We start from the raw sequence: 72,089 nt of genomic DNA, 5'->3' as shown, positions 1-72,089 counted from the left end.
GTCCATAAGAGGCGAGTCATCAGACTGTAGATAAATGGACTGAGGGGGCAACGGACAAGCAGATGAAGAACTGACTTAGTAGACAAAAGGAGGCATTGGGCTCTTTAATGTACTGAGATGAAGTTAATTAGATAGATAGATAGATAGATAGATAGATAGATAGAAAATGGCTCTCATGGAATCTTTTTATAATTAAAGGTTTATTCTTCATAAAGTTGTATTCCAAATACACAGACACTGTTGAGCCAAACAAGGCAATCCAAAGCAAAAAAAGTTTCAATACAGAATCCAAACAGAGCAGTTGAAAAGCAAAGCACAGGCTGAAAAATCCAGAAAATCCAGAAGAACCTTTGTTTTTTCACCACTTAATTTAAGAAAATTAGCAGACAGCCATGATTTAACTTCCTGCAGACAGTCAGAGAGGGAAGAAGGTGGAAGAGTGGAATCAGGCTTAGTAGACAGATAGAGCTGGGGGTCATCATCATAACAGTGAAAGTGAATATCAAATTTCCTAAAGATACGACCAAGAGGCAGAAGATAAATAATAAATAGAAGAGGACCCAAGACAGAGCCCTGGGGAACACCACTAACAATTGGGCAAACTTGGCATCTGAAATTGTTTAGTTGTACAAACGTGTGTATGATCTGAGAGATAAGATTTGAACCAGGCATGTGGAGTGCCACTAACACCAATCAATTTTCATCTCTGAAGGAGAATATCATGAGATTTTGTGTCGAAGGCAGAGCTCAGATCAAGGAGCACAAGTGTGGTCAACAGCCCCGAGTCAGCTGCCATCAGCAGGTCATTGGTGATTTTAACCAGGGCTGTCTCTGTACTGTAAAATGGACGAAAGCCACACTGAAATTGTTCAAACAAATGATAGTCAGTGAGGTGAGAGTCAACCTGCACGGCAACAGTTTTCCAAGTGTTTTTTAAAGGAAAGGTACATTTAAGATTGGATGATAATTATTTAATTTGTAGGGATCCGCACCAGATTTCTTGAGAATTGGAGTTATCACAGCCATTTTAAGAGATAAAGGAATAAGACCAGAGATAAGGGAAGAATGTATGATGTTAGTTATTAGAGAGAAAAGAGAAATCAGTAGGAACTGCAGCCAGCTGACAGATAGAGAGCTTGGAATTTTTAATAATATCAGATATTTCAAACACAGTTGGGAGTTTAATAATAGTAAGAAAAGGAGAAGAAGAGGGATCATAAAATGCTCCATGTACAGAGTTTACAAGAGAAGTCAACTGCTGGTGGAGATTTCCAATTTTCAAATTAAAAAAGGTCATAAAAGAGTTACATTGATCAGTGCAGAAAAATTGAGGTGGGAGGTTGTCAGGTGGACATAGGACGTTGTTTGAAGGCCGCAGATAAAGGCAGGAACTTTTGAGAGTTTTGCAAAAATTGTGGAAATATTAGGCAAATGTGAAATTGGGCTGAATGCCCTGTTCTTGCCATTTGTAAAAACTACTTAGATCCTTTGAATTTGACTATAAAGTTTCTCAGGTCCCACACACCCCAGTCTGATCAGACTCCCTGTGAAGTGTCACACTCACCTGCAGGAAGTGGACATGGTCCTTGGTCTCTGAAAGCTCCTTCAGCTCAGCTTCTCTCCTCTTCAGCTCCTCAATCTCCTTCTCCAGTTGCTCCATGACTCCTTCAGCCTTCTCCATTTCAATCTTTTCTTGTTGTCTGATCTTCTCAATCAGTTTCTTGTGGGCTTCCTCAATGCACCGTATCAGATCAGTGAAGCTCTTCTCATGTTCCTCCATCACTCTTTCCACTGAGATCTGGTTGGATAGGATAAAAGTATAAAACTGAGTCACCAAATTAAAAAAAAGCAGTCCTAAGACACTTTTGTTGGTATTCTGATGGATTATTTGAATTAGGATAAGGGCCGTAGCAGACCCTTGGTACTCTGGGTAGCAGCATCTTCTAAAGGCACCTGAAAGACCATATGGAATACCGTATGGAATATGCAGTCTAAATAAGGGGCTCTGTATGATCTGTGAGAGTCATTGTCAGGACAGCTCTATTGTCCAGTGAGGACTCTGGTAGTGTTACAGAGGTGTGTCTTTAAAAGAGCCTCTCCTGGTCATCCTGGGATTAAGAGTTGAGAAGTAAGAAGGAGAAGAAGAATTGGTATTGTGGAGAAAAGCTGATCTGTTGTAATTTAATTAAATTAAAAGTGTCTTTACTTATTAACCTTCACGCAGCTGTATTCAATTGCAATCCTCAGACTTGTTAGTCTTTAAATATTAGGTTACTGCATTTCTATTTCCTTTATTTTACTTTTCATTATTACTAATAACTGCCACTGTGACTTATATTTGTATGGCTCATCCGAGTGTCTTTGGGGTGAGAGGTTAGTGTGCAGGTGGGTCACAGTCAGATGTAAGTGTAGGGTATGAAGTGCACACTGTCCAGGATCACCAACCCAAGAGCTGGAGGTGTTCAGTTGTTTTCAGGACCTTGCAGAGCTGCACAGTGACTCTAATATCTTTGAGACAGTAGGCAGGAATGAGGAGCCATAACAGTAGTCATAGTCAGGGATTCACCTTATTGTCCTGTGTCATAAAATATGAATGCTTAAAAACAACAGGTGGAGGTGTGCGTTATCAGCACTCAGTCAAGCAGACTAACACCTTCACTTATGGAGTCAAATAAAGCTGCGACATATCAGAATGAACAGAGAAAGTCCTTTAGAGAATGTTGTGTCGACTGATCCAACTCAGAACAGTGCCGACCTTCATTATGAGTTATTGTTAGGGAGAGTGAAGTCACCTTTAAGTGGATGAATGAGAAACCTGAGGACATGAGGGTCTTGTGGTCTGAATTTCTAATGACTAAAACATGAAATGCTGTCAGCAGGGAAACTCCATGGGGGACACAATAAACCATCTTCTCTCCTTCTCCATCTCCCTGTCCTCACATGTCATCACCACAAACTCCCACAACCCTTTTACTTTTTATCCTCTCTTTGATATGAAGTGTCATCTTAATTCCACTCACCTTCATCTCCTCTGCTGTCCTCCTCGTCTTCTTCAGTTTCTTCTCTTTGTCTTCAAGTCTCCTTCTAATTTCCCTCAGTGTCGCCACCAGCTGTTTCTGTTTGGACACATAAGAGGACACATGGGCGTCTAATCAGAATTCTCTTCCACTTTCTGAACTTGTGATTTAATTTTCAGTAATTAAATTTGTACAACACATTTGTTTCACATTCCATGACACAACTTACTGTTTCTGTCACACTGGTCTTCATATTGACACAGTAGGTGACACTCAGAGATTTAATTAAACAAATATGAATATCATGAAAACATTCAAATAAAGGTTTCATTTAACAATTCAGTTCAAGATGGAGTTTAGACTTGAAGAGAGCTACAAATAAAGGAGACAGTCTGAAGGCTCACTGGTGTACGAGTCATTCCTTGAGATTGAGAGGACATCACATCGACAACCAGGATATCAGAGCTTCACACATAAAAACTGAAGAAACCTGCAAACCCAGGAGACCTCGGATGGCTAAGGACTGCAATTGTAGGACCAACAAGGCCATTGTGGAGTTGAGACTTGTGAGAACTTTGTCAAGTGTTTGGTCATTTTATGGAGTCAAGTGAGATAACTAAGGCCGAGAAGACACGAGTGAGTCTGAGGAGTCCAGTAAAAAGTGAAATCTGAAGAGTTTAATGAGCTTAGAGAAATCTGACAGTAAATCAAAGGAGTCATTAATAGAAATACTTAAAGAAAACATTATAAGTGAATATCAGAGAAACAAATAACAACACGAGTGAAAGTTAACTAACTCAGAGTTCAAACATGAAGAAGAACAAACGAGTCACACACAGTGGGCTGCTTTATGGCTTGGAGGGCATGTGGCTTGGCTATTTTACAGAGTGGCGCAGATCCAGTTGTCATTGTCAATGTCACAGTAAGTGACAAAAGTAAGAGCAGGCTGGCAGTTGTGTAAGAAAAGAGTGAAAATGGAGGAGCTAAGATTAGGAGTAGAAGACACCCGGTGGTCTTATCAGAAGTGCTGTCTGTGACACAAGACACTCCTGGGAGGACTGGAGAGATCAGAGAGTTTAACATGAGGTTCACATTGGGTTTAAGATGGAGGGGCACAGGGCTACGGGGCATCAGGGGGATTTTTACATCAGATGACAGCAGCACCCCTGGCATGGGATCCACTGATGTTATGGGAAGACAAACAAGGAGGTCAGTCGTGGACTTTTAACAAGGAGTTTAAGTAGTCAAGGTTTACAAACTCAAAATGAGAAACAGGCAGTGATATTAATAAGACGAAGGGATAAGCTGGGCTGGAAATTAATAGCAAAGTCAATAAAGTAAAAAATTATACTAATACAAAAAACAAATCATATACTTTAAAGAGAAATACATTAATATAATATTAACAGAAAATAACATCAAAATCAGAATAGTACATATATATAAATATGAAATAGCAAAATTAGATCAATACAGTGACGAATGAGCCAATGAACGAGAGAGACGTAGCAAATCTTAAATTGTTTAAAGGAATAAGCATCTGGACATATAATTAGTTAGACCAGAAGCTGGAATTAAACTGCAGAAGACAAAAAGAAATCAGAAATAATAAGAAGATGTGAGTCTGTGCTGAAGAACAGTGATGAAGGTGTGACAAATGGAGATCTGTGGGTATCTGGTGAGTCAGATTAGCAGATCAGTCCACTCACTTCACGTCTACATCAGTGGGGAAGAAACATTTTTATTACGTCAACAGACTTCAAATATCAAACACTTCAAAAACACAACAAACACATTTCATGGGCATAAAAACTCTTTCTTTAGGAGAATGAGACCAATTTTCTAACAAAATAAAACAGAATAAAAAAATTAAGAAGTGACGAGAACTAAACTCCTGTAAATAAGAAGTAAACATCACAACCAACATAAAAACATGTAACGTGGAAAATGGAAAAGTGAAACAAGAACTAAAGAAACAAGAGGCAGAAAAGCAAATAAAAGAGAAAAACTTAATGAATGATGAGAATTGAACGGTGACAGGAGGGCTCACCTTGTAAATTTAACTGACACTAAAGCAGCACAGGAGGAAAACCTGAGAACAGAATCAAAATAGAGGACTGGAAAACAAAAACATAAGACTAATAAATTAAAATATAATAATAATAATAATAATAATAATAATAATAATAATAATAATAATAAGAGTAAGTTACAAAAGAGTGAAAGCGTCTAATGAGAGTGAAAGTGAGCACAAATAACATGAGTGTGAGTTTACAAAGGGCCAGGCTTAAACGTCTTGACTACAGGGGATAAATCAAAATAACATTGGCTATATATTTTAAATAGGAGATTTAAATAAGAGAGGTCATCAAAAAGAAAACAAATGAATGGCAGGAAATGAAACCTGGTTAAGGCCAACGAAGGCCAAGAACAGAAATGGATACACAAGATTTAGAAATGTCAGTGTGTGTTAGTGGTGTAGAATCTCATTAATAACTGACTGCTTCAAGGGTACAGGCCTGACATTAGGAGTGGGCTACAGACCACCAAATACAGATAAGAGTGTCAAGAAGGCATATCCAGCTTTAAATGGCTGAGGCCCCTCTTACTGTACGTATCTGAACTCATCTGCACATTCACACCGAGTGCACATTAAGATCTCATGATTTCAGTCTACTAAAGGAGTCCAAGGATTAATAAAACAACAGAGGGAGGTCAAACTTTTAACTGTGACCTGATGGGCCACCTCATATAAGTGATGCCACTTCACTCTCAGGCTGAGGACTCACCACTTCAGCCTGGCATAGCTGGTAGTGTTGACTGTTAGCTGTGATTACTACGTCTCTGTTTGTCATTTGTATAAAAGTGTTAGGTTATAGAATCATCATGAACTCTTACTAATCTTTCTCTATTCTCTTTCTTTTCTCATTTCAGTATTCTGCTGTTCCACTTCCTCACTGCCAAGCTGTTTAGTAGCCCATTAGGTATCGGGAGCCTTGGAATTGAAGAGTTAAAGGACTGATTAGCCTGCCCAGCACAGACGTGTACGGTAGAAGGACCACCAGGAGGTGGGTGGCCAGTAGGCTGAGGTCTCCAGACGTGTCTGACTTCTGTCTGTTTAAAATGGCCACTGATCTTCCAGAGGTTTATTTCTACCAGATTTGCTGGCAAGGTGTAGTTTCTATTTTCCTCTCCTCTTTTGTTAACTGGCCTTGTCTTGATGATGATATTAATGGAGGTGTCCTTTTTGATCCTTTTATGTTACTCAGTTGAAGTTGCTTTGTTAAATGTCTGTTTAAAGTAATCTTTATTCTCATGTGTGTACATGTTGTAATTTATAAAGTTTGTAACTATATTTTAACTGTCAGATTGTCTCTAGTGAACTGAGCCTGCAGCGATGAGGATAAAACAAAAAAATACTGCAAACTGAAAATATATCTTCAAGTTTTTAAAAATTTGGAAACATGCAAATTTACAGAGCATATGATAGTAATGGTGGACTTTATTATCGAAATATTAACTGGGAAACCTTATACACTTTATTAAACATGACACACAGTCAGGTCATCAGTGTAATTTCTGGTTGTTTATTGACACATAATGTTTAAATACCAAAGAGAGAAGAAGCAGTCTGTTCAGAGTCTTTATTGTGTAATAATCAGAACAGAGTTCAGGGGTAGTGGTTGTCCATCTACTGGGATCGAGAAAGAGACCAACTGGTAGACAAGTCGAGGAGCAGAGGTTTAAAAGAAGGGCATATAAGGCAGGAAAAGTCTGCAGACATGGGGACATTATAGAGTTTTAAAAGAGCTGTAATGTGGTTGAACAATGTCGGGTGTGGATCTGTGACAGATAGCAGCATGAAGACATTTTTTTCCTTATGGTGCATTTTATTTCTGACTGCTTCTGGAAATGAACAGTTAAGGGTTCATTAGCAACTACCAAAAGCATTGGGTGATAATGGACATTCCTGTCTGGTTCCACTTTCAAAACTGAGAGAGTCACAATGGAACTTATTTATACAAACCAAGACTTCTGAACTACAGTACAGTAACTTACGCCAAACACAGGCCCAGATCTGCACACTTCAGTACACAAGTATCCTCATTCAACTCCCTCAAAAGCTTCTTCATCATCTAAACACGACAGTACCTTTGGAAACTCAGACACTTTTGGGTGAATATATTAAATTAAGCAACTGCTGAAAACTTAAAACCAGATGTTTAATTTTGCAGCATCTCAGGAACTGACTTAAAAAATGAGCTAACAGTCAAAAAATAAACGACCAGGAATGAAACTCAGATCCTCCACTGTGGTCCATCTAATAGTTAAGTGATTCGCATCAAATTCTAAAACAGAACAACATCCCATAAATACCCTTACTGTTTAAAATGTTGTTTTCTTTTTGCGCTTTTGATTAACAACATTTTACTGATAGCAGAATCAGAGGGCCTGGCCAGTCAAACTAGAATCCTTTGACTTCATAAATGAAGAAACATCAGTCAATCAATCAAGTGGCCTTGGAGCAGTTTATGTGATGAGCTACACAGGACTTCTAAAAATGTGGCTGAATCTTCTGAGGTGCTGATATTCAAGTGAAACAGAAGTAAGATAAAGCAGCACATGAAGCTGAGCAGAGGAGAGCAGCCATGGGCATCCTAAGACTTCAGGACAAGGCCAACTGTGATAGACTCAGAGAGTTAAACCTGTTTAGTGTGAGCAGAAGAGACAGCGTGGGGACCTCATCCAGGTATTTAAAATCTTCAAAAGCATCGATAAAGCAGATTCAGCAACATTCTTTAGATTTAAGGGTGAATTACATTCTCAAAGACATTAATGGAAATTAATGGGACGTGCATTAAAAACCAAAGCCAGGAAACTCTTCTATACACAAAGAATCGTGGGACTTTGGAATAAACTACTGAGACTTAACGAGAATCTTAACAACTTTTAAGAAGAATCTGGAAGAGATTTTGGGACAGCATAGTTTACAGCAAAACAAACTGGCTTGATGATCTCCACTTGTTTGCCAAATTTCGTATGTTCTACTAATAATTTTAAGACCCCCTGGGCCATATTTCCTAATCACAACTGAATTTGCAGGCCTATCATCTGACCTCACTATACGATGATCATGTAGTGTAAATGGGGAGTTTTAATCTTGATATAAATGTGGAAATACACACATTTACCAAATATTTGCAGAACTGCTAAACTTTGAAGGGTTCTTTCCAAACCATTCAAGGTCAGAGTTCATTTCACAAGCATACAATGTAATTATCAAGGAGCTGACTAAATGAAATTATGTCTGATCACTAATTAGGTGCAGAATTACTTAATAATTTAATAAAGTGAGAACATTTTTATTACAAAGTCACTAAACAATCTATGCATATTATGAGAATTTTAGATCTAATTCTAAATATCCATATATTATTTCACTTATGTCTGTCCATGCTCAATTTTAACAATGGTTGCCACAACTACTCGATCTCTCCACAACAATAGCAAGGAATCCGTGTTCCTGGTAGAATTTTAGTCTTACGCTTCTCTTCAAGTCTTCAATGCTTCAATGTGACTTATTATCAACTGTGGTATTTGACTGTTTATTTGGTGCACACTTTGTTACTGAATGAAACTGCATCATGACACTACCATTTTACACCTCCTCGTTCCTTCACTTCAAGGTAAACCTCCCGATAAAATGAAAAGGCACATACAGTGTAGCTGCGACTAACAGAAACGGTCTTGCTGGCCTACATACTTAAGCCAACACAGAGAAGCAGAAACATCTACATCACGCCAGACCAACCAGCACAGGCAACATACCTCAGAACAACGTTAATGTATGACAAACCACAGAGCGACATTATCTGAAGATCAGTGACAGGAAGTCTTGCACCTGGACAATGAACAAAAAACGAATTACACACACAACCTTTCTGAAGAGCAGCAGGCAAACTGCCAGACAGCAAGAAACATTACGACAGAAAAACTTCAAAGATTCCATAACAATGACAACTCAAAACAAGATATTCCCTTTATATTATGGTGTAAGCAATTCCCTGTTTGTTTAGAATATTGTGTGACTGTCACCAAGTCACAATGACAAATGTTTAATAATGTTAGAGTTTATCTGCCAAGCCCTGTTTTTACCCATGGCCAGTTGTACACTACATTTTCCAGAGTTACATCGAAACCCGGGTTAAGCGTACAGATACTTGGGAGTTACACACAGGGAATATTTTCACTGACAACAACGTTTATGCAATAAATTGCATTTTCTGACAATTCTTATAGACTTCATTATACTACATTTCCCTTGTTATCAAATATTTTCTGTTCACCTTTTCATGTTACACTGTGTATTGTAAATATTCATGCTGTTGTAAGTGACTATAATAACATCCCATACTAATCATGGGACTTACTAAAATAATTTCCCTTCTTACTGTAATATGTGATGTTCTTCTCCTTCATCATCATTTCATTAATACTTTTATTCTTGTGAAATATTCTCAATCACAATATGCTAGTCAATATTAACTGACATGTGAGTATAACGTGTCTCTTAGAGAGGCCTGAGGTACTCGAGACACAAGTGATCAGAACACAAAGAACCTCCGCTCAGTTTAATGAGAGCACTCAGCTCACTCCACTGTCCATGGATCACACTGGGTATCTCATCCTGGACTCTTTCATGTCTTCCACTCAGTCTCACCAGGATAGGCTTCATCTCCCTGCTGTCCTACACAAGCAAACTGAGACTCCTCAACATGAAGGAATAAAGTTCTCTGCCAAACTACATTTACGTATCACTTAACTCCTTTATTTCTGAGCTTCCATTAAACACTAAACTCCACCCACCTGTTTTCCTTCTCTTTCCATCTCCAGCTCAACCTTTTCATGAGTGTTGTGTTCAGTCACTGCACAAATCATGCAGATACACGTCTTTTCGGTTCTGCAAAACATTTCCAGACTTTTCTGATGTTTCTCACAGAGTTTCTCCTTCAGATTTCTATCAGGATCAACCAGCTTGTGTCCCTTCCAAGCTGCTACTTCATAGTGAGGCTGCAGGTGGGGCTGACAGAAAGAAGCCATGCAGGTTAGACAGGACTTCACCGCTCTGAACTTCTTCCCAGTACAGAAATCACACTCCACATCTCCAGGGCCGGCATATTTCTGAGATGGAGGACAACTGAGTGTCGTCTTCTTTAATTTCTTGATGACTTCATTCAGCAGAGTGTTTCTTTTAAGTTCGGGCCTCACCATGAAGACGTGTCTGCACTGAGGACAGCTGCACACTTGGCTCTGATCCCAGTAGTCGGAGAGGCACTTCAGGCAGAAACTGTGACCACAGTGCAGTGACACGGGGTCAGTCAGGGTGTCCAGACACACCGAGCAGGTGAACTCGTCCTGTAATCCACACAGTTGGGCTTCACCCATCGTCAGTCTGACGAGAGGCAGGCAGAGAGAATCAGTCAAAGAAGGAAGTGACTTGTGAAGACACGCAAGTGAAAGTTTGTCTGAGTTCAGTGAGGAGGAAGAACAGAAGATTTAAAGAGATAGCTGAGAGCCCACAGAGAGAAGATCTGAGGAGACACTGAGGATGAACAGTTAATGTGAGACAGGAGCTCAGGGAATGAAGACATACAGTGAGAGAAGAGATGACCTGTCACAGGGGGTCTGTTAATTAAAGATTAATTCACGTCAGCATTTCTTATTTATTTATTACACACTGCAGTCCACATTAGACAGACTCAGAGCTTAGTGCACATTTACAAATGGAATAAAATGAAAATTAAACACAACACATAAAGCACCATAAACAGATTTGTAATGTGACAGCCAAGCAGCCTTCAGCACCCCAAGACAGCGAGCTGTTAAACTGATTATTCATTCTACTCATGCTGGTGCTCTTTATTAATCAAAATGTCCATCCCATAGTAAGTTCTCTTCTCTAACTTATCATAGTTATTGGAATGTTAGGAGGAGAAGAACCAATTGTTTGATGTTAATTTGTCTATTCACTCATAACCAGTCGTGCCTTTTGTTAATGTCAGTAATTGATTTTATTATTCAGTAAAGCTCACACTTTATTTTCCTTACTTTTCTCAGTAGTTGAAGTTCTCAGCTGTTAGACTTCCTTCAAGGTAAGTGAAGCCCCTCATTTTAAGAAACAGAATAATCCATCTATCTATCGATCAATGTTTAAACATGCTTATACTGAGCAGAGCTATAGGGAAACTGGAGCCTATCCCAGTAACCACTGAGGGCTAAGCTGGAACAAACCCTAGACAGGGTGGCAATCCATCACAAGATGAACACACACTCACACACACTATGACCATTATAAACACTAGAATTATAGAAGTATGACCCTTCTTAAATATTGAAATACTGTAATTGGCCCGGATAGCATCCATATGTGCTAGAGTCTGTTGAGAGTTGTTGGTCTGTTCTGTGGTGTGAGATTTAAATAAAAAAAAAATACATTTTGCTCTTAAAAACTTGGGTTTTGGTTGCCGCTAAGGAACCGTGTGGGAATATTTAAAGTTGTTTTTTCCCATTAGAAAGTTTTTTTTTTTTGCTTTTATTTTCGCCCGCACAAAAACAAAAGTAGCTGGGTGTTTGGAAGTGCACTTGGAAAAGTTATTTGTACTCGTACTTGTTCTTTTTCTTGTTATCTGTATTTGAATTAGCATCAAGGCGGCAGGGTAGAAAGCACCAGTAACTGATATCGCCATTTGTAAATAAATAACCGCGTCGTCGTAACAGCGAGTCCTTAGTTTAAAGGAAAAGAAAAAAAGGCCGCGGCTGACTTCAAAACAGTAAAAGGTGGAAACTCAGTAGTGCGCAGGTCAGCGGCCAGCGTTAAGACGCCGATCAGGCACAAGGAGCAGTAGGAGCAGATAAGGTAGTAAAGTTTTATTTATGTGTTTATTTTAGATTAAACAGTCCTTAGCGGTCCAGAGGCAGAACAGTTAAGTGGGCGACAGCGTATTGGTTCATTAATATGGGGGAATACAAACAGTGCGAGTGAAGAGCTTATAAGTAAGATGAGAGCAAAGTTAGGAGAAGAGACAGAGAAAAGTAAAGTTAACCTCATAGAAAGGCAAATAGCAGGCATCTGAGAGGGAGAACAGTACAGGAGCTTAAGGGGAAAAGGTGTAAAATATCTGTAGCAGATCTTAGTGTTACCATTTAAGTTAAGGAGCAGCTGAAAGAAGAAGAAATTTAATTTTAAGTTAAGGCAGCTTAGTAATCCCACGTCAAATTTTAATAATGAGGCCAGTGCAATGCAAGTCCTGTTGGATGTTGGACTTTTTAGATGATTGTTTGAAAGAGCCAGTTGTCTATGAGGGCTACATCTGCAAGAGATGCCAGCTGACCCAGCACCTCGAGCTCAGGGTCACTGAACTGGAGGAGGAGTTGGCTGACCTGCGTTGTAATAGAGAATTGGTGGACTCAACCCTAGAATTAGAAGTGTCTAACCGTTATCATGTCCTTGCGGAGATGAACGGTGACTCTGATAATTCTGAGGTGGTAGGCAGGGTTGAGGAGCCCCAACGGGCCACCTCAAAACCAGTTCCCAAAAAGAGAGAGGTAGTGATAGTTGGGGACTCAATCATTAGGGGGATTGAAGCACAGGTGTGCTCCAGAGAGAGAGAGTCTCGCGGTGTGTTGCCTTCCGGGAGCACAGGTGGGAGACCTCCCTGGAAGGGTGGATAGGCTCTTGGCCAGAGCTGGGGTGGATCCAGTTGTCATTGTCCACGTTGGAACAAATGACATACATAAGGGTAGTCTGTCAGTTCTGCGATCCAAATTCAAAGAGTTAGGTACCAAGCTGAGGAGCAGAACTGACAAGGTAGTCTTCTCCGAAGTTTTCCCTTTGCCATGCGCCAGTCCAGGTAAGATTGAGGAGATTAGAAGGCTTAACGCGTGGCTCAAATCTTGGTGCAGGGTAGAAGGGTATAGGTTTATGGGGCATTGGGACTCCTTTTGGAACAGATGGGACCTGTTCCGTAGTGACGGGTTACATCTGAACCGGAGGGGCACCAATGTATTGGGGAGGCGTATGTGTAGGCTAGTCGAGGATTGGGAGGGCAGGGAGTTTAGGACAGGCTAGATTTAGATCTATACATGAAAGAAAAAAAAAAATGCATAGTAATGTAAATTTTAAGCAAACACGTAAATGTAGAAGGATTAACACATTAAAAATAGCTTGCCTTAATGCTAGAAGTATCAAAAATAAGGTAAGTGAGTTGGAGTTGTATGTAGCAGAGCATAATTATGATATTATAGCAATAACGGAAACCTGGCTAAATAACAAAGATGGGGATGAGTGTAACATAGAGGGATACACATTTTTAGGAAGGATAGACAGAACAGAAAAGGAGGTGGGGTTGCTGTTTATGCCAAACAGGGTTTAAATGTAAGTCATCTTCAGTTGGATGATGAGCCCCATCTTAGTGAGGACATGTGGCTTCGCCTGGAAAATATTAGGGAAAGAGGTCTTATTTTAGGAGTGTGTTATAGACCACCCAATTCAGACAGTAATTTCAACACACATCTTTTTAGTAATATCAAAAAGGCAAGTTTACAGGGGATATTATAGTCATGGGGGACTTTAATTATCCAAATATTAACTGGGATAACCTTACAGATGGAGGAGCACAAGAGCAGGAGTTTTTAGAAGTAATCAGCGACTGTTTTTAACACAGCATGTTAAAGCACCAACAAGGGGTGAAGCCTGTCTGGATTTAGTATTCTGTAATAATCAGGATAGAATTGAGGGTGTAGAGGTGATTGAACCACTAGGGTCAAGTGACCATAATGTAATACAATTCTCAGTATTTTGTAAGAGTACAGATGCAAAGACTAAAATTGTTAAGTTGAACTTTAGTAGGGCTAATTTTGAGCAGATGCGACAAAGTCTAAGTAGGATAGACTGGGATAAGCTTTTAAATGTGGAGACAGTCGAGGAGCAGTGGAACAGGTTTAAAATGTTTTACATGTAATGCAGGACAGATACATACCTAAATTTGGAAGTAATAGGAAACTAAAAAACTCCACGATGGATTAATAAAGATTTAAAAAAGAAGTTGCAAAGGAAAAAACTGCTGTATAAGGCATATAAGACTAATGACTGCAAAGAGAACCGTAGCGCGTATGAGAACATGAGGGCAACCATTAAGAAGGATATCAGAGAGGCTAAAAGACAGTTGGAGAGGAATATAGCAGATAAGGCGAAAGAAGACCCCAAGAGATTCTTTCAGTATTTTAGTAGTAAAAGAACAGTTAAGGAGGAGGTCAAGTTCATCAGGAATAGTAAAGGGAATTAAAAGATACAGACAATGAAATAGCAGATGCCCTAAACTTACATTTTCTGAGGTGTTTACAAGTGAGCAAGTGGATAACCTCAGAGGTAAACAACTACTAAGGAGGTACTGAGGGATTTGGAAATTGTAGAGGAGAAGTGCTGCTCAGATTAAATAAGATGAAATCAAACAAATCACCAGGCCCAGATAATATTTATCCTCGTGTTCTTAAGGAGGCTAGTGAGTACATATATAAACCCTTGACACATATTTTTAGGAAGTCACTGTGCACTGGAGAGATTCCAAAGGACTGGAAAATGGCAAATATCATCCCATTATATAAAAAGGGTGACAGGGCAGATCCAAGCAACTATAGGCCAGTAAGCTTAACATGTATCAAAGGAAAATTAATGGAAGGAATTATTAAGGATAAGATTGAGCAACACATGGCAAGGACAGGAGTTATTAGGAACAGTCAGCATTGGGTCAGAAGAGGAGGTCGTGTTTTACTAACATGTTGGAATTCTATGAGGAGGCAACAAAAGGATACGATCAAAGTGGAGCTTATGATATTATTTATCTGGACTTTCAGAAAGCATTTGATAAGGTGCCACATGAGAGGTTGGGCATCAAGTTAAAAGAAGTGGGAGTTCAGGGTGATGTTTTTAGATGGGTGCAGAATTGGCTCAGACACAGGAAACAGAGGGTGATGGTGCGAGGAACCTCATCAGAACTGGCCTATGTTAAGAGTGGTGTTCCACAGGGGTCAGTGCTAGGGCCGTTGCTATTTTTAATATACACTGCTCACAAAAATTAAAGGAACACTTTAAAGAAATGCATTAGATACATCAGATCTCAATATGAAGTTGGATATCTATACAAATAACGACAGGGCAATGTCTTAGGAACAAAAGGATGCCAAGTCTTTTAATGGAAATAAAAGTTTTCTGCCTACAGAGGGCTCAATTGTGTAGACACCCTAAAATCAGAGTGAAATGAAGATGTGGCAGGCTAGTCCATTTTTTCAAAAACTTAATTTCTGCTACTCAAAATGCTTTTCAGTATCTTGTGTGGCCCCCACGAGCTTGTATGCATGCTTGACAATGTCGGGGCATGCTCCTAATGAGACGACGGATGGTGTCTTGTGGCATTTCCTCCCAGATCTGTATGAGGGCATCCCTGAGCTGTTGTACAGTCTGAGGAGCAACCTGGCGGCGCCTAATGGACCGAAACATAATGTCCCACAGATGTTCTATTGGGTTTAAGTCAGGGGATCGTGAAGGCCATTCAATTGTTTCAATTCCTTCATCCTCCAGGTACTGCCTGCATACTCTTGCCACATGAGGCCGGGCATTGTCGTGCATTAGGAGGAAACCAGGACCTACTGCACCAGCGTAGGGTCTGACAATGGGTTCAAGGATTTCATCTCGATACCTTATGGCAGTCAGAGCACCATTTCCTACGCAGTAGATGTCTGTGCGTCCCTCCATGGATATGCCTCCCCAGACCATCACTGACCCACCACCAAACCTGTCATATTGAACGACGTTGCAGGCAGCATATCATTATCCTTGTCTTCTCCAGACTCTTTCACGTCTATCACAGCTGCTCAGGGTGAACCTGCTCTCGTCTGTAAAAAGTACAGGGCGCCAGTGGCGGACTTGCCAATTCTGGTGTTCTTGAGCAAATGCCAGTCGAACCCACTACAGGATGTCGGGCCCTCAGGCCATCTTCATGAAGTCTGTTCCTGATTGTTTGGGTAGAGACATTCACACCAGTGGCCCTCTGGAGGTCATTCTGTAGGGCACGAGCAGTGCTCAGCCTGTTCTGCCTTGCACAAAGGAGCAGGTATCGGTCCTGCTGATGGGTTGAGGACCTTCTACGACCCTGTCCAGCTCTCCGAGAATAACAGCCAGTCTCCTGAAATCTCCTCCATGCTCTGGAGATTGTGCTGGGAGACACATTAAACCTTCTTGCTGCAGCACATGTGGTTGTGCCATCCTGGAGAAGTTGGACAAACTGTGCAACTTCTGTAGGGTTAAGGAATCACCACATACTGCCAGTAGAGATGATTACTCAAGCCAAAACTAGCACGAGTGGAAAACCAGCCAAAAAAGATCAAGAGGGAGAAACTTGAAATGACCTCCACATGTAAAACCATTCCTGTTTTGAGGGTTTTCTAATTGTTGCCACTTTAGTGCACCTGTCGTTAAGTCCATGAACACCAATACAGCTGAAACTGATTAACAATGACCTCAGCTGCTTAACCAACCAGAAAATTATCAGACAGGTTTAATTGATTTCATGCCAGGCCCAATAAAACAAGTGTTCCTTTAATTTTTGTGAGCAGTATATATAAATGATTTAGATAGGAATATAAGTAACAAGCTGGTTAAGTTTGCAGATGATACAAAGATAGTTGGATTAGCAGATAATTTGGAATCCGTTATATCATTACAGAAGGACTTGGATAGCATACAGGCTTGGGCAGATTTGTGGCAGATGAAATTTAATGTCAGTAAATGGAAAAAATTACACATAGGAAGTAAAAATATTAGGTTTGAATACACAATGGGCGGTCGGAAAATCAAGAGTACATCTTATGAGAAATTAGGTTAAGCAAAAGAAGATTAAGAGGTGACATGATTGAAGTGTTTAAAATTATGAAGGGAATTAGTACAGTGGATCAAGACTTGTATTTTAAAATGAGTTAATCAAGAACACGGGGACACAGTTGGAAACTTGTTAAGGGTATATTTCACACAATCATTATGAAGTTTTTCTTTACACTGTTCTTGTCTAGAGTGTTCTAATGTTCTAATGTGTGTGTGTGTGTGTGAGTGAGCTATTACAGATTTGGTTGGTGTCTTTCACGTGGGCCTGAAAGGGTGGTGGGCTATTCATGACCCTGCACTCCAATAATGGCTAATTATTACGCAGTTCACAACCAAGCCAATCAGTCCTTATATAGCACCATCTTTTCACTGACCAAACATAAGCCACTTTGCTAAAAACACACATGAATGTGTTAATATGCTGACCAGCTCCATCATGGTGTGGTATGGAGACTGTAGTGCTGTGGATCACAAGTTACTACAGAAGACTGCTGAGACAGCTATGGGCGGACTTCTGCCCTCTAGCAGATGGTTCTGCATACAGACTAGGTGACATTTTCTCCCCCCCAATACTGTCTGACTTTAATGCTTTATCCCACAACCACTTGCAGTTGAACTGTGAACTTTGCACTATTTACACATTTGAAAACCGCTTAAGTCAAATGCACACATTGCACTTTATTAGTGGTAAACACTGACTACATTCCAGGTGTACATTTGTTATCTGCTTATATTTCACTTTTTTAATACAATAATATTAACTGTTGCTGTTAAGCTGTTGGTGGCACGGTGGCGCAGTGGTAGCGCTGCTGCCTCGCAGTTAGGAGACCTAAGTTCGCTTCCCGGGTCCTCCCTGCGTGGAGTTTGCATGTTCTCCCCGTGTCTGCGTGGGTTTCCTCCGGCGCTCCGGTTTCCTCCCACAATCCAAAGACATGCAGGTTAGGTGGATTGGCGATTCTAAATTGGCCTTAGTGTGTGCTTGGTGTGTGGGTGTGTTTGTGTGTGTCCTGCGGTGGGTTGGCACCCTGCCCAGGATTGGTTCCTGCCTTGTGCCCTGTGTTGGCTGGGATTGGCTCCAATATTCGGATTCAGTGGGTTAGAAAATGGATGGATGGATGGATGGATGTTAAGCTGTTACTGATCCAGTTAGAACTGATCTGCTGGACGTTGTCCTACAGTTGTCATGTCAGTTTACTACACGCTGTCTTGTCTGTTTGTACTACATGTTATATATTTGCACAGTAATGTCATCTCTACCTGTACTATTTATTTGGATGGCATGAAAACAAAAAAAAACTTCAACTTGAACTCTATCTGAGATGATGTAGACTTTCATAATTACAAATTTTAATATTAAACGGAAGTTTGTTACTGCAGACATCAGGATGGGACAGGAGTGTCAGTAAAATCAGTACAAGGACAACAGCAGAGCTAGTCACAATGTTGAGGGCAACACACCCAAAGAGACTAAGAAAGTTTTTAATGTGTCATTGACTTTAAAACGAGATTCTGAGCTGAATAACTGCCAATGTGCAGATGTGACATGTATGTGAGTGACCACAGAGACCAATGGCTTTATGAGGTTACAGAGCGGAAACTGACAAAACAACTGAATTGAGGAGTCAGAGAAGAGGACAACAGGGTTTAGGTTAGCAATGAAGAGCTCATCATGTGACGGCCTGTCTGATGACTGAGTGATTAAAGAATTAGACGTCAGTCACACATCAGGATAAGGATTTGATCAACAAGGAATACAATCTGTGATCACAGGACGGATATCAGAGTGTGCCAAGTCAAAGAACAAAAAGTCAGATATGATGAACAAATCTCAATTCTTTATTTATCAAATTATGTTGCAACAGCACAGACCTATAAGCAGCACATTCACATGACTCACTCAGCTCCTTGAGGTTATTCATCTTGCCCTTACTCCCCCCGATACCCTCCACTCTCACCATCACCCCTCACTCCTCCTTTACTTTCTCCATTTCCTTTTGACCCTCGTTAGGCTCCAAGAAGATGGCAGATTTAGAACTCACATTCTCCACCTGTTGCTTAAGCCGGTAATACATGCGGTTAACCTGGACCTTAATCTGCCCATTTATACAGAGCGACGTCAGGTGATATGCAGCAAATTCAGGGATCCTAAGGGAAATGTGAATTAGGGTTAGATAAAAGTGTTCACAGGTATTACATGTGATGGGTACTTTAAATGTTGATAGTGATGGTGAAGTTAGTCCACCGACTCAATTCCTTATGTTTGGGTGACTTTGACAAACCTGAAAGCAGGAAGGAGGAGGTGCAGTTTAATGTCTAATGTGACATCAAGTGCCTCAGTAAAACACCGAACTCCATCAGTGTGCCTGATACCTCAGAGATCAGTGAGTCCTCATCTTCAGATATTCACGGAAAATTTATTTAGAGGTGACATCCCCTTAACTGACCAATTCAGGTGCAAAAAATGTCTTGTGACAGGACAGCAGTCTAAATACCTTTGTCACTCGTACACATGTCTGTCAATAGCTTGTTATACTGAGGCCTTTATAAAGTCTTTCATTTGTGCTGCTCCAGTCCTACTCCAGGCTGTGTCTACAAAGTGTTAGTTAGATTTACCAACCTTCACTGTGAACAATCACTCAATGGGTCTATCAAAGACATGGAAAGTCCAACAGCTGGTATGTAATTAGTTTAAGCAGATTGAGGTTGTCTAGAATTGGAACTTAGGTGGAGATAAAATAAAATTTTACTATGAAATCAAAGGAATTCCAAAGAGTTCATTTACCTTTTTTGTAAATGTAGTTATAAATCAACAGTGACCACTGCTGACTGGACTGCTATGTGTAGATCTTAGGGGTCACTGCACCTCACAATGACACACACACCTATTCAAAGATTAAATCAAACCCAATATTAATGGAGACCCTGACAGCAGCACTCACCCTGCATTCTCCTCCCCAGATTCAGTCACATAAGGGCTTCTCTGCACCCATCCTGTGAAATTAATTTTGACACTAAACTACAATGCACAAAGAGGACCTGCGCTTGTGGAGACATCAGATGATGATTGGAGGGTACTGGTCAGTGGTCACCTGTTGACAGATGGCTGATTGTTTCACTGGAGTCAGGACCAATAATAAACCCTGGATAGAGAGGCTCAGTGAAGGAGGTGTTGAACCTGTGCAGGAGGGTCATTGTGTGTGAGACTATATAAAATGATAGAGAGCCAGCAGGCCAGTAAAGATACACACCTATTCTGGCGTGGTAGGGGACTTTGATTACACCGTCTTTGTTATTGTGACACACATAGTACTAAGAATTAGAACAGAACAAACTCCAGGACTTGTTGTTCTGTCCAAGGCAGCAGTCCAAGCCCCATCCTTTCCATCTCATTCCTTCATATGTGACTCCTATCCTCAGACTTTCACCAGTACACACCACCTCCCAGTAACAGCGAGTCCCAGTCAGAGACTCTGCACAGAATTTGAGGCCAGCAGTCAAACCTCTTAGGATGATTAGGATTTTCAGTCACTGTCCCTTCCCATGTCACCTTCTTTTTCCCTTCAGACAGACGAAGGTCTCTGTGTGCCGTGTTGATGTCCAGCGTGAGTGGACTGAAGTCTGAAAGGAGAGAAAAGAAAACGAGTGCAGAAGTGTGTAACGGGACTGGGGGTGGAGCACAACACAAACAATTAACAAGAACCAATCAGAATCTGCGCTGATGAGACTCAAATGTGTGCCATTTAAGTGCCATCAATAGTAAAGAGCTCATCTGATTGGACAGAATCCTGTGGGAAATTAAAAAGAAAAAACAAAAAGATGATTACAGACAACAAAGGCAGAGGCAGGCAGGCAATGCATTTGGAAAGAAGTCTCGGTCGTCAGGAATTATAAAACGCTCCATAAGATTACATTACAATCAGTGAGGAAAATATCTGGCATTTTTAAATGGTTACACTTACTCAATGTGTTCTCTAAATGATCACTTACTGGATATTCTATTATTTTCAATAATAATCACAATTCACTTTCATCTTTATTTTAACATTTTTTATCTATATGAATATGTATATTGCATATTAATGGTAATGGATTTTGTAATTTTGGTTATAACACATTGGGCTACATTCATTGGATAAAAACCACAACATAATTATTACAGTATTATTATTAATAGAAAAACTTGCAGTATAGAGAAATTAGAAAATTAAAAGTGCAGTTAAAGTACAAAAGAAAATCAGCCCGAAAAAAAGATAAACAACAAAGCATTTCTAGTAGAGCTGAAAATCACACAAGGAATGTCCCAGTGGACTTTAACTGGCCTTGTTCGTTCACTAAGAAGATGAGAAAAAAAAAATCCTTGCAGAGACAAAATTCTTGGAAAATTGTAGATCTTGTTAAGAAGAACAATGGATGTAGGACTTGGCGTAGTCGGCAGGATTTTATTTGATTATTTTAACTTCCTTTGAATTCAATTGACTCTTCAGATTGATTGATTCAGGTTCAACAGACTACTTTGGTACATCGCAGTCCTGAATCTCTCATTCCCATAATGCACCTATCACAGGACCCCCCATCACTTTCAGCTCATCAGTCACACAACATTCACACCACATGTTCTGCTGGTTACACTTTCATATCATAAGCCTGGACTGAGATATTAAAGAGAAATTATTTTTATTGTGATGATCCATTTAATCAAAGTACTGACTCACTTTGTAAAAACTCCTCTCTGCTCTGAGGTTCAGGAGGCTGTAGGGTGAAAACTGGAGCTTCACAACCTGAAAATAAAAAGAAAAGAGAAGAATGGAAACTATGAAGATGACATTTTGTAATGTTAGTAAAATTTTTAAAAACATTTAACAAATGAACTGCAGGAAAATAAAACACAAAATGACCTGCAGATAAAACACACAACATAATCATGCAATGACAATGGATAAAGACCTGCCTTCTTTGTGAAATTAAAACATATTTTTCATTCATTCATTCATTATTTTAACTCATTCAAGCTTTAAATGTAATTAAAATAAGGTTTTTAAAACATTTATAAATTCAATTGAGTGTCATCAGCCTGTACAGTAAAGATGATATTACATTACATTATGACATCTTAAAATGGGAAACAGAACCAAAACACTGACGGCCACAACATCAGACCCTGAGGACGACAGGAATTGGGAGTTTAGCAAATAATAAAAATGAGCTGATAAATAAGAAGTAAACCACATAAGGACAGCGTCTGACCAGCCGGCTGATTCTTAAATGATGTCCTTAACATTAAATCTTAATAATGGTGGAGTTTACTGCATTGTGTTAAATCAGAATGTCATTTATAATGTGAGTTACAGCAGTTTCTGAGTTGGCGCCATTTAGGTTTATCTTGATTTAATTTGTTGTAGATAACATTTGAGTGGCTTCATTATCTGATTATAAATCTGATTTCTTTAGTATTTTTAACAACAGCTGTTTAGTAAAGACTGAGCAGCACATATCAAGATCAGGAGTATTAGTGGACGGTAGTGATGAGTGAATATATTCTCATTGGAAGCCTTCTTCTCCACGTAATAAAACATTGTAAAAATGTCTTCTGGTGCAGAGTACGGACAGCGGGGTTGTGCACACAGACAGCACTTACAAGCACATATTGTGTTGGCTCTTCTTCTCAAGTAAAGCCTGGTGCATTTACTCTCCAAAGCAAGGAGATGCATGAAGTGCATGTCAGATTAGCTGAAGACACTGCACAGCCTTGTTGTGGTGTAAAAAGACGGTGTGTGCTCTCTGCACATCTTTCATATTTCCATGTCTGTACTGGATACCCTCCTGATATTGCACATGACATACTTGAAGGCATATTACCATTTGAATTGGCATATTGCTTCCATTTGTTGATCTCAAAGAAATATTTCACTCTCACTGGTCTCAATGAATCCATCCAAAATTTTCCTTACAAATGGACAGACAAGTCTAATCATGCACATACTATTCCACAGCATTCATGAAAAACAAAAGTATCGGTGGAAATGCTCATGAAAATTGGAGTCTTTTGCGGCTAATCACATTTTTAGTTGGAAACTTGGTCCCTGCAGATAAACCGGCATGACAGGTCATTCTAGACCTTAAAGATATTGTGGAATTAGTGGTTGCTCCAGTACACACAGCAGAATCAATCGCTTTTCTTGACAGCAAAATTTGTGAACACAGATATAGGTTGCAAGAAGTCTTTCCCCGGTATAAAGCTGTTACCTACACATCATTATATAGAACATTATCCTCAGATGATCAAATTTTTTGTTCATTTTGTAGGCACATGGACTATGGGATTTGAGGGTAAACACAAGTTCTTTAAACAGGTTGTCCGTCATACGCACTGTTTTAAAAATATACTCCTATCTCTAGCATCAAAACATCAGTTCATGATGGGATATCACTTGGAGGCAAACACAAAAGAGAAGTCTGGCTTAACTGTCTTATCTGTCTCGCGTCTGCCTGTTGACATTTTGAATCGGGATGTACATAAGGCTCTTGAGCAGACATTTCCTAATCTTGCTTATGTCAATCTCACAAAGAATGCGTCTGTTAATGGAGTAAACTACAGAGATGGCATGATTGTTGTTTGTGGTGGTTCTTTTGGCTTGCCGGAATTTGCAGAAATTATCCAGATGGTTGTTGCGGAGAAAAGTTTGAATTTCATTGTTAGAGGGTTAAGTGCATGGTATAGGGAGCATTTTAGGGCATTTGAGTTGTGTCCTACGTTGCATGTTTCTCTCATTCAGCTTGGTGCCTTGGTAGACCAGTACCCCTTGGCAGATTACAAGATTGGAGGTCGGCGAATGGTGACACTTAAAAGATTCATACCTATAACAGGTTAGATCATGAAATTTCATGCTGTGTTCTTTGACATTACATTTGGAAACACTTCAAATATTGGGATTTCTATATATTTATTTTATGTATAAGTGTAAGATTGTTTCTTATTATTCTGAGATGCTTTAAGTTGAATTTTGGATGGAGGTTTTCATCTACACTCCTTAATAAAATGCATTGTTTTAATTGTCCCTGATTATTTCATAAGTGTTGAAGTGTAAAAGAACAGGGTTATAACTAATTTGGGTATTTTTTAAAGACAACTACGAAACAAACTGCTTAAGTCATTGTCTATCTACCATTTTCATTGTAAAAACTATTTCATCATTTTTTTTGTTTTCTTTCTTAAAATTTAGAATGAAGAAAGGCAGGTGTGAAACTTAGGGTCATTGTTGAAGATAATGACTTTAGAAAACTGGATCTCCAGTCAGGGATGCCAGACACTATTGAGGAGTTGCACCATATAATTTGCCAAACATTTGGAATTGAAAGAGACTTTCGAATTCAATACATGGACATCGACTTTAATAATGAGTTCATGAATCTGACAACAGTACAAGATATACAGGACAGAAGCACAATCAAGTTGGTGTACTTGCTGAGTGACTCTTCCCATCCCAGTACTTCTGAGTCGTCAGGAGCATCAGCTGTTAGCATAAACTATCCTCCCATTGCATCCTCTTCTTCCTCATTGTCTTCCAATGAGACAGATGATACTTACATTGTGCCAAGATCAGGGAATGAACTGTGAGTACGTCCATGGCCACGAGAATTTCCCATTCCTTGTTTTTGTTTTGATACTGAAGTACAGCTTCAACAAGGAAATATGAGCCTCAAGCATACTGGTATTTGTCTGAAGGTTAGTCCAGGACTTAAGTCTGACATCTTAGAGAAATTGGCTGAAGAATTCTTCCAATATACAGCCTATCCACAAAATTATCAGATAGATGAGGTAGCTAAGGCGCTAATACAAAAGTTTCCATGTTTGAAGGAATCGGGATCCGAAAGTGGGTACTATGGATGGATGATCAGTCTTAAATATAAAATGGCTAACTACAGAACAGAAATGCGAAACATTGGTTATCCAGAAGTGAGTCTAAATGCTTTGAAATACAAGTCCAAGGATGAATGCCTTCCAGCCAAAAATGTTAAAAAACCTAAAATGTCTGAAGTCAACTATTTCCCTGCCCACCCGACTGGAGAAACAACTGAAAGCCTAGAAAAGGTGCGACTTGAGATACTAAATGATATCAAACAGAGAAACAATATGTCAGCCATAAGGGAGAAGATGGCAAAAACATTCTCTTACCGAAGAAGAGAGGTGGTACAAGAAAGTCCAGTTAGTGGAGATTTCAAAGTCAGGTGGCCTGCACTGTTCCATGTAGAAGAGGTAAGCCCGTATCTTTTTTTTGTTTTTTACTGCTAAGGTTGTTAGATGTTCTCTGTTTATATGGTTTGTGATCAATTGTGAAGGTCTTTATTTTCAGTGCTAAGATGATAGGACCAAGGTTGGAGAGTAATTGAGAGATTAGAAAGAGGTTTGGTATTGCAGGAGTGGAGAAACTGGTGAGATATGGGAAAGAGGATGGTGATAGGTGGAAGTGGAAGGTATAGATAAGTGACTGCATTTTTGACCCACAACAATATGATTTCAAGTCTCTTATTTTTCCTTTTTTTTCTGTATATAACAGATAGGCGCTGAATTTTGTCGTATAACAACCATTCCACTTGAAACCACTTTTCTGGCACAGTTGGATCTATATGTACCCCAGTTGACATCTGTTTTCCAAAACAAAGGAGGCGTTGCTGGCCAGAAAATAGCCAAACAGCTGAAGATTTTGCTGAAGGTAAGTATGCATGTCTCATTTAAAAATACTGAAAACCTTTTTCATTTACTATGGCAAAAAGTGCTGTTAGCAGCATTTTCAAATACTTGTATACAATCCTCAGAGCACAATTTGCCATAAAAATATTCTGAAATTTACAGGCAGTTTTTGGGTTTCTTTCTTAAGGATTTTCTATATATTTCCTTTGTTATGCCAGAGGCTGAATACTGGTGCAGCTATCATTTTGTTCTTTTAGCAATATACCAATATTTGTGATCCATCTTCACAGACAAGCGATGTCAAAGCCGTTTGTCTCTACCTTGGTGAGGATGATAGAAAGCTTATCAAGGAGTACATGGTAAGCCATAATTTGTTTCCCAGTTAAACATATGTCAGTATATATAGGGAAAGATCATTGAATCTTTGTAAAGTTAACAAATCAGTTCTTATTAGAGTGAACTCTGTTAATTGTCTCTTTAGCCACACAAAGCCATTTCATGACTGGGGCATAAAAATGGAAAAATTGTCATCCTAAGCTCTATTCAAGCAGAATTAGTTTTGATAGAAGGACTCCAGATGCCAATGACCTTCTTCCAGCAGCACTTCCAACAGAAGAGCTGCCAAACAGGGCCGAGTAAATGTCCAGGTGCCCCGGCGCTTGCCGGGTAAGGGCCACAGTAGTTTGCCACTATATTTTATATACTGTGTGTAAAAAATATATATATTATATATATACAGTATAATTAAAAAAAAAAAACCTGCGACGAGACATGATGTTTTGAAGACAGACAGAGGGACACTTTCACTTAAGGAGAGATGGGCAAGTCACATCATACTTAGAACCTTTGGAAGCAAGCCCCATGATACACATGCAGAGCAGGTTAGAGATAATGGAAGTAGGAAAATTAAAAAAACAAAAAAAAAAAGAGAGAGAGTAAAGATCACATTAGTGCATACAAACGGACAATATTACTCTGTGAAATAACGGAACAGTGAAAAGAGATTGAATAGTGTTTGAGGATGTCTGGGGGGAAAGAGAGACAAGGCAGTGACTTTAAAGATCGAAGCGCCACACAAAATGCAGATCACGGCGCACAGGAGCAGCAGCAAACCAGCAGCTGATTGAGCAAAAAGGAGGTAAAAAAAATAAAATAAAATAAAACTTATTTGATTCCCATTGTATCACCACTAAAGAGGGGTTTCGGAGGAGTGACTGCGTCTCCTTCGGGTGCTTTCAGCCCCCCTCTTCACAACGGTGCATAGCGCTTGGCATTGGTGTTGGCGAGCGAAGTGAACAGGAGGTGAAGCCCCCTAGTATTATAATAAAAATAAATGGTTATTGTTAACACATCTGTAATGTTCATGATCAGTTTTCATGAGAAAAGAAATCTTTGTTTAAAAAAAAAAAAAATTACAGAGATCTGAGGGTCTCCTTCCAATATAGCCATCTACATGGCATTTTGCCAAAGGCAGCACATGTGCAACTCCTCTCTTCATTTTTGCTGCCATAGTAATAGTGAAGGGGATAAAATGGGAAATGACTAAATATTCACTAACATCAGTTCAGACACGAATGACGTAAACTGGGGGTTAATTTTATAGGTTAGAAGGAAAAAGATGCAATAGTCTTCATAAATGCATGGAATCTGTAAAATGTCTATGACTTGTAAGCTTGTAATAATAATCCATCCATTCATCCATTTTCTAACCCGCTGAATCCGAATAGGGTCACGGGGGTCTGCCGGAGCCAATCCCAGCCAACACAGGGCACAAGGCAGGAACAAATCCTGGGCAATAATGATAATTCATTACATTTATATAGCACTTTTTTCAGTATTGTTTTACTATTTATTACTTATTCATTATTTTAATTTGTTTTTCTTTTCTTGTAACTTTTTCTTTGACATCTTGTAAAGCACTTTAAGCTTTACTCTGTGTATGAAAATGTGCTATAGAAATAAATATTGTGATAGTTGAAGGCTACTGCTGTATAACAGATTTGTATGTGACACAAATTGCAAAAATGCTCTGATAAGTTTAAAGGAGTGCTATAAAGTAATGCAATATGTATATATTATCTTTTTGTACATCATATATATGGAATTCATTGTGTATTTATATATTTGTATAATTTAATAATGGCAAAATGTAACATTTTCTTCCAATCCCATTAAAATCTACAGGATGTCCAAGGAGATGACATCTTACGGGACCAGCAGATGACTACAATGGGAATCTATGTCATCAAGGTGGAGGGTGGAGACATTGGAGTCTATACAGATGTTGGAATTGGAATTGATGGCGTCATCATTCTGGACAATCTGAACATTGTAGCAAGAGCCTGTGCAATGATGTTAGGGCTGATTTATGCACTAAACTTGCAGTATCCCAAAGAGCTAAAATACTACTACGGATTTGTGCAAAAACTACTCATGCAAATCAATGCTAAAAGGCTGTCCCCTAAAGTTCTTGGCCTGAAGAACAAAATATGTGCAATTCTGTAGTGCGTGTTCTTGTCCTGTAAAGCATTTCTGTAATATTCATATACAGAGGATTTTGTTCTGTTGTAATTTGAGATTCCTCAAGTGTTCGTTGAATGTCAATTTTCTGTCAAAGCACCATTTTTGTATAGTATTCATTTTGAATGACAATAAAGTTAATGTTTTGTTTCAAATCTTCATTTCTATTGTTTTTGTCCTAAATTTGAATTTTTCAAAGTTTAATAATAGCTTAAATATATTAATAAATACTATATTTTCATTTTATACACTAAGTTTAGTTTACTCAAAAATATGTATTAGTAACTACTACCATTAAACTCGGATTGAGTTCATTTAATTTAAAAAAACATTTTTCTGGAGACCATTTATGTAAAAAATGTAAGTAAACTGAACATACATAACTAGTTACAGTAAGGCAAAACTTTAGTGAAAGCTACTCAAAATAAATGAACTTAAAGTACTAAAAAAACAATTGGTAAAAATAATTTAATTAAATCTAATTGGATTTACATTAATAAATTTCGTGCAACAACTTACCTTAAAAAATGTAAGTAATTTCAAAACAGCATTTTTTCCAATGCCAAAGCAGCCAGTCTGTCTCCGAGTTTTTTGCATTCGGAGCTGACATTTAGGCCTCCTGCTTTTTCTTCGGCACTGGCAGCTAAATTTTCGGCTTTTTCAAAACGAGTCGTGAATGTCTCCTTGAGATCCTCCAGTTGATCAGCAAGCGTGCTCAGTTTAACCGAGTTTTCCTGAATGTGCTCTTCAATTTTACCCAGCACCTCTCGCAGCTCCAGTTGCATTTCCTGTCGCAGCCTTTCATTTATTTGCCTGTTGCAGCACCAGCCGCTGCGTTTCGTCTGCCTGTTGCAGATCCTGTCTCAGTTTCTCATTTGCCTTTACCCTTGCCTTCTCGCTTTTCTTTATATCTTGCATGAGCTCAGCGAACATCATCTTCAGTTCAGACATTTCATTTGTGCTTTCTTGTACCGTCGGTGAAGCGGCAGGCTCTACTGTAGTCGGTGTCCCCGCTGTTCCCGGCTCGCGTGGAGTAATTGAAGCCGCGGACTGCAAGGCCTTTTCCATTTTCAGATGATCTTCTCCAATCGGCGAGCTATTAAAATCTGCACTCACGATCGAACTTTCTCTCCCCATTTCGCTCTCAGCTGGCGACGATGTAGGATAGCGGACCGTGGTCCCGAGGAGTCTGTACTTTCGCCCATCTGATCCAGGTCTGTCTCTGAAAGGCCGTATCTTGAACTAGAGCTTGCTGATCGTAGCTTGGGTGCAGCTTTAGTTTTCGATTCTTTCGGACCCCCTTTCTTGTTAGCCATGTTTATATATGCTTGCATATACTGTAGCAGTGGCCCTCAGGTTGAATAAATGCAGGATATCTCAGGATAATAAGCAGATAATATGAAAAATAACACCGCTGCCAGCGGAGCTCCACTTCAGACGTCCGTCTCTCGCATCGGACGAGACCATTCTGTTTTATATTCTGTATCAGCAAACTTTTTAAAAGAAGCGTTAATTGAACTGACTATAACAGACTTGTCATCTTATTAAAACGGCTTTATTTATATGATATTTGTGATATATTGCCTAGTATTAGTTCATGCCAGTAGATGGTGCTGTTTGTTTCATGAATAATTCCAATAGGTTTGTTTCTCTTGTTTCTCTTGTTTTATGTTCTTGTTGATTAATGCATGTTTGGCGCAGTTTTTATAATATGTAGAGTTCAGAAGAATAAACCGATTATTTTCCAGGATATATATATCAGAGTCGAATTCACTTCAATACATAATAGTGGCGACGAGGATGGGATTTCAGTGAGTAATCTGGCGTGCTACTTACTGCAAAAAGAATCATAACTTAAATTCGGAAAAAATAAAAAAAATATATATACGGAATGGCATTATTAGGCCACGTTGAGGAGTTTGACATTTCAAATCCGGCCTCATGGGATTCGTATGCAGAGAGACTGAACTTTTTTCTAGAAGCTAACAAAGTAACAGACGCTGCCCAGAAGCGTGCAGTGTTGCTGAGTGTGATTGGAGGTAAAACGTTTGAAATTGTTAGGTCGCTCATCTCCCCTGCTAAACCCAGTGACAGGTCGTATCAGGAAATTGTAACATTGTTAAAAAATCATTTTGCACCCACCCCTTCAGAAACAGTTCAGCGTTTTCATTTTAATAGGAGGAACCAAAAACCAGATGAAAGTATTGCAGCTTACATTGCAGAACTTGGAAGGCTGTCTGAAAACTGCAATTTTGGTAACAGTTTGGATTCCTTGCTGAGAGACAGACTTGTATGCGGAGTCAGAGATGAGGCTCTTCAGAGGCGGCTCTTAGCAAAATTAAATTTAACCTTTGCCTTAGCTCAGGAAGAAGCACTTGCATATGAGGCTGCATCAGTACACTCAAAAGAAATGCAGGAATCATCTATCAAATTGTGCACATCAGACACCCATCAGTTGCAAAATAAAAACTCAAAAGCAAAGTCTTATTTCTTACACTCAGACATTTTGGACTCCACTCAAGGAAATTGCAATAGTTGTGGGGGGAATCACAGACATGACGTTTGTCGTTTCAGAGAAGCTGTGCGTCATAAATGTAAGCGCCGTGGGCATCTACAGAGAGTATGTCAACAGGGGGCTTATCCAGTGAAAGGCAAGCCAGCAAGTGCAAGTTCATCTCACAAAGTAGAACAAAGAGGCAGTGCAGCTGCAGAGAGTTTTGAAGATGGATGTGATACAAGTGTCTATTCTGCAGAAATCATCAACAGTGTGGGAGATTGTACAACCAGACATAAGACATATACTCTTGTCACATTACAAGGAGTGCCATGCAGGATGGAAGTGGACTCAGGATGTGAGTATTCCTTAATCTCAGAGGAGACCTACCACACATTATGGCCAAGGAATGCTCCTCCTATTGTACCCTGTGATATTCAACTTGTGTATATTATAACAAACAAAATGTTACCGTGTTGGGTGCCTGCTCAGTCAAAGTACATTATAGGAAGGACAGGGGTTATTTACGCCTGATTATTGTTAAGGGACAAAAGGCCAGTCTACTTGGTGGAGAGTGGTTTAATCCGTTAGGTATTCAGTTAACAGGAATACACAGCCTTGCCACAGACCCAATACAGTCAGTCCTGAACGATTTCAGTTGTGTGTTTGAAGAGGGTTTTGGGCAAATTTAAGGGTGCACCATTTGTTTTTCAGTTGGACCCCAATGTAGCACCCATACGTTTAAAACCAAGACCTGTTGCTTTTGCTCTCCGCCCCAAAATAGAAATAGAGCTCGACCGTCTAGTGAAGCAGGGTGCACTAGTTTCAGTAACTCATCCCATGTGGGCCACTCCTATTGTTCCTGTATTAAAACCAAATGGTGAGGTTCGAATATGTGCTGACTACAAATCCACAATTAATAAGGCATTTCAGGAGCACCCATAGCAGAATCCATCCATCAATCAGATACTTACTACATTAGCAAAAGGAAGAGTTTTTGCAAAACTAGACCTGGCACAAGCATATCAACAATTGCCAGTGGATGATGCAGCTGCAGATTCACAGACCATAATTACTCACAAAGGTGCATTCAGAGTTACTCGCCTGCAGTATGGGGTTTGTATTGCTCCAGGGATTTTTCAGAAATTGATGGATGACCTCCTTTCAGGCTTTCCGGGAGTGGTTCCTTATTTTGATGATATTTTAATTGGAGCAGAGACTGTGCAAGCCTTAGCTGAAAAGCTGTGTTTAGTACTACAACGATTTGCAGATGTAGGCTTGAGGCTAAAAAAAGACAAATGTGTATTTGGTGTACCAAGTGTAGAGTTCCTAGGGTTCAGAGTTGATGCTGAAGGAATTCATCCAACTACCACAAAAGTTAAAGCGATCCATGAGGCTCCAACACCAAGTAATAAACAGGAGCTGCAAGCATTTCTGGGACTGCTAAACTTTTATCATTCATTTCTAAAAGATAAGGCCAATGTGGCAGAGCCACTTCACAGACTGTTGGATAAAAATACCGTTTTGGAAATGGTCCGACACCCACGAGAGAGCTTTCAATGAAGTAAAAAAGTTGTTATCATCAGACAGTATTTTAGTGCATTATGACTTGGAGAAACCACTTCATCTCACCTGTGATGCTTCCCCCTATGGAGTAGGAGCTGTTCTGAGCCACACAGTAAGTGGTGGTCATGAAGCTCCAATTGCATATTACTCGAGGACTATGACCAATACAGAAAGAAATTATTCACAAATTGATAAAGAAGCACTGGGTATCATTGCAGGAGCTAAAAAATTTCATGAGTACCTATATGGTAGGAGTTTTACAATCATCACAGACCACTAACCATAATTGGGGCTGTTTAAGGGAAATGGGCTTACGCCACAAATAATTTCACCTCGCATGCTCAGGTGGTCATTACTGTTAAATGCATATGACTATGAACTTCAGTATCGCCCAGGAAAAGAAATTAATAATGCGGATGCATTAAGCCGTTTACCCCTCAGGACCCCAGAATTGAAATTCCTCCAGTATCGGAAGTTCTTATGCTAGAATCTATCTCCAGACCCCCTTTGCATGCATCTGATATTGCATGCATGACGACAGCGGATCCAGTGTTAGCCCGTGTACTGAACTGGGTGTGGAAGGGGTGGCCGAAAGAAAAATTAGGGGAGGACTTCAAGCCATTTGAAAGGCATCAGCATGAGATGTCTTCATACAGGGGATATCTTCTTTGGGGAAACAGAGTAATAATTCCACAGAAGGCACAAACTTTAGTGCTTGCTGCTCTACATGAAGGTCATTCTGGTATGGTAAATATGAAGGCACTTGCCAGAAGCTATGTGTGGTGGCCTAAAATGGATGAACAAATAGAACATTGGGTAGCTAGCTGTACTTCATGTCAAACTATACGGCATGCTCCAGCCAAAACTGTTAGTCAGCCATGGGAGGTAACCAAGAACCCATGATCTCGACTGCACATTGATTTTGCGGGACCTTATCAAGGACAAACTTTTTTTCTCATTGTTGATTCCTTCTCAAAGTGGTTAGAGGTCAGCGCTGTTTTTGCTGCAACAACAACTGCAGTCATACAAATATCGAGAAAGTTGTTTGCCACACATGGACTTCCAGATACAATTGTGTCTGATAATGGTGCACAGTTTACTTCGGATGAGTTCCAGGCATTCTTGGGTAATCTCATAAATCATATCAAGACAGCTCCATTTCACCCATCGTCAAACGGCCAAGCTGAACGCATGATGCAAACTACTAAAGATGCACTTAAAAGAATTGTGATCGGAGACTGGCATCTTAGACTATCAAAGTTCCTGCTGCAACAGCATGTAACTCCTTGTTCCAGTACAGGATATAGTCCAGCAGAACTATTGATGAACAGGAAACTTAAAACATGCTTAGATCGTCTCCACCCAGATCTAGTGTCAGATTTGCAAAGAAAGAAGGAGTCGCAGTTTTGTAAAGTTACACACAGTCCAACAAGGCAGTTTAAAGCAGAGGATAGTGTGTTTGCAAGAAATTATGCAACAGGGCCTCGGTGGATGGCAGCAATGGTAGTGAGAGCTATGGGGTCAGTATCTTACGAGGTTAAGACAGATGATGGCCGAATATTTATGAGACACGTCGACCAACTTAGAGGGCGAGTAATTAACTCAATGCCTCAGGAGACTGAAAGCCACTTGGAAAATCATGAGGAGCGCAATAACACACAGCCAGCTACGTCCCAACAATCAGCTGATGATAATTCCATGACACCTGATCAGATTCAGAAGGAGCCCACTGAAGTTACCCCAAATGAGGGCCTGTCAGATGTTAAACTTGAGCGTCCTAAAAGAATAACTCGCCAGCCAGCTTATCTAAAGGATTATGTTATCTAGGGGGGAGGAATGTGATATATTGCCTAGTATTAGTTCATGCCAGTAGATGGTGCTGTTTGTTTCATGAATAATTCCAATAGGTTTGTTTCTCTTGTTTCTCTTGTTTTATGTTCTTGTTGATTAATGCATGTTTGGCGCAGTTTTTATAATATGTAGAGTTCAGAAGAATAAACCGATTATTTTCCAGGATATATATATCAGAGTGGAATTCACTTCAATACATAATAATATTGACAATTAATCATAAGGTCAGAAATCAAGGAGGCTGTGAGTTTGATGGACTGCGCTGTTCCTTTTTTTTCGTGACATCGCGTCAGTAGAGTGCGTGACGTTAACAATGCATTGTGTCCTAAATGACAGCGCACACGCTTTTTTATATTTCCTAAACGCTAATTTGTCTCAATTTGCTCATTAATAATATATTTTGACAGTGTATTTTAGTGAGAATGATTATAAACATATTACTCATATTCATTTCCCGATATGTAACGTTTGGTGAGTATAAATAAAAAGTAACAACGCATATAATAGTTATGTTGCATTGTTTATGATTAACAAAATTCATCGTTTGTCTGAACTGTTCTACTTATACAGTCGATTTATTCCACTTCTGAAGGTGTACATTGTCGGTATTCTCCATTTCATTTGCCCCCGAGTGTAACGTGTGCCAGTGTAACCGAGGGATGGCAGACGAGCTCACGTAATGGGTGACAAGGCACATTCTCATCCTGATGCCCAGGCTCTTGTCATGAATATTCCCATCTTGTGCTTTTTCTCGTTCCTGCAAGTTTACTATTATTATTGGACATGTAGAGGAAATGTGTGTCTTATTTTATGTCTATGGCAGTAAGGACGGTAAAGCCTTGAATGAAACTGAGTGTTGATGCTTTGGGTAACACGACAGGTGAGGAGCAGAGAACATTGAATGTGACATTGACTGCGGGGGATTGTGGGACTGAAGATGGTTTAAGAAAACAGAAACGACAAAAGCTTAGTGTTTATATTATTCTATTTACGTCAATTATTTACTCTGTTGTGCTGCACTTCGGAAGATTACTTATTTACCCCCCTTTGATAAGATGAATTCACAAGTAAAGGATGTTGCTGACAAAGTCAGATGCTTTTATGAAAGTTTGGCTCCAGATGTGCTTATCCAGCTGCTCCTTCTTGTCAGGACTTGAGTGATCTTTACGTTCACCTCTGGATGAATTCGCAACGTTTCTTTACTTTTGTGTCTTATTTTCGCAGAAATCCCGAGGCTTTCCCTAAATTGCAGAAGGCGCTGTCGACTGCACTGATTCTGTTTTAAAGACAGTTGTGATAAGCTATGCAGAGATCGCTTTTACTCACATTGCTTTTTGGAAATCAAAAATACAAATCAGCTACAGATCAGGGAATCACTGAATACTAAAAACGTTTAATGAGTAGTGTCGTGGGCAGATACTGGTGTAATGACCACGTCGGCTTTAGTGAAGCATTTCTTAGCCTCCGATATGATCGACATGGGGTAGAATAGATTCTGGATTGTTATAATACGTGCTACCCTACGCAAAATATGCTCATCAACTTGTTACAGATTCTAGGTGGACACGATTCCACACCAAGGAAAAACGTGCCCCATGTAAATCGTTCATAATGTCTCCAAAATATACTTGTTAACCTTACAGACAAGATCTACATAACAGTTTTATACACAGTCCTTATTTTAACACAAGCGAGGCTCAATTAGGATTTGCTCTCGCGTCAGCACAGCTTATCGCTGTAGCACTGGCAACTGCTGTTACGCTTGGAGCCAAAGCAGTTGAGCCGCTGACTGAGTGAGCGAGCACATCGACTGCTGACTGCGCAGATATAACGACGTCATCACGCTAGCGTGACTCAAAATCACGCGACGGGCGCATTTGAGCCTTGAAGCGCTCCAGTGCTTCGAAAGCTCGACACTGTGTAGAAAATTCAGTATCAAGCAACCCATCACTAGTTATGAGACCCTCGCGGTTCAACGTCTTCACGGCCACAACATCAAGCAAAGGTGCGGAAGGTGAGACAAAGTCGAACGTGGCGATCGCATACGGGTGGGAATGCCAGCAGTAAGAAAGATCGCGACACGCTGAGCGGCTTTAAATTTGAGGAGGTGCCTGAGGCCGCGTGGTTCGCTTTTAAATGTTGGGGATTAAGCGCTACGTGAAGAAGAAGGAGGAGGATGAGAAGGAAGCACAGCAAATCGCACCTTCACGAGTTTACTGTGGATGACGGGGGTCGTGCACTTTTAGCTGCTGCTACGTTACTTCATTTTTCAGTAGTTGTCCCGTGAAATGTAATGCAACGTCTGACTTGGCGGAGGCGCGTTAAATCGAGATTGCTTTTTATCTCTTCGCGCTCGTGCCCTTTTCCGCGCTGCTTCGCCTTTTGATTTCGCGCATGCTCTGAACTGTGCCGTCCGTCGGGCACGCGCTTGTTCAGCCTCTCGCTCCCGCACGGCCCCGTCGTTCGTTTCTGAGTTTTCCTGAGCTCTGCGTGTTTTTTGTGCTTTTTTTTTTTTTTTTTCCTCCTCTAAAGCCGTCATCGGTAAACTTTGTTAAAGTGGCTTCGCACGATGTAACTTTACAGGGCGCGTTCAGGTTTGATTTCCAGCAGTTTGCCTAATTCTGAGACTTATTAGAAATAATTTAAATGATTTCATTTTTTGGTGTTTTCTTATCATGAAATATGCTTGTACTCTTTAACTGTAACAGGGAGACTTTGATTTGTTTAATGGAAAATAAAAAAATTCAAACATTACATAGTGCTGCTGGAGGGATACAGTAAAATCTACAGCTGGCATGCATTACGAGTACAGTTTAGTGTTATTTTAAACGGTATTGTTTTATTTAATGTCTTTTATCCTTTGCAACTACTTTCAGTATTTCTGTACACTTTGATACTTTAGCTTACATGGTAAATGAAGAACAGGACTCAAGTCAATCAGGCTGTTTGTGTAGGATCATATGAAGCCATCAAAATACAAAATGTGAAAGCTACAGAGCCACGACTCGACTATTATGGGCTGGAGCTCAACTGTCTCTCCTCATTGTTTAAAGTGGCAGTGCCACCTCAGAGACCTTGGTGAGCAGATTCTGATGCCCATGTTGGTGAATCCCTGTTGAGCCCACTCCTATCTTGCCCCTCAGACCCTCGTGCCACTAGGTGGTCTTTTGGTACGATTCCCGCTGAAGTCTCTTTTTAAACGGCATATCCATCTTGTGGTTTTCCACCTCCTCAGATGCTCCATTTCTTTCCCATCTGCTTATCTCTTCCTGCTTTGCTGACTCAGCTGATATCTCCGTGATTTCCACACACAAGTCCCATAGTTGCAGTTCATTAGTTTCTGGTTCATCTTGCAGATTATCCACACTTGATGTGTCAACAGACCTTCTGTGTCAGCAATGCTGTCAGGATCAGTAAAGTCTAAATTATACCAAGTTCTGCTTTGCCAGCCCAATCTAATTCTTTATCTGTATGCCACCATCTCCGTCGCTCTGAACACTCGGCTTCAGTAAATGCTCTTCTTGGAGTGTCCAGCGCTGGAATATGTGCTCCACTGACCCACTCCTAGTGGTGTCTTCTAGGGCGGGTGGTCTGTCCACGAGAAACAAGGAAGATTTGGATTTCAGCCAAACACCGGCTGATATGAGCTGTACCCATAAATACTGTGCATAGTATTCTTTACCATTAGCGCCCCGTGGCACTAATCTGGCACTAACCAGTCACATCCAGTATTCTTTATCACTTTCTGTATATTTTCTGCGAGTGTCTGATTGTGTCTCTCAGGTAGTCCATTACCCCAGAGACTGTAAGCAGCGGTGGTCTTTGTTTCAATGTTAAAATTCTCTGCCATCTCTCTGATTCCCCACCATTATCACTAAGTAGTTTCTGAGGAGCTCCATGTACTCTTATCTGAGAATGAAGGAATGAATTGTTACACAATTTCTGATAGTCTCTTTGTCTTTACAACACTTCCTGCACTGAAATGTGTGAATGTGTCAATGAGGTGAAGACCCCGTCCTCCTGTTTGACGTTCATGTCAGTCTGTAGCCACAGTTTCATTGTATTCATAGGCCAGCGGCAAACCAGCAGCTGCTCTGAGTTTGGGTTTGCTGTATTTCAGGCGAGTCTCACAATTCTCAACAATTTATTTAAGTAAGGAGGCCCACTCTGCCTCTTTGATTCCTGAGCAGTGAAGCAGTTTTTGTAATCTGTCCAGTGAAGCAGGTCCACATTGAAGGTGAAGGTTTAACAAAGCCTTTTACTTCTCTCCTGTACTCCTGTTTGACGTTCATGTCAGTCTATAGCCAACAAAGCCCTAAATATGACAGCTTTAATAGACCTGCCATTGCTGTTTCCAAACATGATGGTGCCGTTTAGATAAAGTGTTGTCCTATCTACATGGTGGCACTGAAATGTATGCAAATCCCCTTTAATGAAGGTCTGCAATGCACTTCAATCACATCTGAATTGTTTGATTTGGAATTTTAAACTGTGAGGCAGAGGAGGAAATCAAGACAACAACAACATTTACAGTAGAGGCCAAAAGTTTGAACACACCTCCTCATTCAATGTGTTTTCTTTATTTTCATGACCATTTACATTGGTAGATGATTGGCATCAAAACTACTTGGTCAAATAGCCCTTACACAGCCTGGAGGTGTGTTTGGGGTCATTGTCCTGTTGAAAAATTAATGATCGTCCAACTAACCTGACTTCTGCACAACACAACTGCTGGTCCCAACCCCATTGATAAAGCTAGAAATTCCACTAAATAACCCTGATTAGGCACACCTGTGAAGTGAAAACCATTTCAGGTGACTACCTGTTGAAGCTCATCGAGAGAATGCCAAGAGTGTGCAGAGCAGTAATCAGAGCAAAGGGGGGCTATTTTGAAGAAACTAGAATATAAAACATGTTTTCAGTTATTTCACCTTTTTTTGTTAAGCACATAACTCCACATGTGTTCATTCATAGTTCTGATGCCTTCAGTGAGAATCTACCATGAAAAGAAAGAAAACACATTGAATGAGGAGGTGTGTCCAAACTTTTGGCCTGTACTGTATATAGCATATTTTCATACAAAAAATGTAGCTCGAAGTGCTTTACATAAAGAATAGAAAAATAAAAGACATAGTTAGACATTTAACATAAGTCAACATTAATTAACATAGAATTAAGAGTAAGGTCCGATTCCCAGGGTGGACAGAAAAAAAAAAACTCCAGATGGCTGGCGAAAAAAATAAAATCTGCAGGGGGTCCAGACCATGAGACCACCCAGCCCCATCTGGACATTCTACCTCACATAAATGAAACAGTCCTCTTTGTATTTAGAGTTCTCATGGAAGGACTTGATGATGATGGTCACGTAGACTTCTGGCTTTCAGTCCATCAATATTGGAGCATCATGATGCTTTGAGTAGGTGGTGGTGGCGCAGATCGCCACCAAAAAGAAACCGGAAAAAGAAACAGAAGAGAGAGTTGGGGTCAGTATGGATTTTAGAGCCACCATGAATAGTTATTATGATGAATTGAACATACAGAGTATCAGGATTAAATTAAAGTGAAGTTATAAGAAGGCCATGTTACAGTAATGTGTTCTCAGCAGTGTTTTAAAGTGCTCTACTGTATCAGCCTGGCGAATTCCTATTGGCAGGCTATTCCAGATTTTAGGTGCATAACAGCAGAAGGCCGCCTGCCAGCCTCACCACTTCTTTTAAGTTTTGTTCTTGGAATTCTAAGGAGACACTCATTTGAGGATCTGAGGTTATGATTTGGAATATAAGGTGTCAGACATTTCGATATATGACGGAGCAAGATTATTTAAGGCTTTATAAACCATAAGCAGAATTTTAAAGTCAATTCTGAAAGACACAGGTAACCAGTGTAGTGACATCAAAACTGGAGAAATGTGTTCGGATTTTCTTTTCCTAGTTAGGATTCTAGCAGCTGCATTCTGCATTAGTTGTAAATGATTTATGTCTTTTTTTGGGTAGTCCTGAGAGGAGTGCATTACAGTAATCTAGTCGACTGAAAACAAACACGTGAACTAATTTCTCAGCATCTTTCAGTGATATAAGCGGTCTAACTTTACTTATGTTTCTTAAGTGAAAAAATGCTGTCCTAATGATCTGATTAATATGTGATTTAAAATTCAGATTACAGTCAACAGTTACCCCTAAGTTTTGCACCTCTGTCTTGACTTTTAATCCTAATGCATCAAGTTTAGTTCTGATAACCTCATTGAATCCATTATTGCCAATTACTAAGACTTCAGTTTTCTCTTTATTTAGTTGGAGAAATTTGCTATTCATCCATTCAGAAATACCAGTAAGACATTGTGTTAGTGAATCAAGAGAGTCGGGGTCATCAGGTGCTATTGATAAGTACAGCTGTGTGTCATCAGCATAGCTGTGGTAGCTCACATTGTGCCCTGAGATAATCTGACCTAACGGAGTCATGTAGATTGAGAAGAGCAGCGGACCAGGATAGAGCCTTGTGGACCACCATATCGGATATCATGTGTCTTCGAGTTGTAATTCCCACAACTCACAAAGAATTTTCTACGTGTCAGGTAGGATTCAAACCAATTCAAGACCCTGCCACAGAGGCACACCCATTGAGTAAGGCGATTTCTAAGAATATTGTGATCAATGGTGTCAAATGCAGCACTCAGATCTAAGAGGATGAGAACAGAAAAATGGCCTCTGTCTGCATTCACCCGCAAGTCATTTACTACTTTAACGAGTGCAGTTTCTGTGCTGTGATTTGTTCTAAAACCTGACTGAAAAGTATCAAGAATAGCAGGTTTATTGAGGTGGTCATTTAACTGCATAATGACTGCCTTCTCTAGAATTTTACTTAAGAAAGGCAGGTTAGAGATGGGTCTAAAATTTTCAAAAGCAGAGGGGTCAAGATTATTTTTCTTAAGTAGGGGTTTAACTACAGCAGTTTTAAGACAGTCTGGGAAGACCCTCGTATCTAATGATGGATTTACTTTGTCAAGAATATTATCAATTAGCACGCTCAATACTTCTTTGAAAAACCTTGTTGGTATTGGGTCAAGGACGCAGGTGGAGGGTCTCAGTTGAGAAATTATTTTATGTAAATCAGGTAAATCTATCCTGGTGAAAGAATTTAATTTGTTTATAACAGAGTTCTGGGATTTAGGAGGATTTGCAGTGTTGGGGAGATATACTATGTTATCTCTAATATCATTAATTCTGTGATTGAAAAATACAGCAATAGCCTCACAGGTTTCACTGGAAGTATTTTGGAGGCATTCCTTTGCATTACCTGGGTTTAGCAGACGATCAATCCTTCAATAAGACTCTGGGATTACTAGCATTGTTATTTATAATCTAAGAGAAATCGCAGCGCCTCTCAAGACGGACTGTGTTATTGTATTCTGTTATTTTAACCTTCAATATTTCATAGTGGATAATCAGTTTAGTTTTCCTCCATTTACGCTCAGCTCCATTACATGTTCTGTTTAATTCAGACATTCTCAGACACAAATGTGTCTTTGAACCAAACCTTATGTAGGGCACTGTGACCCTGAAGTGTGCTCATTATTTTTACTGACTTTCACACTTTTATGTTCACAGGGCTTTCCCATTTCACTTTTCCATTCACTGAGGTGTCTAATGGCCTCCAGCTGAGGGCTGTCCATGTGAGAAGGGAATCTGAGAAGAGAAGGGCAGACACTTAAAGAGAGATAAGAGTTTCCCACAGAGCATGGCCTCTACCAAAGAAGATGGCGTGGATGAAAGAACAGTGGACATTAAAGAAGAGGACTGTGAGCGGCTCGCACCAGAGGATGTGTGTGTAAAGCTGGAGGATCACGAAGAAAGAATTTCAGTTTTTAAAGAGGAGGAGGACTGCAATGGGGTGACTACTGCCATTAAAGCTGAGGATTTGAATGATTTCTCCATTGGTCTTGAACTTCAAAAGCATGAAACTGAGCATATTTTCAAGCAAGATGCCTGTGAAGAATCTCCATCCAGTTTACAGCCCTGGTCCACTAATACGGGACATCTGGCTACACAGGAGAATTCTGCAGAGCTGAAATCAGAGTTATCGGAGTATGAATTGAAAATGACCGAGGGAAATGGGAGAGAAGGAGAAGAGTCACCTGGGAGTGTTGGAATAAGTGAGTAATGTGATCTATACTAATATAAGGCAAAGCCCTCACTGACTCACTCACTCACTCACTCACTCGCTCATCACTAATTCTCCAACTTCCCGTGTAGGTAGAAGGCTGAAATTTGGCAGGCTCATTCCTTACAGCTTAATTACAAAAGTTGGGCAGGTTTCATTTCGAAATTCTACGTAATGGTCATAACTGGAACCTATTTTTTCATCTATATACTATAATAGAGTTCTTCTTGATGCCCATGGAAGGCGGAGTTACGCCTCCCACGTAATTTAGTGCCTGACAATATAAGGCTGTCCGTCAGCGGCAATCCAATAGAAACACTGCCGCTAAATATTCATGGGTGAAGGACTGTGCTTATGCAGAGGAAGATGAGATGGTCAGGGTGGTGTTTGGCACAAACTCAGCAAAACTGCGAGCGAAACTTTTAAGTGCCGGGTGTTAGCTAACATTAAATACAGCCGTCGACATCGCACGAGATGGCACCAGCACAGCTGAGAACCTTCGATGCATGTACACTGAGCGGTTCACATGAAATGATGCAGTGCACAGACAAAAAGCAACAGTTCCAAAGAGCGCTGAACAAAAACCGAATTACACAATTGAGAAGGCAGCAAAAAAATATGAAGCATGTGATACATACAAGCATATTCATAAGTGCAGCTACTGCGGAAACAAAGCACACGGTGGAAAAAGTCAATGTCCCGCTAAAGTAAGACAGTGTGAAAAAGACCCCGTGCATGCAGTGTGTCACGTCTCAGATAAAGAGGAAGACGAGCTGTTTATTGATGCAGTAAGAACGAATCGATGAATGAAACCTCTTATCTTTACAACGATTGACAAACACGGAATGTAACTTGAACACATCACATCCTACAAATACGAACCTGATTGAAAGAAATAATGATAATCACATCCTTGATGACACTACTACATGTTTATATATATGTGATTGTGTGTATTTATGTATGTATGTGTGTGTATATATATATATATAGATATATATATATATAGAGATATATATAGATATATATATATATAGATATAGATATATATATATATATATATATAGATATAGATAGATATATATATATAGATATAGATATAGATATATATATATATATATATAGGAACGATAGCCTCGCCCTTGAACCCCTGTCCACGACTCCAGACACCAGGTAAAAGTCCTCAAATCGACTTTATTTTTCTTCCACAGTGTACAAAGCACACTCTCCTCCACAATACTCATATAACTCACAATAATACTCAATAATAAACAATAAACCAATCCTCCAGCTCCCAGACGCGTTGCCACCCTTCCACCCAGCTCAGCTCATTGTCTGTGAGTTCCCAAAGTCCTTTATAATCCCTGACCCGGAAGTGTTTCTGCCCAATAGTCCACAAGTCCTTTTCCCTTCCGGGTCAGGGTAAATCGTCCCTTTCTTCAACCCGGAAGTCCGTCGCTCTTCCTGTGACGAACCTCCGGGTCACAGGGCACGAAAGAAGCCCTCGGTCCTCCCTGCAGCTCCCTCCTGTGGCCCCCACGGCATCCAGCAGGGCTTTGCATAAAAACTCCAATGTCCATGATGCCCTGCTGGTCTTCTGGGGACCTCCTCGCTGCAAGGAGGGCTCCACCTGGCGGCTTGGGGGTATTGGCCGGGATAAATGGCCGGCCATCCATTACAGTATTCCCCCCCCAGCAACGAATTATTATTCGGGCGCCTGCCCCGAGAGGGAAGTCTTCCTCCAAGAGGACGTCCTGGTTGAGCCTTGATTAAAATGAACATCATGGACCCTGGAGAACCTAGGGGGAATATTATTCCAAATTGACCTCTTGTCCCCCTCTCTCCAAGGACAGTTCCGCCAAATATGGCCCAACCTTCGGCACCCGTAACACTGCCGCTGTCCTCCTGGTATTCTTCCCCTACGGGACTGAAAACAATAAGGAAACGTTAGGTCCGCCTTTGTGCTGGGAGAGAACCCCCTGCCGCCTCTAACGGTGCTTTCACTTTTTCTGTCTCTTTTTCTTTCTTGTCAGGAGACCCCCGTTTTATCTTAGAGCCCTCCTGTTTAATCTGGGGCTTATATACAGTCTGGGTCTCTCTATTACAAGAAGAGAGCCCCTTTACTGTCTGCACCCCTCTTGATTTATAAATTACGGCGGCGTCTTCAGGGCTGCCTCGCCCGAGTCAGCACTGTCTAGCTGCCCCGGATCGATTAGCCCTTCCGCCGACCACCGGTTAACGCATCCGACCTCTCTTGTAGGGTACGCCGTGTATTGGCACCCGCTACTTATTAAACGCTGGGCCCGGATCACACCGCCCCTCTATTATATACGATACGGTCTCGCCACCTGTATCGCGCATCATTCATTACGGAGGCTCTCACCAAATCGCCGCACATAGGCCCTCACCTTTTCCAACGGCTCTCTGGCTGCCGCTCCCAAATCCCCGACGCATCTTTTCAATGGTCGTCAGGACCTGCAAGACACTCGCTACGGGCTCGATTAGTTTTTCGAGCTCCCGTAAGTTTAATATAATTATTTATTTCGACCGGCAGAACACTCACTTCCTCGTTCGTGTTACCTGCCGACCGGGAGCCAATGAGCACGCCCGCTTCAGGCACGCGCTCTGACGGATCGCGGAGGCTTCTGGGACTTGGAGTTCTCAGAGGGTCGAGTTGCCTTCTTCGCAAACTGCGGTCTGTCTTTAATACTTTAGCGACATCCCGATCAGCTACTTCCCGACCCTCCTTACCTTCTTGTGGTTTGAGCGATGCCTCGCTCGCCTCCCCTTCCCCTTTGGAAAGACCAAGTCCGTTTCTTCGGGCTTGAAGGTGCAAACAGCAGGACGCTGAGCTCCTCCTTCCCAGACTGCACCGGGTTTGCTACCGTGTCCCTTGTCGGCTGCCATCATGCGGAAGTCGATTTCTAGGTGCTCTGGCTTCGACAAGAGAAGGCCGCCGCCTTCGGGCAGTCTCCTTTTCCCCTCGGAGCCTCCAGGTGGTCATCTCCAAGGTACATGCACGGGACAAGGTGAGAAACAATAAAAGGATTTTTAAAGTCGCTCCCGCACGCATCTTTAGAGGGATCGTTGCTTCCTGGAGGTTTCTCCGACTTGTAAGGCCTCTCCTTAACTCCTCCCGAAGGCCGCCATTGCACCTACGGCACTCCGCTGGCGTTGTCGCTTGCTTGCCCTTCTTTTTCCCATTTTGGACTCGGTTTTTCGGTTTTGGCGATGCTGTGGTGATTCCTGATTCCGTGCCTGTTCAGGGTTCTGCTTCCCACAGAAATTTTGTTTCAGGTCCTCTGCAAACGACGCTAGAGTATCCTGCCGACTACGCCACTGTGAACGATAGGGGGCGCCCTCGCTCCCTTGAACCCCTGTCCACGACTCCAGACACCAGGTAAAAGTCCTCAAATCGACTTTATTTTTCTTCCACAGTTTACAAAGCACACTCTCCTCCACAATACTCATATAACTCACAATAATACTCAATAATAAACAATAAACCAATCCTCCAGCTCCCAGACGCGTTGCCACCCTTCCACCCAGCTCAGCTCATTGTCTGTGAGTTCCCAAAGTCCTTTTATAATCCCTGACCCGAAGTGTTTCTGCCCAATAGTCCACAAGTCCTTTTCCTTCCGGGTCAGGGTAAATCTTCCTTTCTTCAACCCGAAGTCCGCTCCCTTCCTGTGACGAACCTCCGGGTCACAGGGCACGAAGAAGCCCTCGGTCCTCCCTGCAGCTCCCTCCTGTGGCCCCCACGGCATCCAGCAGGGCTTTGCATAAAACTCCAATGTCCATGATGCCCTGCTGGTCTTCTGGGGACCTCCTCGCTGCAAGGAGGGCTCCACCTGGCGGCTTGGGGTATTGGCCGGGATAAATGGCCGGCCATCCATTACAATATATATATATATATATATATATATATATATATATATATATATACTAATAAAAGGCAAAGCCCTCACTCACTGACTCACTCACTGACTCATCACTAATTCTCCAACTTCCCGTGTAGGTAGAAGGCTGAAATTTGGCAGGCTTATTCCTTACAGCTTACTTACAAAAGTTGGGCAGGTTTCATTTCGAAATTCTACGCATAAGGGTCATAACTGGAAGCTATTTTTCCCCATATAATGTAATGGAGTCTTGAGTTGGAGATGGCGTGGGGCGGAGTTTCGTGTGACATCATCACGCCTCCTACGTAAGTACGTAGAGAACAAGGAAGAACTCCAAACAGCGATGAGCACAAAACGCCATTTCACAATTGAGAAGGCAGAAAAACATTATGAAGCAAATGATGCATACAAGCATATTCATAAGTACAGCTACTGCGAAACAAAGCACGGCGTGAACCGTAAGTTTATATTAAATTAAGTTCATAGACAGGCTGCCACTAGCGTTTGTAATTTAGTGCCTGCCCATATAAGGCCGTCCATCAGCGGCAATCCAATACAAACACTGCCGGTAAATGTTCACGGGTGAAGGACTGTGCTTATGCAGAGGAAGATGAGATGGTCAGGGTGGTGTTTGGCACAAACTCATTGAAACTGCGAGAGAAACTTTTAAGTGCCGGGTCTTAGCTGACATTACACGAGATGGCACCAGTACAGCTGGGAACCTTCGATGCAAGAACACCAAGCGGCTCACGTGAACTGGCGCAATGCAGACAAAAGCAACAGTTCCAAAGAGTGCTGAACAAAACCGAATTACACAATTGAGAAGGCAGCAAAAAAATATGAAGCGTCTTATACATAGAATCATATTCATAAGTGCAGCTACTGCGGAAACAAAGCACACGGTGGAAAAAGTGAATGTCCTGCTAAAGGAAGACAGTGTAAAAAAAACGTGCATGCAGTTTGTCACATCACAGATAAAAGGAAGACGAGCTGTTTATTGATGCAGTAAGGAACTAATCGATGAATGAAACCTCTTATCTTTACAACGATTGACAAACACGGAATGTAACTTGAACACATCCTACAAATACGAGCCTGATTGAAAGAAATAATGATAATCAAATCCTTGATGACAGCAACATTCAATAACACTCACAAAACAATTACTGTATATTGACAATCATGTTACGTTATTTTTAAAATGTTCCCTTTTCTTTTCATAACTTCTACTTCTCCACTGCGATACGGGTATATATATATAAATGTATATATATACCCGATCTACAATACATACTTTAGCATAGACAAGCCACACGCTGTGGCTAATTGTAGAGTCTTAAGCCTCTAACGCCGACATTCGAGGTTCGATTCGAGAGGGGATGTACTGACTATGTACGCGCTACCGATTCATTTTACCTTCGATCTCCTTGGTTTGGGACGTATGAAAAATATTAGGTTAACGCAGAATCATGTTACGTTATTTTTAAAATTTTCCCTTTCTTAGCACAAGCACAGCTGAGAAGCTTCGATGCATGTACTCCATAACGCGTTAAAAATAACGATTTAATCACACTTTCAATTCCAAGCAAGCGGGAACTTTTGTCAATGCATGATTTCCTGGTACATCCATTACACTGATGCACACATCACAGCTACAAAAATGTTAGAGTCGGAATAAAGCGCGTTCCTCGACTGATCATTTCGACTACCCGAGCGAAGCCTTGATAAAAGCATGGTTTTGTGCACACTGAAAAGCAAGCAAAATTAGATGCATTACAGAAAGCGGACTTTGTGGCTCTTACTGGGGATCATTGGACTTCCGTGACCGTTAGTAATTCTAAATACATCTAATTACAAAATGTTCAATGATCACACTGTTTTAGCCTAATGTACAAAATAATTTTGGCTAATGTTACTCAGAGTTTAAAGAGTAAGCTGGTCAAATTACCTTTTATGTTTCTGACTTATTTTTTAAGAAGAAAAACTGCACTTTATGTTGAAATTTTGGTTATTATTATTTAAAGACAATACTATTCTGAAAATGTACTTAAAGTACTTAAACTACCACTTTATTTTTAAGTCTGCCCAATTTTAACCAGGGATGATATTTTTGTTTCTGTTTTGAATTCAAATGCAGTTTAAAGCTTTTTTCAGAAATTAAAACAGCTTCAGTTTACAATATTCATGTCCATGTCTATTATTTGATTCTGTAAGCCCACTAAAACCGTTTTAAATTAAAAAAAAAACATTTGCGATTTGGGGCAAATTTACGTGTGCGATTACATACGATTAATCAAGATTAATTCTTACACAGCCTCTAATTAATTGGATTAATTTTTTAATCGAGTCCCACCCTAATATATATATATGTAGATATATATATGTAGATTTGTATATATATGTGTATATACAGTATATATGTAGATATGTATATGTTGTATATACAGTATATATATATGTGTATAGATGTGTATATATATATATTTATTTATATATATGTTTATATGTATATATATGTTTATATATATATGTCTGTGTGTGTGTATATATATATATATATATATATATGCCAGCAACACTCATGACAATGACAAAACAATTACATTGTCAATCATGTTACGTACGTTAAAATGTTTCCTTTTCTTTTTACTTCTCCGCTGCCAATGTATTTTGCTATATATATATATATATATATATATAATATAAATAGATAGATATGACAACAACACTCATATCAATGACAAAACAATTACATTAACAATCATCTTACGTTATTTTTAAAATGTTTGCTTTTCTTTTTAATAACTTCTTTAACACACTACTTCTCCGCCGAAGCGCGGGTATTCTGCTAGTATACTAATAAAAGGCAAAGTCCTCACTGACTGACTGACTGACTGACTCACTCACTCACTCACTCACTCATCACTAATTCTCCAACTTCCCATGTAGGTAGAAGGCTGAAATTTGGCAGGCTCATTCCTTACAGCTTCCTTACAAAAGTTGGGCAGGTTTCATTTCGAAATTCTACGCATAATGGTCATAACTAAAAGCTATTTTTCTCAATTTACTGTAATGGAATTGAGCTAGAAAGCCGTGGGGGCGGAGTTTCGTGTGACTTCATCACGCCTCTCACGTAATCATGCATTGCGTACAAAACCTGGAAGAGCTACAAAAAAGCGCTGAAGAAAACATGCATTATATAATTAAGAAGGCAGCGAAACAATTAGAAGCGAGCGAGTGACTTATAAAACCATATTCAGCGGCTCACGTGAACTGGCGCGAGCGCAGACAAAAAGCAACAGTTCCAAAGAGTCTGAACAAAACCGAATTACACTGCTACGCTCAAATAGACAAACCACACGCCGTGGCGCAATAGTAGAGCCTTCGCCTGTAGCGCCGAGGTTCGATTCCTGAGAGGGGATGCACTAAGTATGTACGTGCGCTTCTCGATTCATTTTAGCCTCGCATCCCCTTGGTTTGAGACGTATGAAAACATATGCGGTTAACGCAGAAAGACAGATCACCAATTGAAGCTTTATGAATAATGGATACTTTATTCGCCATAAATGATTGTTTTGGTAAAGCCATACTCAGTGTATTCATTAGATGAACGGTAAAAAAGTAAGAGCGAGGGGAAGGTAACTTACTTAGGCACACAAGCAAAACCACAATAGCACGCGGGCTCGATGTACTGTAGCGCACGTCAACTCGATCTGAATTGCGTGATCACATTTGAAAATATATTTCTTTTCAAGTTCTATTTAGTCCATATGTGTCAAACTCAAGGTCCGCAGGCCACATCCGGCCCGGCGTGTAATTATATCCGGCCTGCGAGATCATTTTATATACTGTATTATTGTTATTAATGGCCCAGGGATATGAAGTGCTGGTAACACAATAAACTACAGATCCCATAATGCAGCGCTTCAGCTGCCTTGCCAAACACTTACCATGTTAATCAAGTCTAGCTTATGATGCTGCAAGTTTTTGCGAAGCTAGCCCACACGATGTCAAAGAGAAAAGGTGATTCTGAACATAGAGCCTTTAAAAACCGATTGGAGGCTGAGTATATGTTTACTGACATTGCCGGTAAACCTGTGTGTCTCATTTGTGGAGCTAATGTGGCTGTGATTACAGAATTTAATCTAAGACGGCACTATGAGACAAAACATCAGGGTAACCTGAAACACCTGAATGCAATGCAGAAGATACAGAAAGCAGAAGAGTTAAAGAAGAATCTGACACTTCAGCAGACATTTTTACCCGTGCACAATCACAAAGTGATTTCAAGTGAAGCTACTTTTATGGGAGACACAAATGCACCAGTGCAACTTGCCCCACTTTCCCTGTTGCCAAGTAATGTTGAACCAAGTCGGTACAACGGTGTTCCCAAATACGCACTTTGCTGATAAACTGAGCGCACTGCACAGTGAGTTCGCACGGCGCTTTGGTGGCCTTGAAGAACAAAAAAAGAATTTTGAGTTGTTTCGCAACCCATTTGCTGTCGATGTGGAAACTGCACCTGTGCACATTCAGATGGAGGTGATTGAGCTGCAGTGTAATGGCACACCGAAGGCAGAGTACGATACTGTAGGGCCCGCACAGTTTATTCACTCCATTCCCGCACAAATGCTCAGCTCCGTCTACATGCGGCTCGAACCTTGTGCATGTTTGGTAGCACAGATCTGTGTGAGAAGCTCTTCTCAGTCATGAAGACTAACAAAACAGCACACAGGAGTCGCCTCACTGATGAGCACCTTCAATCCATCCTGAGAATCTCCACAACACAGAACCTCACACCAAACAGAAACGAACTTGTGGCCAAAAAAAGATGCCAGGCGTCCAACTCTGATAAAATGACATATGAGCAAAGACAACTGAATGATTTGATTTGTTACTGCTGAAAAGAACACATTTTATTTATATTTCCAGGTTTTGTTATGCACCATGTTCATATTTGAATTTGTATAATTTTGACAGGATATATTTTTATGGACAGCAAAATCTTTTGGGATATTTAAAATTTCAGTTTATTTTTTATATAAAATTACATAAGAGTAAAGAAATTTGAATGTTTGTTCTTTTAACGTTTACTTTATTTCTAACTTGTATAATTTAGACAGGATATATTTTTATGGAGAGCAAAATATTATAAGTTATTTAAGGTTTGAGTTGATTTATTCGAATAATATTCTGTCGACTAAATAAAAATTCCTTCTATTTAAAATTTAAATAGAACTTGAACAGAAATGATAGTTTCTTATAACATAACTTCATAACTTCTTTAACACACTACTTCTTCACTGCGTATTGCTGGTATTCTGCTAGTATATATATATATATATATATATATATATATATATATATATATATATATATATATATATATATGACAGCAACACTCATTACTCACAACAGTGACAAAACAGTTACATTGACAATCATGTTACGTTATTTTGAAAATGTTTCCTTTTCTTTTTCATTACTTCTTTAACTCGCTACTTCTCTATTCTGCTATTCTATACTTATAAAAGCCCTCACTGACTCATCACTAATTCTCCAACTTTCCATGTAGGTAGGACCCTGAAATTTGGCAGGCTTATTCATTACAGCTTACTTACAAAAGTTAAGCAGGTTTCATTTCGAAATTCTACGCGTAACGGTCATAACGGTCGACAACGTCTGCCATGTTCAACTTTCTTATTTATTGCCCCATCTTCACGAAATTTGGGACGCGGCTTCCCTGCGCTAACCGAAACCAATGCACGTACTTATTTCAGTGGTATGATGCCACTGTCACCCGCCATATTGAACTTTCCAACATCACTAATTCTCCAATTTCCCGTGTAGGTAGAAGGCTGAAATTTGGCAGGCTCATTCCTTACAGCTTACTTACAAAATGTTAAGCATGTTTCATTTCGAAATTCTATGCATAACGGTCGACAACGTCCGCCATGTTAAACTTTCTTATTTATGGCCCCATCTTCACGAAATTTGGTAGGTGGTTTCCCAGCGCTAACCGAAACCAATGTACGTACTTATTTCAGTGGTATGACACCACAGTCGGCCGCCATATTGAACTTTCCAACGGTCTTTGTTACTTATGGGCCCATCTTGAAGAAATTTGGTACACGGGTTCCCAACGCTAACTGAATCCTACTTACGTACATATTGAACTAACGTCCTTATGGGCCCATAGCCTGCAGCTCTTACATATATACGTCCATAGCCTGCAGCTCAGTCGCCGTGTGAGGTGGCGTTGGGTCCCCCATCCCAAAGCCTCCCATGTTGTTGGCTGCCTGCCTATATAAGGCCATCCATTGTTCCGGTCTCTACAGTCCCTTCCTTGCTTCACCACGGTATTCATGTCTCCCTGCTGATAACTACAGCCTTTTTATTCAATCAACGGCTTCTCTGCTGTTTTATAGTTCGTTTTTTAAGATTGTAGTTATTGTGTAGGTATTTTAGACTTACTTTACATTGTTCAGGTACCCATTTCCTTTATCGTTACAACCGTATACCCCCATTAACATGTCTATCGAGGTGATCACCATCGATCAAAGAACTGTCACTTACCGAGTGGCTTCCATGCCCGGAGATGCCGCCTGCCTTTTCCATTCTCTTTGTTACATATTGCACGGCCATATCAGGCTCACTCTTGATATCCGGAGGAACATTGTGTCTTATGTATTGAATGACTGGGACAGGTTCAAGGTGTGGACTGAGGATGGTACAGGAGATAATTAGACTACACAGGAGCGCTAGAAGAGTGAAATACTTAAGCCCTTCACCTATGCATCTGCATGTGAGTTGATGGCTGCCGCTGAATTGTTCGGTTGTCGCTTTCAAGTGTACCGAAATGGCCAAATATTTTACACCTTTGGACAACCGCCAATGCCTCTTAAACATCTTAGATTCACAGGTGATGATTTTAGTAGTGGAAACTTTGATGTTTATGAATGTTTAAACTCTCAAAAGCTGGATGTGAAGTTATCGATGAAACCGGTTGTATACTTACAACGCTTGACAGATACCGAATGTCACTTCAACACAAGTCCTACAAATACTGTGGTAATTGAAACAAACCATGAAACTCAAACCGATTATGACAGCAGCAATCCAAGCTGTGAGATTTGAAACAAGATTACTGTTCACATGGCCAACTGTACGTTACATGCTCAAGAGTAAGCTCAGCGCACAGCTTGGTCATGTTACAACCGGAGGGCCGAATTCACAATGTGGTATACAAAGAGATCCTTAACAAATAATTATTGGTATTTGTTCCCTCAAGTTAAAAAGGTTTAATTTTCTTCTTACTAAAAATTTTAAGGCATTACTTCACTGCTGCGAAGCGCAGGTATTTTGCTAGTTAAATATAAAAGAAGGAGAGCATTTATAAATTATAACAGTTAATGTTTTTAGAAGATTGAAATGAGAGTTGAAATCCCAGTTAATTGAACATGTATAAATATCACCTGCTTGGGTGCATGATGACAAACAATAGGCTACCTAATAAATGATAAATTAGACAAACTTTGGTGAAAAAGAAAAAAAGTGTTCAGCACATGACTTGAACATCATGAAGCTTTGACTGAAGCAGCGATGTATTTTAGGCCAACAGCGCCTTACGTTCAGTGAGAATATCAAAAGTCATATGTTGTTAAAGATGTATATTTCTTAAATTGTCTGGTAGTTAAGGCAAAAATGTCCACACGACTCTTAAGAAGAGAAGACCCAAATTCAGACACAGTATTGGGTAGGAAAGCTCTGATCAGAGTCTTTAGACCTGATATTGATCACTCATTCCATTCCATTAGGATCTGCTGATGTCAATAATAATACTGTTTTATTTTTTTTAAATAATAAATGTAATTTTAGCCATACGTAAACTTCACATTCCATAATAAAGTGCTACTGCATACAGCGTACACAAAGAACATTTACCCATAATGCACACATAATGGAACAAAAACAAGCTGAACAAAACAAAAGACATGTCTTAATCATACTCCACATTTCTAATCAGATAAAATGCTCAATTAGATATTTGTAGCCGTCTACTACGGCAAGAAGAAAATGAGACAGTCTTGGTGAACGCTTCAGGTTCTCATCTAAGAATATAAGCATCTCTGCATGTTCTGAGGACAGTCTGGTCCTCCTGTCATCCACAATGTGTGCTACCATGCTGAACAGACCCTTGCTGTCCCCACTCGTATAAGGAGGGCACAGGTAGGATGATGACTTTTATTAGTCCACCAGAAAGCCAGTGACCCAGCATCTCTTGTGTTTATAAGATTCACAGAGATAAAGATTCACCTCTGATGCTGCTGACTCAAATATCGTTTTTATCTTTATTGACAATTTCTTCATGCATTCTGCAGTTCTGTTGGTGGGGAGTTTCTTTGGATCTCTCGACACCGACACTAAGCAGTATATGTGTTTGAGATTTGCAATCATTTTTGAAATACGGATCCTTGTACCATTGTTTAATTTGGGTGAAAAAAATCATTATGATAATAATATCTGTTAGAGAATCCATGACTGTATAATGATTATTGTGGACGAAATCTCAGACCCGACAGCAGGTGCGGTTATAAAGCAGCTTTATTTTCAGAGTCACGGTGAGAAGAGTTTCAGAAAAGCAGACAATCAAATATACATGACAGCGTCAGGGCTCTTCTGAACCCCGTCTGTTGGGTGGGGTCCAGTTTTATACCCCTAGAATGCGTGATTTAATATCATTATAAAATGTAACAGTCAACACTTTATTATACACAATCCTTGAGCCCCTTCAATGTCCCTTATGCAACTTGATTTCTTGGCCCCTTTTGTTATGGTGTTCAGATGTAAGCTAAGGGAAAACGTGATAAGGCAGACTCATGTGTGGAATGCTCAGACCTTGAGTCCTTTGCACAAATATTTTTCTGTAAGCTAAAACAAAGCATGCTATTACATGGTTTTGTAAAGCTTACTTCTCAGACATGAATTAGTACAAGGGAACGAAGAGAACATTTGTCTTCCACATTCCCCTCTTTTTTAGCAAACAAAAATATTTGATCAGGGGAGAGTTGAGTAGGAAAGGGTAGGAGAGGAGGATGGAGTGGAGCGGGTGGAGGAGTGTGGGGTGGCTGTGCTGATCTGAAGCATTTTTTTTTTGTGTAAAAAGTAAGCCATTGCCATAGAGGCAGTAAAATACTTGGATACAATGTATCTTACCAAGGGAACAATACAGCAAGCTACAAGCAGGAGAACAATTAAAGCAACCGTAAGAGAGATGAAAACTGATTTAAGCCATTGGCCCCAGGACCCAAAAGAGGACATAAACCATTTGTCCCAAGGATTAGAAATGCCAGAATTAGTAGCTAGTTCATGTCAAATCAGCTAAAGCACGGGTGATTGATCCATCAGGAGCTGTATTATTAGGATATAGGTACAGGTATGCATCACCAAACATAGCACAAACGCCTCCTTTCTCAGCCAAGAGCATATCTAAAGCCAATCGATTTTGCCAGGTCATGAGGGATGTTTTATCAAGTTGCTCATGGATACCTTCAACAGCTTCTTAGTAAAATTTAAGAATCTTTGTTGATTGTAATAGATAATTAATCCAATCTACATTTTTGTTTATTGTAACCTGAGGAAAAATAGACTCAAATTCGCAACAACTTGGTCCCTTGCCTTGAACTTATCAGGGACTCCACGAGGGACTCAATGGAATCAAAATACACCCCAGGGCCATGTAGGGAAAACTGGGAAGGGTCCACAGAATGGTTGACGATGTCGGCCAAACATGGTCGACACATGGAAGGCAGTTAAAGGGAAAAGTCGGAAAGGCATAACAAATTGTATTAAAGCAGAAGTGCCAGTCCAGTCAGGTGGAAGGATGTCAAGCAATTTAGACCTATGGCACATCCACCAAATATCAGTATTCTGAGTAATCAGAAAAATTGATAATTTGGAAGCTAAAGAGGAAGAATTAATTGGAAAAGTTTGGAAACAAAAAGAGGATGGGATATTACCAACATTTGTGCCACGAGAGGAAGTGAGGTTTCTAAAAACAGGTATAAATACCTTCATCAGGCTGGAATATGGGGAGTCATGGGAAGAGTAGGGGGAAAAAGAAGGGAAAGTGTAATGTAATTAGAGTCGATTGGAATAGAGGAAGAGATAAAAAGGGCAAGTAGGCAAGGAAGGCCAGTAGGATCAGATATGTTAGAAAGAGGAAAAGGGACAGTGGCCAAATGTGGCCTAGCTATAGCACATGCATAGCAATCAGATTGATTCACTTATCTAGACGAATATAATACCCATTGCAGCCAACGGTTCTGATCGCCATACCCAATTTCAATCGAAAAGTGGAAGAAGAGGTGGAAATATTCATGACCTTGACAGGGGCGGTTTGGACCAGGGGTAGGAGAGAGGTGTGTGTGTGGGGAAATGGGAGGTGTTAGTAACAGGGTTCTCAACCTTAATTTGAAATCTCCCTAGAGGATCTATTCCAGATACATGCCCCTAAAATACAGGTTCCTGAATCATGTAAAGAAGGGTTCTTCAGAGTAATGATCAAAGGGTTACAATGGTATTGGCACATTCATGAGGGGCATGTCCTTTTATAATAGAAAACGATATTTCAGACCATACTTCTGGGCCTTATAGGGTTGATAAACCCCAGTCATCAGTTCCAGTATTAGCCAAAACCCAGTCCCACATGTCACAGTTACTTCCGAATCCAGAGTTTGTAACAGTTACACACATATTTGTCAGACCAGTTCCACTGGATTTGTCGATCAGTCCCACAGTCAATAATAGAACAGAAATCCACCTGAACTGATGTGGTGATTCCGAAAGGAAAAGTCAAGGTGACCAGAGCAGTCGACAAGGGGATGGAAAGACATAGTAGGACCACAATCAAGGGTGCCATCTTTTGCAATGTGAGATGTGAATCCAAGCAGGCAGTCCCTCAACTTTAACAGCATGTGGTGTCACAGCAGAACTTGGAACGGTCCTCCACACGAGGGTGATGCCAATGTTTCCTTCGAGTATCTCTAGCCAGAATCCAGGTTCCTAATGGAATCGGGGAGTCCTTTGATGGAGGACTAGTTCTCCAGGCCTGATTCACCTGCTCGTGGACTTCCTTCAGAGAAGCCCGGAGACCTGTAAGACTGGAAAGAAGATCATTGTCCACAGTATGCAGTGTAACATTACCTATGACCATGCCGACTGGCATGGTCCATCCGGTCAGAATTTCGAATGGCGACAGCCCTAACTGCCAATGTGTTCTTCCCCTTAATCCCATCAAGGCCAGAGGCAGAGCATCAGGCCAAGTTAAATTTGTTTGCTCACAGATTTTAGCCAATTTAGATTGCAAGGTACCATTGCATCGTTCCACAATACCTCCACTCTGGGGGTGGTATTTGCAATAATGATGCACATTTATCTGGAGCCAGGTGGTTCAAATGTGTGCCATTATCAGTTTGTAATTTCTGTGGTATTCCCCATCTTGGAATGATTTCCTTTATCAAAGCTTTTGCCACAGGTTTGGCATCTGCATGTTTGGAAGGGAAAGCTTCCACCCATCAGGAGAACACATCAACAATTACTAAACAGTATCGGTACCCCTTTGATGGTGTTAATTCAATGAAGTCCATTTGAAGGTGTTCGAATGGACCCATTAGGTTAGGTGTAATGGCGGGACTTACCTGGGTGCCCTTTCCTACATTAAACTTTTGACATAATGCACAGCACCTGCAGAACTGCTCTGCATATGTAGAGAAACCTACAGCTTCCCAATATTTTTCAACATCTTGAACCATGGCGTCTTTTCCAGCATGGTCTAAGCCATGGGTGATTTTTTCCATACCTGGGAAAGAAGTTTTAGGAAGGAAAGGTTTGTTAGTTTGCTTATGGGTCCAGACTCCATCAGAGAGGACCCTTCTTTGGACCATTTTCTTCTCTGTGTCTGTGGCTGCATTCTGTAAAGAAATAATTTGATTATCAGTGTCCTGGTCATTTCTCTGTTGGAATAAAAAGATTGGTGTGTTATTATACGCAGCCCGTTTAGCAAAATGATCAGCTAATTCGTTTCCTTTGCTGACAGGATCCTGTTTTCCTGTGAGCTTGACATTTAATGATCGCTAGCTTTGATGGTTTTGTTATGGCCTCTAAGAGGGATTCTTTTAGTTTTTTGATGCTGAATGGGCTTGCCAGTACTGGTCTTGAATCCGCTGAGTTTCCATAATGCCCCATGATCATGGCAGACTCCAAAAGCATATCTAGAATCAGTATAGATAGTTACAATTTTTCCCTCTGACAACTGACAAGCTCAGGTGAGAACTATCAACTCAGCTGCCTGCACGCTTAAACTTGAAGAAATTCGGTTTCCTTCCAGCAGGTGGTCACCTTTCTATGGTAACGTTTGACAATGTACAGAGTATATTTTGGTAGTGTATTTCCCTAGCAGTAGTGAGATGTGAGGTTTTAGCCTGTACTAAAATGGATTGTACGGCGTGAGGCACTTTTACCACTAGGGGGCTCATGAGCACATATCTGTACTGGCTAGCAGGGCCTCTGTTGTGGCTGCTACAGCTCTGAGACAGGTTGGAAGTCCCCCAGCCACTGGATCCAATTTTTCAAAAATAGGCTAAGCCTTTGTTTTTTCTCCATGGAGTTGTGTAAAAAATGCATTCATATATCCCCCCTTTTCGTCCACAAACAGAGTGAATGGACGAGATAGTCAACAGTCCCAACGCATGCGCAAACAGCAGGGCACTTTTTTTTTTAAGTCACATAGAGCCTTCCCAGCTTGATCATTCCATGCCACCTGACCAGAAAGGGGGAGATCAGGGGTGACCGCTAAAGTCTGCAAAAGCTGTGCTCTTTCATTGAAGTTTAAAATCCATTGCCGGCAGTATCCTATAATGCCTAATACAGACACAACCTGTTGCTTTGTAACAGGTCTTGGTCTAGGAAGATTTTGAATGGTGTTTATACGGTCGCTAGAGAGAGAGAGAGCTCTCGTTCCGCAAAAAATGTCATGACCTAAATATTTCACAGTTGTTTGAACTAACTGCAATTTTGTTTTAGAAACTTTGTGGCCATTTTCTGCTAAATAATAACAATTGCTGAGTATCCCGTGCACAATCTGCTTTCGTAGTACTAGATAGATAGATAGAACACAACATTCCACATACTGTATCAATACACTGTCCTTTTCCGGCCAAAAGCCTTTAAAATTTTGAGCAAGAGCTTGTCCAAATACACAAGGGCTACAATATAACCCTGAGGCATAACGGTCCATGTCCAACGGTGGTTTTGGAAAATCAAGGCAAACCAGAATTGAGAGTCGGGGTGCAAAGGAATACAACAATAAGCGTTAGCAAAGTCAATAACAAAGAAATAACAGGCGGACGAGGGTATCGTAGAAAGAATAGTGGAAGGATTAGTAACAATAGGTGCCGTAGGAAAACTGCAGAATTAACTTGTCGAAGATCTTGAACAAAAACGCCATGAACCGTCAGCCTTTTAAACAGGTAAAACGGGGGAGTTGACTGGAGAGTATTTAACTTGAATGACTGCTCCACGTTTCATGAGATCGGAATGTACGGCGGAGATGCCAGCCTCTGCTGCTGGAGACAGAGGATACTGGGAGCGATGCGGGCGGAAGGAGGATTTTGGGTAAATCACCAGTGGCTCACAGTGTGCTATCCTTCCATAATCATTTTTCCCCTGGGACCACAGTGCATCGGGAAGTGAGGAAAGCCAAGAGGGAGAGATGGTTTGCAATGAAAAAGCAGAAAGGGAAGGACGGCACAATGCACGATGTACTAAAAAATCATTTTGAAGCACAAACTTTAGTTATCAAATGATCTGAGGTATCAAAAATATCCGGAACAACGTGCAGCCAGTCCGTCCTATTGAGACATTGTTACACCCAATCCCCAATTTCAACTCAGTGAACGGTGCTATAATTGGCTAAAGAAAACATGGGGAACTGAACCTCCTAAATAGAAAACGCTTTGTGAATATGTGAGGTGCACTGGAGCAGCAGCTTTGTTGGATGAGAAAAAAAATGCAAGGGATATGGAGGGTCTCTGGGCTAGTACCTGAAATAAGAAAAGATTCTAACCAAGTTGTGTCCACTTCAGAAGGGAAGTACTGGGCAGTGCAGTGGAGTGTGTTGGGGACTTGCAAGTGGGGAAAAGAATATAAGAGTGTAGGGCTTTAGAAGAATGGTGTGTGAGGAGATGTTCAGGGTCCAGGCTGCAAAAGAGGGCTTAGTGTGGGGGGAGGTTTGGCACAGGAATTTAGGAATAGAACAGTAAAACCCTCGTTTGGTTAGAGAAATAGAGAGGGAGAGCTTAGTCATCATCCCTTCCTAAACAGATTAACAGGGCAGAGCTGATTTAATAAAAAAAAACGGTGCTTTAAAGTGGAACCACTGGAATGGAGCTCAACTCAAAGAGGTTTAGACACCAGTAAAAATGTGGTTGTCCAGAAGCAGTAAGTACAGTCACTTTATCGTTCGAGGCAGACTAGAAAAGCAGTTTCAGTGCCATTCACCAGCAAAGTCAATAAAGGATCTGTGTCCGCATGGCAAGTGAGCAAAGGCAACTGAAAAGAGTGGCTGGGGGTCCCTGTGAAAGGAATATCCTCAGGTTCAGGTAAGGAAGGCGGGGAGGAAGCTGATGTGGGCAATTGCTGCAGAAGTGTCCCATCGTAACAGGCAAGATGTGTAGGTGCTTGATCTGAGGGGAGAGGCGGCTGAGCAGACGAAGAATTCGGATTAGGAAGTAAAAATCCACGACCTCTCCCCGGCTTCGCCCCCTGTTCTCGGAAAATCCACGTCTTTCACGTCCTCGCCCCTGCCTGAGGCAGCTCCAACTGCATAATAATTCATTTGTGCCGATTAACTTGGTCTGAGTGTCTGACTCTTTTTGTTTAGTCTGTCGTTCAGCATGCTCCGTGTGTCTTTTAACTTCATCAAAAGTGGCACTTTCCCATCCAAAATACAGGACGTGCGTACTTTATTTTGAATATCACTTCTGAGTCCTGACACAAAAGGAGGAACCCCTGCCTTGTTACGGTCGTCTGGGCTGTCTGAGCCAGAATGATTTGTCATCAAGTCCTGAATGCGGTGTGCCCATTCATCTACCGTCTCATCTTTCTTTTGTTTGGCAGCTGAAATAAGGTATCAGTCGGTGCCCTTTTTATATTTTGCAGCTATTGCAGTTTTCACAGATTCCCATTTGGCAAGGAAAGGACCCTCATTATTTTGTCCACGAGGCAATGCCTCATTCCAATGCCACTGTACTCCATTATGCTGCCCATGATTGACAGTAGCCCAAGTGGTGCCCAACTTTCTGCGTAGCACCTGGGTCCACTCGGCCGCACTGGGTTATATATGTTGTCTAGTTGCTGCACCTGTTCCACAAACTTCAACCCACCGATTACCTTACGATCAGGCAATTCGGACACTACGTCTTTCAGCTCTTGAATATCTCAGTTACGATGTATCATTACAGTAGTGGGGTTAGCATTTTCTGGGGATTGTGTGGGATCGTGTCGGGGGTCAGGAACCTCAATTAAAGGGCATGAAAATGTGGGTGCTAAAGGTTTAGGGGACTTAAACGGTGTAAGGTTTTCAGGGGACTTATCTCTGAGGGTCTTGCTTCTAGTACACTGTGAAATGGAGGGCTTTTTATGTAAGTTAGAAGAGCCTCCCATAGCCCCTAACAAGTGGCCGTCAGTCGCATCATCAGGATCTGTAAGTTAGAAGGGGTTGCATTGATATTGTTCATCAAAGAAATCATCAGTAACTGGGGCATCGGTAACCACAGGAGCCGTTGGGGCAATGAGTGAATGTGGCAGTGGAAGGGGTTGTGGGTAAAGTGTTGGGGAAGAGAGCACTGGATATAAAAGTTTTTTTTTTTTTTTATCACTCCTTCTCCTCCTTCCTTCAGACTGGGGTCCCGTATCAGCCTACACTTTCTGTAAAGCTATAAGCAGCTCTTCTTTTCCTTTCTGTTCTTAAGTTCAGCAACTTAAAGCTCATTCCGTTTCTGTGCCGCTTCCAATGTAGGGTCTTTCTAGGGGACCCGCCAGTTCCTTCCACTGGCCATCCTCACTGACAGTGCACTAGAGCTTTCTAGCCTGGCAATCCTCAATCCTCCGAAAATAATCCTTCTAACGTTAGGTTTTTACGACTCTTGGGGGATCTGTTTGACTGGCTTGCTGATTGTTTTTCCCATAGTGAGTGGCAGGATCTCAGCAGAAAATGACTCAGCCCTCGATAAACCCGTTCCACCCGCCGTCCGCTCCTATTCCCGGATTACAGCTTCTGGTGACTTCGTGTCTGTTTATTCGCATCAGCAGAATCCTACATCAATACGCCCCGTGGAGTCCGGGATATGGAGGTTTTTACCCCGATCCCTTCATCAGACGGTTTGTATGTGTCAATCTGCCAGGGTATTGTCTCCATCACCTTAGTAACCCGTTGAAACAAGAGTATGACCAGAGAGCAGATGAAAACTCGACCTCCCGTTTATTTAGACACACATTCTCTAAATACGCCCTTTCACCCCCGTTCCTCAAATTATTATAGGAGCGTGCCACTCGCCCCTTTTCTAATCCTTTCCACAGGGGTGACTAGCTAACATTCACACTGTGCCGTTTTCCGTAGGGTCCCAAAGCCACTTTCCGTGAGCCCCTAGAACCCTCCTATGTATTTTCCATACAGTATGCTTTCTTATTCTTTATTTTGCATATGCTTTTTATTCATTTTCCTTCTATATTCATATTACTTCCAGCACACCAGTCAAACTAACAGGAATCCCCCGATCTACTCACCGTGACTCCATCCACCTTCATGGAAATGCCCGTGAAGTCGTGCCTCGTATCGGCTAGGAGGAGGTCAGGGAATCCCCACGCAGGAAACGCCCAAGGCAGACCAATCCTACATTTACCGAAGCTGAACCTGACCCGGCCAGAATCGGCTCCACCACGGTCCTCTGGACGATCCTGCCTGAGGAGCCGTCTGCCGTCTCCTGCCCCACGTTGGGCGCCAAAACTGTGGACGAAATCTCAGACCCGACAGCAGGTGCGGTTATAAAGCAGCTTTATTTTCAGAGTCACAGTGAGAAGAGTTTCAGAAAAGCAGACAATCAAATATACATGACAGCGTCAGGGCTCTTCTGAACCCTGTCTGTTGGGTGGGGTCCAGTTTTATACCCCTAGAATGCATGATTTAATATCTTTATAAAATGTAACAGTCAACACTTTATTATACACAATCCTTGAGCCCCTTCAACGCCCCTTATGCAACTTGATTTCTTGGCCCCTTTTGTTATGGCGTTCAGATGTAAGCTAAGGGAAAACGTTATAAGGCAGACTCATGTGTGGAATGCTCAGACCTTGAGTCCTTTGCACAAATATTTTTCTGTTTGCTAAAACAAAGCATGCTATTACATGGTTTTGTAAAGCTTACTTCTCAGACATGAATTAGTACAAGGGAACGAAGAGAACATTCGTCTTCCACACTATTCACATTCAATGCTTATTATGCATAATTAGTATTGTTTAGGTCAAAAAACTAGGCTTGTCCCATTCTACCCAACAAGCCAATAAGATGGCTGATTACAATTTCTAACTAATCAACGTCCAATTGATAACAATTTATATTTATTTACCAGCTCGGTAAAACTCCCATCTACTTGCACATTCACTGAATGGCTAATCAAAGGGAATTTAGTCAAAATAGCTAATACCTTGCCAATTAATTAAAGAAATAAATCAGTCAACAAACACTCACTGGCAGATGGAATCGTGGATCTAAATGATCTACAAGGTGACATCTTCCAGAACTGTAAGTGGCTGGTTGTCCAGGCTTGCGAATTCCACTGTTTTTGCTGTTACAGCAAATCTTTGATGTTCTTGCTGTCAGTATTATAATGTTGAGTTTTCTAAGTGCTGCCATCATTGGAGGCCGAGTGAGAGTAGGCGACTGTGCTAGACTAAGCTTGCTGGTCGCCTCAGCCGTTGAGCAGCTCGTTCTTAACACCAGTCCCTTTACTGTTGACTTCTCAGATGCTGAATAAGGTTTGTATTGTTGAAAGTGTTAGCAGAGAATCCTCCATGACTGACCTCTTTTTGCACAAATATTACAAACCACAAATGTGTTCTCTCTTGTAGGAAGGCAATACAACTGTTAGACTGGTGAGGACGTGTTTCTGTATTTTAATAATGTGGAACATTGTCTTGTATACTTTTTATCATTGAAGATCAAATGTTAAGATCAGCTAATTTTCAGATCATCGTTCAAGTCATTTGGAGTGAAAATTGGCTGATTTTGATTAGTGATCGATTGATCAGATCAGGCCTGTCTTTCACATATTAGAGGAAGGTGGAGAAATTAAACAGACAGCAGCAGAACATGTAAAGACCACACATGGAGTGGCCAGACCATAAATGGCACCTCAGTGTAAAGAACAAACTTCAACCAATGTGCCACTACTTTACTTGTACTGTTTCATTCATTTTAAAAGGCGGGTAGTAGATAGGAATTTGGAAATCAAACCCTGAAGTTGCAGGTTCAAATTCAGCTATTGACACCATGAGACCTCGAGCAAGTCACATGACCTGCCTTTGCTTCATTTATTTATTTATTTATTTATTTATTTTTTATTTATTAATTTTATTACAATCAATACATAGCAATCACGTTTTTACAAAAAAAAAAAAAGAATTATGCTAAGAAAAGATCGATCCCCACCCTTGAGAGAGAGAGCAAGCCAAACGGTGTAAAATTTAAGGCTTGTAAAAATACCTAAATTAATAAATTCTCTGTGCTTTATAAAATCATTTCAAAATATTACTGATTAGATCCTGCCATGTTTTGAAAAAAGTCTGCACAGATCCTCTAACTGAGTATTTGATTTTTCCAATTTTAAATAATATAACACATCGGTTTCCCACTGACTTAAAAGAGGAGAGTTTGGGTTCTTCCAGTTTATCAGAATAAGTCTGCGTGCCAGCAGTGTAGTGAATGCAATCACAATTTGTTTGTCCTTCTCCACTTTAAACCCCTCTGGAAGAACCCCAAACACAGCTGTTAATGGGTTAGGAGGGATTATGAGTCCAAGACTGTCTGAGAGGTAATTAAAAATTTTTGTCCAGAATAATGTTAATTTGGAGCAGGCCCAGAACATGTGACCTAGTGAGGCTGGAGCGAATTTGCAGCATTCACAGGTTGGATCATGCCCTGGAAACATTTTGGAGAGTTTAGTCGAGACAGATGTGCTCGATATATAATTTTGAGTTGTATAATTGTATGCTTTGCACATATGGAGCTCGAGTGAATTCTCTGCATTGCTACTTTCCACTCCTTTTCTGATATATTAATTGAGAGGTCATTTTCCCAGTGTCCTCTTGGATCTTTGAAAGGAAGGGATTGTAAAAGGATTTTATATATTGTAGAGATGGAGTCTAACTCCTTGAAATTGAGCAATAATTTTTCCAGCATGGATGAGGGTGCAAGATGAGGAAAATCTGGAAGGTTCTGTTTAACAAAGTTCCTGATTTGAAGATAGTGAAAGAAATTTGTAGCTGGAATGTTAAATTTGGAATGTAATTGTTCATAGGATGCAAAGACGCTTGTCTATATAAAGATCTCTAAGCAAGTTAATTCCAAATTTTTCCAGATATTAAAACTGCATATGTTTGTGAGGGTTGAAAGAGGTGGTTCTTTTGCAGGGGTGCCACAGAAAGAAGCTTCTCCGTCTTAAAATGCCTTCTACATTGGTTCCAGATTCTAAGTGAGTGGAGCACAATTGGGTTATTAGTGTATTGCCGATAACGTGTGTTTATTGGAGCACAAAGCAAGGAATACAAAGAAGTACTGCAGGATTTTACTTCTATTGCGGTCCATGCCTGTATATGTTCTTCTATTTGTGTCCAGGTTCTTATCGACTGTATATTTGCCGCCCAGTAATAAAACTGGAAGTTAGGTAGAGCCATGCCGCCTTCTACCTTTTGTCTTTGTAGGGTCACTCTTTTGATGCGTGGATGTTTAGAATTCCAAATAAATGAGGTTATTGTTGAATCTAATTGCTTAAAGAACGATTTATTAATGTATATTGGTATGTTTTGAAATAAAAAAAGGAGCTTAGGAAGAATATTCATCTTAACAGTGTTAATTCTTCCAGCTAGTGTGAGATGAAGGGTTGACCATCTATGCAAGTCTTGTTTAATTTTTTCCATGCAGACGACGAAATTTTGTTGATAAAGAGCTTTATGTTTACTTGTGATGTTTACCCCGAGGTATTTAAACTGTTCTGCAATGATAAAAGGAAGGGCCTTTGCTTCATTTATGAGAACAATAGAAATGTAACCAATTGTGTCTCAAATGTTGTAAGTCGCTTTGGATTTAAGTGTCAGGAAAAAAATAAATTATAATGCAGGGGGTCCTCGGGTTTCCACATAAAACATTTTAAGTTTACAACGCTCACTCCCATAAAAACTTAAAAAATTGAGACATGAGAAGGAATAAAGGTAAGGATTTTTTTACACTCATTTTTTCTGTTACTACAGTACAGTGTACAGTACAGTATATTTCCTTTTTCTCAGGCTTTGATTTTGTGTTTTTATGTTCTAGAATATGATTTTGCAAATGTGTTAAGATAGGTAAGTTACTTAGGCTAGAGTGTGTTTCGACTTAAACCAAAATTCGGGTTACTTCACTGTTGTAGGAACGGAACTGTGTCGTAACCTTAGGACCCCCTGTAATATGTAAAATGTTTGTGTTATTTCAGATTTACAGAAAAACGGCAGCTTCTCTCCACCTTCATTTGGTCAGCCCTCTTCTCAATACTATGAGAAAGGTATGAAGAAATTAGGAAGAGGATCAGAGATCCTGACAGCAGAGTTTTTGCAGTGCAGTTCTCTCCCTGCTACTGGAGTAACACAGACCGAAGACATCAAAACTGATCAACAGGAAGTGGAGAAAGAAATCCAAATTCACACTGAAAAAAAATGTGTGGAATGTGGCAAACAATTCACACACAAAAGTGATCTTAGTAGGCATATGAAGATTCACACTGGAGAAAAACCTCATTGCTGTTCAGAATGTGGTAAGTCATTCCTAACGAGAAGCTGTCTTCAAAACCACAGAAGAATACACACTGGAGAAAAACCTCATTGCTGTCCAGAATGTGATAAGTCGTTCTCAAGGAGAAGCTGTCTTCAAATCCACAGAAGAATACACACTGGAGAAAAACCTCATTGCTGTCCAGAATGTGGTAAGTCGTTCTCAAGGAGAAGCTGTCTTCAGATTCACAGAAGAATCCACACAGGAGAAAAACCTCATTGTTGTCCAGAATGTGGTAAGTCGTTCCTAAGGAGAAGCTGTCTTCAGAGGCACAGAAGAATCCACACAGGAGAAAAACCTTATTGCTGTTCAGAATGTGGCAAGTCGTTCTCAGTGAGAAACGATCTTCAGAGGCACAGAAGAGTCCACACAGGACAAAAACCTTAGTTTTGTCCAGAATGTGGCAAATTTCTAACAAACACAATTCTCAAAGCCACACAGAAATTGATACTGGAGATGATCCATATTGTTGTTCGCAATGTGGAAAAAGGTTTATCAACATTAACTGTTTTCGAGTATACACACAAACTCACATGCAAGAGAAAATGCAGTATGTATGTTTTGAATGTGACAAATGTGCAAGCCAGAAATATCTTTATACACAGGCCAAAATCCATATTGAAGTAAAACCTTTTTGCTGATCTGAATGGGGAAACAATTTTTTGATTTATACTCACTTAAGTGCCATATCAGACTTCATACTGGAGAGAAACCTTATTGTTCTCCTGAATGTGATAAGCAGTATTCACAAAAATACCCCTACAGAGTCACATCAGACTTCACACTGGAGAGAAACCTCACCAATGCTTGGAATATTGCAAACAATTCTCATATCTTAGTTCTCTGTATAAGCATAGGAGAAGTCATACTGGACAGAAACCTTACTGTTGTAATGAATATGGATTGCTATTCTCATATAAAGTTGTCTTCACAAACATAAAATAATATATTCTGGTAAGAAGCAAAGCTGTTCTTATTGTGGCATGCATTTCTCAGACAGCAGGACTCTTAAAGACCACATGAGAATTCACTTTGGAGGAAAACTCCATTGCTGTCCAGAATGTGACCTCTTAGCTGTTCTGAATGTTGAAAGTGGTCCTCCTGTATGAGCCATCATCAGCAACACGTACGATTTCATGAAGGACTCTGTACTGTCAAGATGTCAGCCATAGAGGGACTGATCATCTCTGCAGCAGTGCTGTGACATAAGATGGTGAACAATACAAACACCAGACAACAGAATGAGGTAGCAACAGTTCTGTGCGATGATAACAACTTCAACCACAGAACACAACTGAAAAAGTGCAATGTAATAATGAAAAATGGAGAAGTCAAATCAAATCCACAGTGCAGTGCAAACTACCAGGAGGTGCCACTGACAACAAGGGGAATATTTTTGTTTCTGAGCTTTAGAAATTAGCCTTATCTGAGTAGCAATGAACTTGTACCGTCTCTGGGATATCATCTGATGGCGGATGCCTGGGCTGAGTGCAGACAGCCGTTCTTAACCCTGATAATGAAGAAGTCATTTAGTGACGTCAGCTGACAGCCAGTACTGTCCATTCAGATACTGGGGAGGGACAGTCGAGGAGGACTGGAGACTAAAAAGAGAGCCGTCACATGACAGACCAATGTAGAGGGGCTTTATAAGACTTTTACACTAATTTAGAATATCATTTATAAATGATAGGAGTCTTTACAAACCAAACACATTTAATGGTTGTGTGTCAAGGGTGAGTCCAAGAGTGGGAATTTAAGAAGATCGAAATACAAATAAAATTAAACATTCAGGGTTCAAAGAGAAATGTTTAAGACCTGAAGAGGGAGTCACAACAGCATGTTAGGGTTAGCACAGGGACCACAGTTGTGAAGAATACCAATTAATGTATAGAAGGAGTATTATCTAAAATAATAATAATAATTTCATGAGAAATGGGACACCATAATGTATGCAGAACACAATGAAAATGAAATGAACTGATTTTAATGTCTGACATATAAGAGAAAAAGGAAAGACAAAGCAGAAACACACAGGGATCTCTTCTGACCCAGCTGATAATTTGATAAATTGACCTAAAAATATAACGGATGTCACTTTGCTCCATGTCAGTATATCCTGGGGTGGTACGTGAAGGATGCTCTATACTCTGAATGTGTTGGTTCAGGTTTCAGTTTGAGGATAGTACAGAAAAGGCAGGTACCAACTGATGACAACAGAAGAAAACTGATTGGTGGAAAGAACTGTCAGCCACTCCTAAATGGACTGTTGAGGACAGCTGTGGCATTGAGACTTCAGAGTTCATGTGTTTTTGATTTCAAATCTGTGACCATGCACTGAATCAGTCTGTTATTTATCAGTTAGCATGTTCTGAGACTGTAACGTCATCACAAAGGTCACACAAACACGTAATGTGACATTTGTGATCAATCACTTTTGTTGATTTTTATGGCACCATTCATCAGCCCTGTATAGAGTGCCACTTCCAGATCGGCAACCCCTCTGCACCCCGTAGCACATGTGGAGTTTGGGATTGGAGCACAAAGTGGATGGCACTCTGAGAAGGACAGACTTGTAAGACGTGAACAAAGCCAGCTGCCCTCCCTGGTCTGTCTTCATTCAGAAGGACTCACCTGAGTGGTGGGATTGTTCTGCGGCGCTCCTGTTAGCCGACATTTCATCAGCTTGCTTTATGCGTTTCATCAGATAACCAGCAGAGTTAATCAAAGATGAGTCAGGCCTGTTACAATGTGAACATTCTTGACATTTTGGTTTACTTTAAATATTTTTTCTGCTTCTTTACTTTGTGTTCTTGTAGGCCTTGTACATTAGAGATTAGTAATACATGAGCATTTGGTGCTAATAATGAATTGACAATTAATAAACTGTTTTTATTGCTAAATTGTAAGTGTTGCCTGTGGCCATTTTGTAGCTTTACCCGTCTATTAAGTGCCACATCACTGACGCTCGGCCTCACACCCTTCATCACACGTGAGGCACAATTCAAGATTGCTGATCCAACTGTTAATCTCATTCCCTGCTTTGCCAGTCCCTTGGCTGTGTGTGTATCGAGGTGTATGGCTGATCAAACCTCTTCTCAAGAAGTCTACAGCACCGGTCAGATGAAGAACTTGACACTTTGGGTTTAGACCTAAAACTGAGAATACCTCATGCTGGATATGCTGTAGACGAGTGAAAGGGAGTCCAGTGGGATAGACTGAGGTAATAAGGTAAGTACAGTTAGACACATTCACAGTCATTTTATCTTTTAATATTTATTTATTTTTTATTTTTTGCCTTTGTTAAACAAGGTACAATATTGTGCTGTTTGGTGAGATAGATGTCTTCTCCTTAACAGTAACTCTTCATTATACACACACACTCCTGCTTACCATCTCCCTTTTCAAGAACACACGAGGCACATGGAGACTTGACTGTTTCCTTGTTTAATTTAGATCAGGGGTGTCCAACGTTGATCCTGGAGGGCCGCAGGTTTTCATTCTAAACATTTTCTTAATTAATGACACATTTTTGCTGCTAATTAACTTTTTCCCCTTCATTTTAATTTATTTGCTATTTAAGACGCAGACCCCTTATTTGTTTATTTTATTCCTTAATTGGCAACCAAACAGTAATGAAATACAAAATGACCCAACAAATGACCAGATAGCCTTTGCTGTCATACAGTATCAGAAAATAAAGAAAGATGAAGGTCTCGGTGACGCTGATCTGCCACAGCCATGGAATTGAATAACGAGTTCCAGTAAGAATAACAATCGGCTTCTAATTAAGAAACTGGTTAGAGTGAATCTAGTGGGAGTTTGATACCCCAACTGGTCAATCATTGGTTCACTTTACATCTCATTTTCATTTGTTTGCCATTTATGAAAAAATGAAGCAATTCAGAGGATTCTTCAATTAACAAATGCAATGGAAGGGAAAAGAAGTCAATTAACAGCAGAAATTGGTTACTGATTAAGAAAGTGTCAGGAATTAAAACCTGCAGCCACTGCGGCCCTCTGGGGTCAGAGTTGGACACCCTGATTTAGATCAGGTATCAGCAAGAGTGAAAGGGAAGGTCTACAGGACGGTAGTGAGACCAGCTATGTTATATGAGCTGGAGACGGTGGCACTGACCAGAAAGCAGAAGACAGAGCTGGAGGTGGCAGAGCTAAAGATGATAAGATTTGCTTTGGGTGTGATGAGGATGGACAGGATTAGAAATGAGGACATTAGAGGGTCAGCTCAGGTGGGATGATTGGAAAACAAAGTCAGAGAGGTGATATTGTGTTGGTTTGGACATGTGCAGAGGAGAGATGCTGGGTATACTGGGAGAAAGATGATAGGGATAGAGCTGCCAGGTAAGAGAGAAGAGGAAGGCCTAAGAGGAGGTTTATGGATGTGGTGAGAGAGGACATGCAGGTGATGGGTGTGACAGAGCAAGATGACGAGGACAGGAAGATATGGAAGAAGATGATCTGTTGTGCAACCCTTGAATGGAATAGTTGACAGAAGAAGACAAAGAAGACGTCTACCTGAGATATTTATTTGAAATCGATCTCCAACTTGTCAGACAAGGTGAAATTTCAGACCATTACTGCTTGAATGAATAAGAAGCCTTTCAACCTGCCACTTGTGATTTTCCTCTGTCACTGGAGGGAGATCCCAACCTTCACTGAGAATTCATTTTTTGAAAATGTCGGAATTTCCAGAATAGCAGAATTGACAAATCTGGAAACAAGAAGAAGGTGGTGACGTTTAATGTCTAATGTGACATTAAGTGACTCAGTAGAACACCAAACTCCCATCAATATGGCCGACAT

General features: G+C 40.6%; 1 protein-coding gene and 1 pseudogene across 1 annotated transcript in view; one reads left to right on the top strand and one right to left on the bottom strand.

The window, feature by feature from the left end:
• LOC120528434 (tripartite motif-containing protein 16-like) overlaps positions 1–10,489 on the bottom strand; it is a 17,662-nt gene extending 7,173 nt beyond the window's left edge. The window contains exons 1-3 of the mRNA XM_039752587.1: positions 9,885–10,489; positions 3,021–3,116; positions 1,565–1,798 (exon numbers count right to left, since the gene is read on the bottom strand). Coding sequence (XP_039608521.1) covers positions 1,565–1,798; positions 3,021–3,116; positions 9,885–10,463 — 909 coding nt within the window. The 5' untranslated portion in view covers positions 10,464–10,489. The remainder of the gene's footprint in view (positions 1–1,564; positions 1,799–3,020; positions 3,117–9,884) is intronic.
• Positions 10,490–35,914: 25,425 nt separating this feature from the next.
• LOC120528433 lies at positions 35,915–70,164 on the top strand (annotated as a pseudogene).
• The last annotated feature ends 1,925 nt before the right edge of the window (positions 70,165–72,089 follow it).

This window comes from Polypterus senegalus, chromosome 4, assembly GCF_016835505.1.
Source record: "Polypterus senegalus isolate Bchr_013 chromosome 4, ASM1683550v1, whole genome shotgun sequence".
In the NCBI taxonomy this organism is placed as follows: domain Eukaryota; kingdom Metazoa; phylum Chordata; class Cladistia; order Polypteriformes; family Polypteridae; genus Polypterus; species Polypterus senegalus.
The sequence above is the reverse complement of the archived record's forward strand: the minus strand, read 5'-3'. Positions and strand labels throughout refer to the sequence as shown.